Raw genomic sequence first — 72089 nt, forward strand, 5'->3', positions numbered from 1 at the left:
ATGATTTTCTTGCATCACTCTCATATCTTTTCCCAGTTTTTCCTCTCCTTCTCTTACTTGTTTTTCAAAATCCTTTTTGAGCTCTTCCATGACCTGGGACCAATTCATATTTTTCTTGGAGGCTTTGGATATAGGAGCTTTGACTTTGTTGTTTTCTTCAGGTTGTATGTTTTCATCTTCTGTGTACCAAAGATAGATTCTATGGTCTGACTTTTTTTTTCCAAGTAGTTTGCTGATGATCCCAGCCAATTACTTGAGTTTTAAACTCTTTATTAAGGTAGGGGTCTGTTTCCAGTGTGGAGAATGTGCTGTCCCAGCTTCAGGAGTTTTGTGTAGCTGTTTTCAGAGATATTTCTAGGGACCTATAAATTTTCAGTTCTTCCAAGGTGGTACGATCAAGGACGAGGTGTTTACTCCTTTCCTGTCATGGGCTCTGGTCTATGAATGACCACAAGCACTCTTTTCTGCCTTGGAACTGTGAGGAGAATTCCCTTTCCACCACCACTAAAAGTTCCACCACACCAATGCTCCTCTTCACCCAGGACCACCAGCCAGAACTATGACCGAGATCCAAGTACCGGCATGCCTCAGCACTAGCAAAGAGATCCCTGCAATTCCCCTCTGATCAGCCACTTGATTCCCCCTCAGTTTGTGGGCTGAGCTCAAGAAGCAGCTGCCACCCTGGAGCAGCACTAGGACTGAGCTTCTCTCTCACTGAGGTGAGAGAGAAAACTCTTGGTCACAGACTTTTCCTACTGACCTTCTAAATTTGAAAGTCTGGAAACCACCACAGCTGCCTGTGATTCAGTCCCCTGAGGCCTGCTCCAGGTTTGCTGAGGCCTGGTCTTTGCCTGTGGACCCACACTGAACTTTGTTACTCTCCTAGCCCAGTGCAATAGCACTAAATATCTTTTTGCACTATCTCTTGTACACTCAGCTGGCAAAGTATCCCCAAATAGATAAAGATCACATTATTTCTTTTAAATATGTTCACTAAGAAATTCACAATAAACTAGTTCACAAAAGGTTCAGAGTTTGGAGAAATTTCAGAGATCATATAGTTCAAATCATAATTGAAATGTAACCTCCTCTGTTATGTCCCTAACCTCCAACTGAAGATCTTCTATGATGGGGAATTCCCTGCCTCTGGAGAAAGCACTTAAATATTTGATGCAAACGGGAGTTATTTTCAATTAACATCTAAATAATTATGACCAGTACTTGGCCAATCAGAATGGTTGTTTAATACATTTAGAGTGTAATTACAGTAAATTTAAACACTTACTAAGAGTCTACTATGTATAAGCATTAGTGACTAGGGATTCAAAGCAAAAAAAAATGAAATGTTCCATGCTTTCAGGGTCATTTCATCCTATTGAAAATATCTGTGTAGCTTATTGCATTGTTAAGAGTTCAGTGTGCATACCTATATGGGAAAACTGTCATTTAGAGGTTTAGAGAGAAGAACCCTTGACTGTCTAGCTACTGAGAAACTCTAGACAATATAGGGAGAAAGAAGAGTAAACTGGCACTATATTATTTGAATTGGCAGTAGCATCTGTTAGCCCCCAATGTCAGTTAGGAAATCACTGACAATAGGAGCTGCTGAAAGTCCTTGGGAACTATTGTTGCTCCCTGAATGATCACCTGTTGAGTATTTTTTGAATGACAATAGAAAAAGCAATTTGAACCCTGACTTTCCACAGTCACCACTGGGCACAAGAGCTAAGAATTTCACACTAGGGAGATCACTTTGATTTGAGATATCTAATCTTTTTCATAATCCTAGTATGAGTCACTCTTGTAGATGAGAGAAGTTAGCTCCAGTGTCTTCTTACAAACCTGAGGTTTGAACTGAAGAAAAAAAGTAATCATTTCAATATAACCATTCACCAGAAAATATGAGACTAGAGGCCCAGACACTCTAGATGAGAGCTCAGTGGCAAAAATGCTTTTACCTTAAGGAACACAACAACCTGGGTATTCTGATAGCTTCAAAATTCACATTCCCTTTGGGATAGGTGGCATTTGCCACAAATTTAGTTTACTTCTTTCATTGCCTGTGTACCTTGGAATTCCTTAACTCCCTCCTCCAGTGACATTGAATTACTTAGTTACCCAAACAATGGAGAGACATTAGTTAGATGAGAAACATATAGATTGCCTTATCCTATATATCTTTCTAAATAGACTTTGAGTCATTAGTTGCACTGGGGGAAGTTAGACAGATGTACAAAATCCACCTATGTAGAAAGATACACACATATGAAGAGATAGAGAGAGAGAAAGAGAGAGAGAGAGTTAATTCTCAATGGGGATACAGGCAATCTATGAAATAGAATGGGGAAAAATGCATCTTTATTTTCACTAACCTCTAACTACAATTTAGCTATTCCTTCAATTTTGAGTGTAGGCAACCGTCCACAGTTATATTAGGCTTTACCAGACTGCCAAAGGGGCATATTACAAATACACAAAAAGGTTAAGAACCCTCGTCTGGAGATATATGGACCCTATATAACTGTATAGCTTTTGCCTGCTTCTCTCTGATAGATATCTATATCTATATCTATCTATATCTATATCTATATCTATATCTATATCTATATCTATATCTATATCCATATCTACATCTTTAACTGCCTCTAGGTATCTATCATCTTTATCTTTGTTTCTAGCTATAGAGACATAGAGATAAAGAGGTATAGTTTCTCACCATGGCCCACTATATCAGGCCAGCTTCCTTCCTACTGCACATATACTGCCTACATGCTGCCATAACTCAATTTGCAGCTCATGAACCACTATCAAATCAATATGGCTAATGTTACTAGTAAAGTGTGTCTAATTCCTTATGGCCCTACTAATCATCCCCGAAACTTTCCAAATGCAAACACCCCTCCCTGGCCTCCAGTCCCACATAAGTATTGTCTTCCCCATTAAAATGTAAGCTCCTTGAGGGCAGACAATCTTCAGTTTTGTTTTTAAATCACAGACTTTAACTAAGTGCTTGTCATACTGTAAACATGTAATAAAAGCTTTCACCTTCATTTACTTATAACACATATATGTATAAATTTAAAATTAATTTTAGTGATAATATTGACATGAAATATTTCATAACAGTTGGGATGTTATTCTGGCTACTATGAATTTTGTTTATGCTTCAACATGAATTTTTTCATTGTAAAATATCACCTTCTACATATCATGTGCCTTAAAGAGTATTTATACTAATTCTTTTAATTAGTAAAGCAAACAATTTAAAACCAGAAACAAAGTTAATCCTATTAGGTTCGTTAGCATAATTAATATTACAGTTATTGCATGAATCTATAAGCCTTGCTTAAAACTTAAGAAGTCTATTATTTTTCAAGGACATTTAGATATGTTTGCTTAGGAAAGAAATGCTGGATATTACTTGTCAACTCAATGGATAAAATGTGGTAGCAAAGCCATTCTGTTATTGTGTGAAAATCTTTTCTTTGACATATATTTATTCAAAAGGAAACAGGAAAAAACAAACAACCCCAGTAAACTTTTATTTAAACTTTCCCTCCCATCAGTCAGGATAATATATTATTTTGAGAGGAAATTCAGATCTCTAGGGGCTTTTTGATTGGCTGACCTATGAGGATTTCTCTTCTAAAAAGAATCCTGAATATGACAACTTGTCAGTCACTTAAAAAGTGGACAGAAAAAGTCTCATGACTCAGGCAGTCAGGGTCAGAATTTTTACAAGTCCTGCAATTTATTCCCTTAGAAGAACACAACTTTGGTCCAATATAACTTTCTATGGAGTATATAGCTATGCAACAAGGGGTTGGTTCTAACTAGCCCCACACTACCTAAGCATGTGGTTTATAGAGGAGGTTTTATGAAAAGTAGTAAATTACAAAAATCAAAATAAAGTCTTCCATATTCTCTGAAAATAGAGCAGATTTGGTTTAAATTTGAACCTTTGGGTAATCACAATGAAAAACCAAACTCAGTTCAAACTTCACAATACCAAGCAATCACTAGTATGTTGTTCATATAAGTATATCCATCATTCCATTTTTACAATGTCTCAGCTCCTATGTACAAATTACTGGCCATACAACATGATATAGTGAATAGCTTTAATGCATTTGGAGTCAGAAAGATCTGAATTTAAATCCTGTTTCTATCACTAAATAGATGTGTGAAACTGGACAAATCACTTACCCCCATGAACCTCAGTTTCTTCATCAGTAAAATGGGGATCATAACTGTTATACCTACCTACCTCATACGTGATCATGAGTCTCAACTGAGATCATGTTTTTAAAGACTTTGCTAACTTTAAAGCACTATTATTATTTCTGGCACTGTCTTCTACCTTTTCTTAGTATCCTCATTGCTTCATACAGTGATGCTATTGATAAGTTCACTTACCTTGGCAGTATACTTTTTTAAAACTGTTTTTTAAAAATCTATTTGAAACTTAAGTACAAAATAAGAAAAGAAAAAAAAACAAAACATTGCCATGTACATGGCAGAATATAAGAGAGGATTCAATATAAAGCAATAAATTTCCATTTCAAGAAAACCTATTTAATATATACTGCACATCGTTTTCAAAGCTGTCCAGCTTTCCTTTGCTTCCTTGTAGGTTTTCTTTTGTCCTCTGCTGTGCACTTTTTACTTTACCCCCCCCCAGTAGGCTACAGTTAAGCACAGATAGACACATATATACATGCATCTACATCTACATAGGTACACATATATACCATATATAAATATCTATAAACATACACATATATATGTATATGCAGGCATACACATATATGTAAAAACCATATTATGCTTATCTCCACTTGTCATCTATTTCTCTGAAGGTGGATAGCATCTTCTTTCATAAGTCCAAGTCTTTCCATGTTTTTCTAAATCAACCAGTTCATCATTTCCTACACCATGGCAATATTCTAACATAATCACATTCTATCTGAAAGATTGTCTGTGAAAGTTTCTCCCCAATTTTCTGCATTCCTTCTCTTCTTGCCTGCATAGGTTTTATTTATACAAGAAAATTTTAATTTAAAGTAATCAAAATTATCCATTTTACACTTCAACAATGCTCTCACCTTATAATATGGCTTAAGGTCTGATAACTACTGAATCTGCTTCCTTTACATCTTCTCCACCCTGGTTTCTTTGAAGTTCCTGCCCTTTTCTAATTCTAAATGAAGTTCTAAATGATTTTTATTATTTTTTCTAACTCAGTAAGATAGTATTTTTTTTTTTAGTAATTTAATCGGGATGGCATTACTTAAATAGATTTGTTATGTAAAAATTAACTTTTTTTTATTATATTGACTTTACATACCTATGAACAACAAACACTACTTCAATTACTTATATCTAACTTTATTTGCATAAAAAGTGTTTTATGTTTATATTCATATAGTTCCTATATCTGTTTTGGCAGGTATACCCTCAGACATTTTATACTGTCTAGTTATTTTAAATGGTCTAAAATAATATTGAATAATGTGACTGATATAGTGTAGTTTCCCTATTTTTCTCTTTTGACTAAATGTATTTTAGCTGTAACTTTTAAATCATGATGACTACCCCTGCTTTTTTCATGTAATAAATTCTATTCCTGACCTATTTTATGTTTGTGTGTATCTCTCAATAATATATTGTTGAATTAAAAGTTTTAATCTCCTATCAGTTTCCATTTTATGGATAAATTCGTCCCATTCACATTCTAACCAGGAGTGGGAAACCTGCAGCCCTGAGGCCACATGTACACCTCTAGATCCTTAGTCATGGCCCTTTGACTGAATCCAAACTTCAAAGAACAAATTCTTTTATTAAGGGGATTCATTCATGAAGTTTGGATTCATTCAAAGGGTCACACTTAAGGACCTAGAGGGCCACATGTGGCCTCAAGGCCACAGGATTCTTACCCTTGTAAGCTAAAGATTACTCACATATTTTCCTCCTTCCTATTTTTCCTCACTATCCTTCTCATCCTATTCCTATCTTTCTTCACTCCTCTGCTTTACTTCTACGTACTACCTTGCCCTCCTATTCCTTACTCTATCTATCCCACCAAGAATTCCTCCCTTATCCTCTCCCCCTAGCCTATTCCCTTGTCCTCTTATCTGCTACCTTACCCTCCTATTCCTTAACCTATCCCCCATCCAAGAATACCTTCCTTGTCTTCTCCCTCCACCTTATCTCCTTACATATGTAGTTCCCTCTTTATCCCATTCCTATTAATCTACACACCCTTATATACCCCCCTTTTCCTATTCTCTATCCCTCTCTTATTCTTTCCTTCTCCCTCTCTGTGTTCCTTTGCCCTCTTATTTCTTTCTGAATTTAGAACATTTTTATACTCACACACATACAAATGCATGAATGTATGTATTGTATTGTTCCCTCTTTAACCCATTCTTGATGACAGTAGGGTTCCAAAACTACCTGCCCTCCTCACCTATCTAATTCCTCTGAATCAGTTCTTCCTCTTGCACCTCATTTGTATGAGATAATTACTCTTTTTACCTTTTCCCACATCATTTTGCTTTTTAGAATCACATCATATTTAGCTCTACCCCACTAATTCTTTCAAACTACCCAATTTCTAATGCCAGTCTTAGATTTATGGTTTACATTTCCACATATAAAAAGTAAATGATTTGTCCTTATTTAGTTTCCTGTAATTAGTTTTTGATATTTACCTTATATTTCTCTTGGATCTTATATGTCAGATTTTCTATTTAGTTCTGGTCTTTTTGCAATAAAATCCTGAAAATCATTAAATTCATTAAATGCTTTGTTGTTGTTGTTGTTGTTGCTGTTGTTGTTGTTGTTCAGGATTATGCTTTTTTCTGGGTATGATATTTTCAACTGCAGCCCCAGTTCTTTTGCTCTTTGATATACAGTGTTCCAATACCTGTGGTCTTTTAGTGTAGCTGCTGCTAGGTCTTGTGTGATTGTAATTGTGGCTCCAGCATATTTGATTTTTTTTCCTTGTTGCTCATAGTTCCCCCTTAAGCTGGGGGTTTGGGAATTTGATTATGATATTTCTGTAGGTTTACCTTCAAGTATCTCTTTCAGGTGGTGATTGGTGGATTTTTTTTCTGTTTCTACTTTCCCTTCTTGTTCTAACACTTCAGGATAGTTTTCTTTAATTATTTCTTGAATTACTGCATCAATATTCTTTTCGTTTTTATCGTAGCTTTCAGTATCCAATTATTCTTGTTTTTCATTTCTGTTCTCCAGATCAGTTGTTTTTCTTATGAGATGTTTCTCTTTCTCTTTTATTTTTTTCATTCTTTTATTTTGTTTTATTATTTCTTGGTCTCTTATAACTTCGCTGGCTTCCCCTTGCCCAATTCTAATTTTCAAAGAGCCACTTTCTTCTTTAAGATTCTGTATCTCCTTTTCTAATTGGTTGATTTTCTTTTCATAATCTTCCTGTTTTTCTTGGATTGTTCTTTTAAAAAAATCCTCAATCTCCCTTATTTGATTTTTGAAGTAATTTTTGAGTTCTTCTATGAATTCTTTTTGGACAAGTGACCACTTCACATTATTCTTTGGGGTAGGAGAGACTTTTTTTTTGCTTCAGTATCCTCCTCTGAAGATGAACACCAGTCTCTCTATTCCCATAGTAACTGTCTATGATTGGGTTCTTTCTCCTTTGCCTGCTCATTTAAAAAAAATTAGCAGTTTATTATTATAATCACCTCTAATCCTGGGTTTTGGGGGGTGGTGCTTCTGGTTTCAGGTCCTTCTTACTGTTATTTTTTTGATATTTGTCCTGGGTCCAACCTCTTCTCTCCTTTCCCTCTCTACACCACAGCAACCCCCACCTCCACCCCAAGACACTATGTGGGAAATACTCTGGCTCCCTGAGAACTCTCCAGTAGCTATGACCTTCAGTTCTCCCTTTGGCCTAGAACTGAGACCAAGAACTCAACTCTCCTGTAAGTGCCCACAGCCAGCAGGGCCCCCACGCCAATGATTTTGCACTCACAGAGTGTATGCTGATTCCTTTTTGCCTAGAACCATGTCTCAGCAGCACAATTAGGCCTGGCATCCCTTGTCAGCAGAGGCTCCTCAATCTTCCCCTACTAAAAAACTTGACTCCCCACACTGTCCAGGAGGAGAAAATTACTGTGGTTGAGGACAAGGTTACCTCCCAACCCAGCTGACCCCAGGGCTCACTACTTGCTGCACTTCACTTGGGCCAAATGTCCATCTTGGGATATTTCTTTGGATCTTCTCTGGTTGTCCCAGGAGGACCACTGTTCTGCCCCAACTCTTATTTATTTTTGCCATTTTACATTGACTTTGAGGCACTGTTTTGTTTGTTTGTGGAGGAAATCTGGAGAGCTTGGAATTTTTTGACCTACTCCACCATCTTCCCAAAATCTTCTGGTAGTATACTTTCCAGGGATGTGTGCAGAGATGATTAGGTTGACTCAAACATTGCCAGAATTAGCTTAGCATTTGGGAGGCTCCAAGAGAATGTGTGAGAGAGAAGAGGTTAATTAGGCTGTCTACCAAACTGAAGATCTGCAGAGCTATTTTACTGACTTCATAGTTATATGCTTGTGAAACTTGGACAGTCTACCAGTACCATGTCAGAAAATTGAAACACTTTCATTCAAATTGTCTTTGGAAGGTTATGAAGATCACCTGGCAAGATAAGGTAATGGACACCGAAGTCCTTTCTGGAGCTTAACTACCAAGCATTCAAACTCTACTGCAGGGAGTGATACTCCATTGGGCTAGCCTCATTGTTTGAATGTCAACATACATTTGCTTAAATAACTATTTTATGAAGAACTCAAACAAGACAAACACATGGTGGTGAAAAGGAGCAATACAAGGACACTCTCAAAGTCTCTATGAAGAACTTTAGTATTGATTGGGACAGGATGCTCCAGCATGGTGTGCCCACAGTTATATGAGCACAAAGAAATGTGACATGTACAAATTTTGGGACATTTCCCTCCCAAATGGTCATGTATACTATTTGTGCCCAACCTGCAGTAGAGCCATCTGAGTTTATATTGGTATGATCAGTCACATTCAGACACATTGTACCATGACCCTGCAATAGTGATGTCATTTTGGTTCTCTTCAAGTACAAATGACACATAAACAACAACAGTGGCTGGCACATAATAGGTGCTTATTAAGTATTGACTGACACTGCTAGAAAGATTACGTAGTCCATCCCTTCAAGTATATTCAATCAGGCGTTTGAAAAATATGGTACTTTAAAAAAATAGAATAAAAATAATCCTGAAAATACTCTGCCTTTCTGAATGTTCCTATAAGGCTATTAGAGATTTATCATGGTGAAGTAGAAAGAGAGCTGGCCTCAGAGCCAGAAAAACCTGGGTTCAGTTCCTACTTCTGATGCATTCTAACTTTGTGACTCTGCATAAGTCACAACCATTCAGTGCTCTAGGCAGCTCACCAGGGATTTAAATTGCATTGCTATAGAGTTTTTTCATTTAGAAGTCCCTTATGTTAGTGAAATAATGGATCCAGACCATAATTCTTTAGATATACTTAATTTCTTTCTAGAACTGTAATAAAAATAATCTGCCTTCCTGTATAATATAAAAATTTACTTTACTTTTGATTATAGTTCTAAAAAGAAATCTCTCTCCATCTCTCTTTCTATACATATATGTGCATATATATTTATTTCTTCAGTCTGTAATAATAAATCTGATATACACACAAAAATTACTTTCTTAAGCTATATACATGCATATGTATATGTATATAAACATGTATATACATATATATGTATATAATTGAGATTGAAGTTTTATCTAATGGATACTTGAAACATTTCTGGAATAGTAAAAAGAAAATTTATATTTTAAAAACATATGTACAACATAGGAACTATCTTTGCTCTACTTTCAGGTATTGCTTGAGGAAGTTAGCAGTAAATGACAGAGGCATAAGCTTGGTGTTCTTACTTTTCTAGGTTTCTGATTATTATAATTAATTACATATAAAAATATTTGGAAGTAAGGGTGATTCTACTGCAGTGAAACCACCAACAGATTAACTTTTGGGATGCTAACTCACTTTTTTAATATTATAATCATATTTGTTTAAAGAATTCATTTTAGTTATTTTGCAGAATTTAATCCACAAGGAGACCAATAATGCTACTCTTCTTGTACCTTATGATATTCTATAGCTCATGGTGTTCCTTCAGTTTTGCCTTTTTTTTTTTTGACATGCAGGTCAAATGCATCTTATAAAATATCATTTTTTTAGATAATTTCAGAGATCAGGGGGAAAAGAGGTAGTTAGGATACCCAAAAGGAATATTTCTTACCTACCAGAAATTCACTAAGCAGTATTCCAAACATATTCTTAAATTATGCTTCTTGTACACTGTATACTTCATGTAATACCTCTCCTTGAAATAGATGAAATTTAATGGAGAAGTTCATGCTGCCATCTGTCTAGCTGTTACCAATGGCTTGAATGCCTTACATCTTTTGACATATATAAACCAAAATTGGAAGATATGTATTAGACTGGAAAGGAATTTGGCAGATATAAAGTTTAGAATTGATGAACAACTTAACACAACATGCTACAACAAACTCACAATGGACAAGTGGGCTGAAAAGTAAAGGAAATACCATAAATAAAGGGAGAGAACCAGATCAGGTACCCTTCATAGCTATGGTTAGGGAGTAAATTCTTAATAAAACAAGGGACAAAGTCAATTTTAAAAAGTGAACTAAGCAGAATGAAAAATATCAATATATACAATGATCAAAAAATTAAATGAAAAGAACAGCAGAACAATAGAAACTGAATGCTGTGGAATTATAATGAATAAGTTTGGCTTCAAAGAAGTGATATAAGAAAGCACTTTCCTGTACTTCTTTATAGATAAGAGGAACTATGAGTATGGAACACTACAAATATTAGACTTTTTCAATATGTTGGCTAGTTTTGTTGAACTTTCTTTTCTTTCTAACTTTTTTATTCTTTGTGTTAAGTCTTGGCTTTTTGGGAGACAGGGGAGGGTTACACTCATAAATATAGGTGATATAAAAAGATAAAAAAGATGAAATAGGCAAATATAAATAAGCTTATTGCTAATTTTTATATTGTCTTTGGTATGTCTTAGTCAACCTTTCTTCCACCCTAAATCTAATAGAAAAGAAAAGGAAGTTCTAAAGGAAAATAATGTTTTGAACACACAAGGTGTGGATAAAAGTTATTCTAACCACAAAGTTCTAGTCAGAAGGGACCTCATTTTCTAAGAAAGTCAAAACACAAAGAATCTCTTCAAAACAAACCCCACAAATATTCATCCAATCTTTGATTGTAGACTACTGAGTATGAGCCCACTGCCTCCTGAAGTAGTCCATTCCCCTTTTGTTTGGCTCTAATTATTCAGTAGTTTATCCTTCACTCAGAGCTATATTTCTCATTTTGTGACCTCTACCCACTGTTTTTAGTTCTACCTTTTGGGGCTAAGGAGAACAACAACTCTAAATTTCTTCTACATGACAATTCTTCAAATGGTTGAAGACAACTATCTTTTTGAGGATAAGTATCCCTGTTTCTTCACATGACATGCATTTTTATGCCCATTACTATCCTTATTTCCTCCTCTGGATGTTCTCTAGCTTATTAGTGACTTTCTTAAAATATGACGCACAAAATGAAAAGTAATCTTCTAGAAATGGTCTAATGCAGATTAACAACTCATTTATTTTGGAAAAAAACAAAAACATAAAACAACTATGTGTCCTGCAAGTACTATGATTGTTACTATTCAACATATATCAATCAGCCATGACCCAGAGATTATAGAATTTTCAGTAAACAAGTAGATTTGGGCAGCTAGGTGGTAGAGTGGATATAGTGATAGGCCTGAAGTCAATAAGACTCATCTTTCTGAGTTCAAATTTAGCCTCAGACACTAGCTACACGACCCTGGGCAAGTTACTTAACCTTCTTTACTTCAGTCTCCTTCTCTGTAAAATGGTCTGGAGAAGGAAATGGCAAACCACTCCAATATCTTTGCCAAGAAAACCCCAAATGGGACCATGAAGAGCTGGATATGACTGAAAAATGACTGAACAAAAACAAAAGCCTCATCTGGTACTGAATATGATTATATGACAATGAGATTTGTGCACTAAGATGTTCAGAATACTTGGATTTATTATTGCATTGCCTTTTAAAAATGTTGGTTTGATGCTGTTTAAGGTCTCGGTAATGCTTAAGCTTGAAGATATGCGAAGGAATTTTTAGCAAAGGTCTGACTGAACAAATGATACTGTGCTCAAGTGCCATAAGCCATATGTATTTATCCACCCAAAGAGATTCCATGAAACTATCATTTTTATTAACTACAAAGTAGTTGAATATGAAATATTTGAGCTTTTTTTCAGTTGTTCATATCAAGTTACACCACAAATGCAAATGTAAGTCTATAATAACATCACAAATGTTGTCAAAAATGATGACTAACATGAAAACCTCATCAGTTGAAAAACTTTCTTGATGTTTTTCATTTTTTATTTTCTGTAAGATGTATGAAAATATTTTGTTTTCAATTGGTTTTTGTTTTGGACCAGAGCTGCAATTTTATTGGTATAGGGAATTGCAGATGAAGAAAATCCCTCTACCAATAGAGGGCCTTACCATAATCTTATAATCTTAGAAAATTATTTGTGTCCCTTTCAGTTTAAAAATCTTGCCCATGTTCACATAAACTGGCATGAAATTTCTTGGATGAAGTAAAAAGTATTGAAATCACCTAGGGAAAAATATATTCTCATTCTCACTCATTAAAGGTGTGGATCTGATATTATTACTTTTAGAAGGGGGAGATAAAGAAAAAGATAGAGAAAAAAATCACATATTTTAGATAGTTTGCATACAAAATAATGTTGTCAAAACTAAGGGAAAGGATGGTCCAGTCTTTCATATATTTCATTCTTGTCATGTATGTTGGAAAGACGACTTCATTTTGGAGGAAAGACTCCTGAATTCCAATATGGGTTCTTCTACTAACTCATCAGGTGACCTTAGAACAAATTAATTCACCTCTTTGGATTTCAGTTTCCTCATTTATAAATGAGGAGAGTAGAGTCACATATTTCAAAAGCTCCTTCCAGTGCTAATACACTAGTATTCTATGGATCTAAATGATTTTGGGAATGGTAACATATTAAATAGTGAGGTAATCAAATACTTTCCTGAGAACAAAGTTTGGTAAGGAGAAGGGTCATTTGAAGATATTTGTTCTGAAAGCAGGGGATGTCATCCAAGTGGGGAAAGCACCTGAAAAATGAGGGTAGGCAGATGCCAAAGACAAATTTCACCCATTCCATTACATAAATTCGCGTAGAGCCAGCCCTGCCAAGTTGGTTGGTTGTCACATGCTATCTAGCAATTTCCTGCCTGAAGGGACAATGGGAACATCTGTGTTGAGGTTGTCATAGTCCCACAGGTGCAGGCAATCTAGTTTATTTGTAGTGGATATGTAAATACAGAGAAAGGCAATTGGCACATTAGGACTCTGGAGATTAGCTGCAATAATGGAACAGGCAAAGACTTGCCTAAATGTTACACTTTTATTTGTGACATAAAACATTCATTCAAAATAGAATTGTGTTAACAGCTTTAAAATGATGGCTACAAACATCTTCGACAAGACAGCTTACATTCTAAGATGATCTCCATCTGATCAAGCATAAAAACGGAGGAAGGAAAAAAAAATTTGTTGAGTGTTATTTCTGTAAAAAGTATGATGCCTTAGCCATGTAGTTCCTTCCCAAGTGGTAAATATAAAAGCAAATAATTTCAGGCAATGTAAATATTTGACTGACTGTGCCCCCCATGTTATGTAATTGATGTGTTCCTTGAATTTGTACGTAAACTGAATTCTATTTTAATAGCACCCAAGAAAGATGGCAGAGCAAAAAGGTAGACGCTCTCACCCTTGCCTACCAAACTCTGAAAGCCCAGAAAATATGTCCCCAGGAAAAACCCTGGAACAGCTGAATCAGAAGAAAGATGGGGAGCAGCTTGAGAAATTAACAGGAAAGGTCTCTCTTGCCTTGGGGAAGGGGAGCAGTACTGAACGGGAGGTGTCCCAGACAGCTAGTGGAAAGTCCCACTTTAGCACACCAGGAGGAGATCCTGAAACCCAGGTGGTGGAGCACACAAACACCAACACCTGGACCTCTGAGTGCCTCAGTGAGGGTGGGGGACCAGTGGAAACTAGCTCAGAAAACCACCAGGTGCCTCCGCATTCTACAGTAAATGGATCTCCCAGTGCCTCAACAAAAATAAAGGAAGCAGCACTACAAAGGGCCCCAAGTGGATGAACACCCTGCAACATCCATCTGAAAGGAGCTAAAGAAAGTGAAAGGAAAGGAAAACCAAGCGATCTAGAGTTGCCTGAAAGTTCCAGCTTTGCTAATTCCAGCCCAATACCAGGTAAGCTGCCAGAACCCTACAGCCTCCAACTGCCAACATCAGAGGCCCCAGCACACAAAGCCAGTGACCAAGACCTAGGATCCCAACACAAGAAGCTTGGGTCAGTGCCCTCTGCTCCCCAGCAAGAGAGCTCAATCTCTTTAAAGGCCAGGGAATAAAGAAATTCCATGAGTAAAAAGAAACATACCATAGATTCATATTATGAGAAGAGTGAAGATCAAGGCAGAAATTCTGAAGAGGACGACATTGTCAATGAACCCACATCTGCAACCTCAAAAGGGCATATGAACTGGTCTGAAGCCCAAAAAGCCTTCTTAGAGCCCAAGAAGGATTTTAAAAGTCAAAGGAGAGAAGTACAATTGGCCAACTGAAAAAAAAATACACTGAAGAAACCAAGTCCCTAAAAAATACAATTGGCCAATTGGAAAAAAAGTACGCTGAAGACAACAAATCCCTTAAAAATACAATTGGCCAATTGGGGAAGGAGGTACAAAATCTAATAAAAGAAAACAATTTGTTAAAAAATTAGAATCAGGCAAATGGAAGCTAATGACTCTATGAGAGAGCAAGAATCAGTCAAACAGAAACAAAAAATGAAAAAAATAGATGAAAATATAAAATACTTGATTGGTAAAACAACTGACCTGGAAAATAGATCTAGAAGAGACAATTTAAAAAAAATTATTGGTCTACCTGAAAATCATGATGAAAAAAAGAGCCTGGACAGTATCTTTCAGGAAATCATACAGGAAAATTGCCCTGAAGTCCCAGAACAGAGGGTAAAATAGCCATAGAAAAAATCCATCTATCACCTCCTAAAAGAGATCCCAAATTGAAAACACCAATGAATATAGTAGCCAAATTCCAAAATTACCAGGTCAAAGAAAAAATACTGCAAGCAGCCAGAAAAAAACAAAAACAAAAACAACAAAACAGAACAATTTAAACATCATGGAACCACGGTCAGGATTACATAGGACCTTGCAGCTTCTACATTAAAAGACTGTAAGGAGTGGAATATGATATTCCATAAGGCAAAGGAGCTTGGATTACAATCAAGGATCAACTACCCAGTGAAAATGAGCATGATCTTTCAGGGTAGGAGAGGGATATTCAATGAGATAGGGGACTTCCAAACCTTCCTGATAAAAAGACCAGAGCTCAACAGAAAATTTGATCTTCAAGTAGAAGATTCAAGAGAGACATAAAAAGGTTTACTGATATGAATTAGTCAATAAGCATTTATTAAGTCCTTACTATGTGATGGGCATTCTGCTGAAACTGGAGATACAAGAAAGATGACTTCAGAATCTTCCTAATATAATTCAGATGGAAGCAATTCAGTTTCTTGGCATGGCACTGGTATACTGTCCAGGTTTCACAGGCATACAACAATGAGGTCAGCACAACAGCTCTGTAGACTTTTGGTTTGGTAATCAGTCTTATACTTCTTTTCTCCTACACTTTCCTTTGGAGCCTCCCAAACACTGAGTTAGCTCTAGCAATATGTGTGTCAACCTCATTATCAATGTGTATATCCCTGGAAAGTAAAGTATATGGCCAATGTAAGTGAACTTATCCACAGTATTCAAAACTTCTATATTTGCTCTAGCTGATGGTTCCACATATGGATGGTGTGGTGCTGGCTTATGGAGCACCTGTGTTTTGTTGGTGCTCATTGTTAGGCCAAAATTAACAAAAGCACCAGAGAATCCATACTTTGTTGCATCTCAGCTTCAGAAGCTGCATTGAGTGCACAATCTTCTGCAAACAAAAAATCATGCACCAACACTGTCTCCATTTTAGTCTTGACAATCATTATTTTGTTTGGTGTTGATGTTTATTGTGATGTTGTATTGTATAATTTCAAATATCAACTGTACAAGAGCTGATGTTGCAAGGTTATAAACTCAGGGAGGAATGAAATAGTGCCTTTGCTCTAATCTTCTACTGGAAGAAAGGGAGATATCCAGAGGTTATCTGGGGATCCTAGTATTTACAGTTTTCCCCACCCTGGAAGACAGAAGGAATGCATCATGATCTCTAAGCCAGAGGATGAAGGTTTCCACTGCAATAGGAGAGTTTAAAATCACTCTCATGGAAATTTAAATACACTATCAAAAGTTTCAATATCAGAAACCAATATGGTTTTATTAATGGAAATAAATATTAAAGAAGATGCATTACCCTCTGCTTTGCCACTGACACCTAAAGATGACAGGGTCTTTCTATCTGACTTTCAACTGAAACCCCGCAATATATATTTTCTCTCCATATTAGACCATTACCTCCTTGAGAGTAGGAACTGTCTTGCTTTTCTATTTATATTCCCAGTGCTTAGCACAGTGTTGTACACATAGTAAGCACTTAATAAATGCTTTTTCATTCTTGCATGCAGAAGAAATACCAGAAGACATAAATATGCAAATAGGTAGGCAACAAAGGCAGAGAAGAATGGTCTTCACTATGCCTGAATTCACCAGGGTATCCAACAACTTCATCCAACTAAAGTAGACAAGATAATGATAATCATAGTATGCAAAATACCCCATCATTTCCCCTAGCCAAGAATCTACACAGCCAATGCAGTCACCTTCCTTCTTTCCTCTTCCTTTTCTATCCAAAAGAATAAATACTGACATCATAAATTTTCTGTTTATTCAAACTGTACATTGGCTGTTTTAATAATATTTTGAAGGTGGTGTTTTCATTAATAATTATTTTGGTTTTAATTGCTAAAAAATATGTAGCACCCAAGAACTTGAATTTTTATCTCCAATTTAAAAAATATATAAGGGGAATTATTTTTTTGTGAAGCAATAAAAAGAAAGACAAATTGCTATGTTTTGAGGAAGGGATTCTACTGAAGACTTGTGATGCTTTACTATGCTATGGAAATAACTTGGTATTCTTGGAGACTACAGCAGTAAAGTCTATGCTCTGCAGGGTCCTACCCAAATGAAAAGGCTTCAAGTAGAAGGACTTAGTCTGTCAGCTAAGGGGTAGTCTACCTAAATTTAAATAGCTTGGAGACCAGACAAGATGATTGAGTAGGAGGAAACAGTAGAGCCCAACCTCCTTCCAAAACAATAATGACAGTAACAACAACAATAACAACAACTACTATTACCACTACTGCTGCTGCTGCTGCTACCCCTACTCCTACTACTTCCTAACTAGAATGAGAGGAATGGGTAGTCTTCATCATATCTCTGTCCTTGGCTTGACTTCAGGGAGTTTCCCCTTGGGTGAGATTTATGACCCTCTCTTTTTATTGAGCTAAGCTGCCTCGCTCCCAGTGGGAGACCTCCTTTACTCTGTATTGTTTAGCATATATTCTCCTATGTATATCTTCTCTGATTTTTATTTTGCCGTGATTTTGACAAATGGGTTTCTTTTTCATTTGCTATGTGTATTAATTATGGAACTGGTACTAGGTGAGGAAGGGGTCAAGCCTTGGATATAAAGTTTGGGGTCTCCAAGTCCCCCAAATAACAAATGATCAAAAGTTAGCTGGAACTTAAAATATCCCCTAAACTAATAATATTTAAGGGAGCAGACAGATATACTATAGCCTGGTACTTCATATCAAATGAGAGTACACTGGTGACCTCTGACCCCAACCTCCTGCTTCCCCTCTCTGTAGGAATGAAAGCCTCCTTTGAAGAAAAGTGGAGGGAGAAGAAGCTAGAGATGTCTGTTCTTCTTCCCTTTGAACCTCACAAAAGGACAGTATCTTAGTCACATATGAAGCCTCACAACACATGTGTGGACCAGTCCCCTGTGGCCACCATTCTCACTCCTTATGTAAGCCAAAGAAACTAAACCTGAAGAGGAGATTGTGAAGAATAGTTTTAAAAGGAAAGAATGAAAGGGTCAAAAATTTTGATTAGTGTCTGGATAAGAAAAAGAGAAGAGGACCTAGAGAGAGGAAGATGAGTACATCCACCATAGTGCATAGTGCATAGTTCCAAGAACCTCCTCTTCTTTACAAAGAAAAGGCAGAAGATAAAGAGGAGGAAAATGTAAGAGAAAATGATAGTAGGAAATACATAATTAATGATCATAACTCTGATACAAATTGGATTAATTTACCCAAGAAATGGAAGAGGAAAGACAAATGAATTGGAAAGAAGAATACAATAATATGTTGTTTACAAGAAATACACTTGAAACAAAGATTCATAGAGAATTAAAATAGAATTAGAGCAAAATCTATTATGCTTTAACTGAACTAAAAACTCAGGGGTAGCAATCATGATCTCAAACAGGGTGGCAACAAAAATAGACTAGATTAAAAGAGATAATGAGGGAAACTGTATTTTGCTGAAAGGCACCATAAACAGTGACTTAATTTAAATACTTAAAATAATAGCTAATAATAATATAGATATCACTTACTATGTACCAGGCACTATGCTCAATACTTTATAATTATTCCCTTATTTGAACTTCACAACAATCCTGGAAGGTAGGTGCTATTATTACCCCCATTTTACAGATGAGGAAAATGAAGAAAATAGAGAGTTGTATAGGGTCACAGAACTAGTAAGGGTCTGAGGTCACCTTTGAACTCAGGTTTCCCTGATTAACTGAATAGAAAAACATTTAAATACTTAAGGTAAAGCTAAACAAGTTACCAGAAAAAATATTTTTAAATCTATTTTTGTTCTACATGTAACACAAAATAAAATAAAAAATTTCCATATATGTAATAGGAAAGAAAATTGCTCATGAAAATACAAATCTGTTACATACAAACTGCATTTTCTTTTAAGTATATAAAGACTTCAACATGTAAATTTCTAAGCTGTCCTGCTTCACAGTGTTTCCTTCTGGCAGTTTTTTCCTATTCTGTTCTCTGCACTTAAACATATATTAATCAAGCAAATTTAAAAGCAAACAAACAAATCCCCTAATACCTATATGTATGGTTTGGCAAAATAAATTGTCCCATGGTTTATGTCAAAAGATATACATCTCTTTCTATATTTTAAGTTAATCACCTCACCAACAGGAGGTGACTAATAATTTTTATCTTCTTTATTTTGTACTTTTGGTTTATCATTGCATTGATTAGGGTTCTAAAATCTTTTAAGTATATATTTTCTATAATGTCACCATTTTATCATTTCTTCTTCTAGTTCTGCTCACTTGGTTCTGTATCAGTTCAAGCATATCTTCCCACTTTCAGCTGAAACTATCATATACGCACAAATATATGTGTGTGTGTGTATCTATGTATGTATGAATATCCCTTTTTTCTTCTATTTCTTTGTGGTATAAGCCTAGTAATTGAAGAGCTTTCTCAAAGTCTGTACACATTAGATATTTTGTTTTGGACCCAGTTCCAATTTTGTTTTTCTAGGATGGCTGGAACAATTCCTAATTCCTTCAACAATTCTTTAATATATTTGTTCCTTAAAACATTCATCTTTTTACTCCTTTTACATCTTTGCCAGTCTAATGTTGGACCTTCAGAATTGCTTTAAGTTATATTTTTCTAGTTGTTAGTGATTTGGAATAACTTTATAAGACTACTGATAGCCTGGATTTCATCCTTTGAAAACTATCTGCTCATCTCATTTGGCCATTTAGCTATTCAAGAATAGATCTTAGTATTATAATTTTGAATCAGTTCCTTGAACATTACATATATGAAGCCTTTGTTAGAGAAAATTGAATAAAGATCTTCCAGTTCCCTGTTTCTCTTTTAACTTTAACTACAATAGATTATTTTGTTCAAAGATTTCTAAATTTCATATAATTAAAATTGTCCATGTTGTCTTGTATGATTCTGTCCCTTGTTTAATGGTGAAATCTTCCCCAGATCTGAAAGTAATTTCTTCTTTGCTCCTCCAATTTGTTCATAATGTCATCTTTTATAATAGGTTATCCATTTGGAGCATGTCTTGCCATATTATGTGTTTTATTGGTCTAAATCTAATGGCTGCCAAACTGCTGTTCAGTTTTTCTAGCAGTTTTGGTAAATAGTGAATTCTTACCACAATAACTGGTGGTTTTTAAGTTTATCAAACATTGTACTATTGTGTTTGTTTGAATCTGTATGTTGTATACCTAACCTCTCTGTTTCTCTGTCTCTGTCTCTCTACCTCTATTTCCTTCTCTGCCTCTGTTTGTCTCTGACATTGTCTCTGTATTTCTGTCACTGTCTCTGTCTCTCTTTCACTAGTACCAAATCATTTTTAATGATTACCAATCTGTAGTAAAGTGTGCAAAGTGGTCCTGATAGCTATCTGGAGAAATAGAAAGTAAAAACTATAATTGTGGCATGCTGTAGTGAACCACTTTTAGAGTTGGACAAAACTAACAAAAAAAAGTTAAGGGCCTGAATCAAATTTTAGAAAAGCAATGTGACAAACAATAGCTAATAACTGAATTGGCATAGAAAGAGTATATATTTTTCAGCTGTGCATAGCACCTTTATAAAATCCACCATCTTTTAGGATATTAAAAAAAAACCCACAATCATAAACAAAATCAGAAAAGTAGAAACTTTAGGTATATATTACAGTCCATAATATAAATACATATGAATGTATGTATGTATGTATGGATGGATGCACGTATTTTCAGCATGGGGCCACTGTGGAAATGATTAATAACTTAATTGAAGACTAAGTCACATAATACTAAAAAATTGGTGGGTCAAAGAAAAAAAATCATGGAAACAATAGAAAACTTCATAAGATAATTATAAGGAGGCAATAACCAAAATTTGTCAGATACAGAAAAAAAGTAGTGCTTGGGGAAAATTTATATCTCTAAGCACTTTTATTAACAAAAAAAAACCAGTTCATGCTATATTCCAATTTAACCTCCAGATGGATACATATCTTAGACATAAAAGGAAATATCTTAAACAAATCAGAGGAGCAAGAAAGAAATTGCCATTCAGAGCTATAGTTAGAAAAAGACTTCACAAACAAATAAAAGATATAGAGTATTACAGAAGATAAAATAGATAATTTTTATTACATAAAATTCTGAGTTTTTTCCCCGCATACAAAACTAATTCAACTAAAATTAAAAAGGAATAGATTTATTTGAATAAAAAATGTTTTTGCAGTGTTTTTCTGATATAGTCTCATATTCAAATGTATGAGGAACTGATCAAATTTACAAGAATTAGAGCCATTTCCAATTGATAAATAATTAAAGCATATGGATAGACATTCTTTTTATTTTTAAATTATTATTTTATTCAGAACTTAAGAAATAAAACACAGATTTCCACGACCTAATAGAATAGGAAAAATATGATAGTACATGAAACTGCAAACCTATTATGTACAACTTGCTATTTCTTTTAAATATATAATAAAGTTATGCAACTTTCTTTTTTTTTCCTTTCCCCCTCCCTCATCACAGATGGCTACCATTAGACACAAATATGTTAATTGGGGAATGGCTAAACAAATTGTAGTATATAATTGTGCTATAAGAAATGATAAAACTGATGACTTGCACAAAACAATGGTGAGCAAAATGAGTAGAACCAAGAGAATGTTGTATACAGTAATAGCAATATAGTTTTAAAAACAACTTTGAGTAACTAATTTTGAATATTATAAATACTCAAATTAACTACAGAAAACCTATGAAGGAAGATACTATCTGTATCTAGAGAAAGAACTGATAAATAGAAGTATGTACAGAATGATAGGAATTCTTCTAAGGAATAAATCCCAACTATTAATAGCCATGGGGAAAAATTCCAAATCACTAATAATTACAGACAATAAGATTAAAGCAACTCTGATGTTCCACTTCACATGCATAATATTGACAAAGTTGATTGAAAAAAAAAAGGGAAATAACAAATGTTAGAAGGACTGTGGGAAAGCAGGTATCTTAATGAACCATGGCTAGAGTTTATTGGTCCAGAGAATCTGGAAAGCAATTTGGACCTATGCAAAAAAAAATCACTTAACTGTTCATATGCATTATTACCAGCCCTAAACCAAATTTTTTTTAATATCAAAGGACTAGAAACTATGTAGGTACTCATTGGCTAGCCAATTGCTAAACAAATTATGCTTTATAAATCTAGTGAAATGCTAGGTCATGTCATAAGATAAAATGAAAAGGATGGTTTCAGGGTTACCTGGGAAGATTTATATAAATGCTGCTGAACAAAGCTGGAGGAAGCCATAACCATGCTGATTGAGTAGACTAAAAATTACTGTTATTTAACATCAGCTAGACTCTTAGTGATTAGAAAGAAATCCTTTTATTTCACCCTAATAGATTGCAAATCTCAGAAGTTATTTCAAACCTCTTCTTTCTTCAAGCTTCCCATACCTCCTCTTTACCCAACTCTCTCACCCCATGATTTCACCTCTGACTTTACTAAGAGAACTAAGTCTATTCATCATGAGGTCCTCTTTCTCCCCTTCTATTCATCTCAAAATCCCCTTGAATCATTCCTTATTCAATCTTCCTTTTCTACAATCTCTGAAAAAGATGTGGTTCTTCTTCTCATTATGGTCAAGCTCACTATAAGATTACTTGATCCTATTCCTGCCTTCTCCAGAAGATAGTTCCCACCTCTCTCTATCAGTTCTGCCCCTACTTCCTAAGCTTATTCCTTTCTCTTCCCCTCTGTACAGATGACTTCCATATCTATATATCCAGCCCAATTCTATTTCCTGAACTTCAGTTCAATATATCCAACTGACTATTGGACATTTCAAACTAGATGTCCTAGAGACATCATAAACTCAACATGTCCAAAACAGAAATCACTATCTTCCCTCCCCTTTTGCAAATTTCCCTACTTCTGTGAAAGACACTACCATTCTTTGTCTCCTAAGGTCATAAGTTCAGCATTATCATAGGCTCCTTACTCTCCCTGTTTTAAATCCTATATTTCTAATCACTTGCCAAATCTTGTCATTCTCCCTTCCCTCCAACAACATCATGGGTATGCCTTCTTTTCTGTACTCTCATGGCTGCCAACTTCTTTAGGCCCTCATCACCTCTCACCTGTATTGGTGCAGTAACTTTCTAGTTGGTGTCCCCAACTCAAATATTCCCTATTCCAATCCATTAATCACAAAGCTGTCAAAGTGATTTTCCTAATGCCAAGTCTGAATGCGTCATGTTTTTTCACTTTGCCCAATTCAGTAATCTCTGATGGTTCCTTGTTACTTCTAGGATCATTTATTGGCATTTAAAACCTTTATGATCTGACTTGAACATATTTTTCTAGTTCTATTGTTTGTTAATTCCTTTCCTTATCTCTATAGTCCAGCCTGACTGATATTCTCCCTATTCCAAAGACCAAAATTCCATCTCCCAATTCCACACCCTTGTACTGGCCATGCATATATTGATAGGCACTGAGGATTCAAATAAATACTAAAGTATCATGGAACAATTTTAAAACATGTGCCACTGTGTGAGATGTTGGAGTTAAAATACAAAATCAAGACACTCCCTGCCCTGTGGATTCAATGAAAGAGAAACAACATGTTCACATATATGTAAATATAGTTTCCATATAGAAGAAACATAATTATGTTGGATTGAGGGTAGGATAGGGTGCACTAGCAACTAGAGAAATTAGGAAAGGCCTCCTCAAGAAGGTGGGGGTGACCCTGAAAGGTGGTAGAAGCAAGGTTGGGAAGGCACAGTATTTCCAGAAGGGAGGACAGACCATTCAAAGGCATAGAGAGGGGAGACAAAAGGCTGTGGATGAAAAGCAGCAGGGAGGCTGATTTCATTGTAAGAGATGAAATGATTAGATTAAGGTCACATGACTCATAAGCGACAGATTTTGCTTCGATTGTAATTTTCAAATAATTTCCCTTCTTTATTATTATGAACTTGAAAAATATCAACCAAAATACACATCTCCCTATACAAAGAACAGAAAAAGATTGCATTTGAAATGAAGTCTTTATAATATACAAGCTTTTTAATTTGTCTTGTTTTTTGGTATATTTTAAAAATTATCATAGCTATAACATTTCCCTTCTTATATGTATCCCCTTAAGAACTTTGTTCTGTTCTCTATTTTTTATGATTTGATGATGCTATTTTTTTCATTGTTTTTGTTTTTTAGTATTATCATGACATCCTAATCTTCACCCCTCCCCCAATTTCTCTTTCCTCTCAAAAAAAAAGTTGTTCTTTGTCAGATTACTTCTAAATTTAAAATATGCTCATGCCCTTAAATTAATCAGACTAAGACTAAGGAAAATTATACAGCTCCCTCATCCCTGACTTTAATCTTCTCATACTGCTTGGTATTTGTGTCTGTGTGTGTGGCACAGTACATATACACACACATATATACACACAACACATGTATGTATGTATGCATGTATGTATGTATGTATGCATGTATTTTTTCCCCCAGAAGATTCTGCTCTCCCAATTGGTCCATTCTGAGACCACTTTTGAGGCATGGGAACTTTTTCAGATGAAATTGTTCTTGCTTGGGCATAGTCCAGAATGTAAGACATTAAATAAACAAAGAGTTCCTAAGGGGTGAGGCTAGAGTCATTGTTTAAGGTACAAATAACAGGTCAAATTCAAATAAATATGAAGTCATAGAAACTGGACTAGAGGCCTGGTCAGGAATTAAAAGAGCTGTTAGAAAAGTCAGGGATAGGGGGCAGCTAGGTGGCACACTGGATAGAGCACTGGCTCTGGAGTCAGAAGAACCTGAGTTCAAATCTGGCTTCAGACACTTGACACTTACTACCTGTGTGATCCTGGGCAAGTCACTTAACCTCATTGCCTAGCAAGAAACAAACAACAACAACAAACAAACAAAATAAACTAACGTCATGGAGACAAAGTAAAATAATAATAATAATAATGTTTTTTTTAATTTGTTGTATGAGTTCCATCATCTCCATAATTTCCTTCTCTTTTGCCCCCAGTCCCCAAGGATAACAGCAATCCTTTGTTTAACAAATTGAAGAGAAATGAATCTGACAAAACAAGTAGGTGTCCAAGGCAAATAGTATAAAGTAATGGGTAAGCAGTCTGTTTGGTTACACTGTTCTCGCCTCATCTTTATACTTGGTCCTCTTAAACTAAGCCCACTTTTCAACCTAGTGATCACATCATCCTTGAAGTTTTGGTTATTATCATCACCTGTCTACCTTCCTCCCTTCTCAGAACTGAAAAGACTCATCTACTCTGAGAATGTTGTTCTTGTTTGCCCTTCATTCAGAGTATGATGTGCTAATGGGAGAGCTCTGACAATCCACTTTACAGGGAATACCTCTTTGACCTATGGCACCCTGAAGGCTATGTTTCTACTCTTGTTATCAAACCTGTTAGTAATACTTGTGGTTAACATCAGAGTAGCAGGAGGGGAAACCCCTGCTGGTCTACTTTAGGCAGACATACCAGTTAATGCCCTCTTTAGGCACTTTGGTCACAGAAAAAGTAACAGAAGAGAAAGTCTGTAAAATAACTGGCTTGGGGCCTTTAGCCTAGATGGCCACACTATAATCTAAGTACAAAAGGGCAGAACAAACAAGTAATTCTGCTGCTTTGTTCAGTGCTTGGTTCAGCAGTTTCTGGCTTGAACCAAATAAGAAAGCAATATATCATTGGTCTAACAGAGACAAGACAGATTCAGATCCTAAGAGATACTTTTTGAAACTGATTACATTCTATAATTGAGAGGAAGTGTAATATAATGAATAAAAAGTTATCCTGGAAATGAGGAAGACACAAAGTCAATTCCTGTTTCAGATTCTTAGTGGCTATTTGGCCCTGGGCAGGTCATTAAACTTCACATTGCTCTACGCAATTCTCTGAGACTATAAATTGCCTAGAAGGTGACAGTTTGCTCATCTAGGATTTCCCTATGTCAACAAATTCAGAAGTTGAGTGCCTACTCTGTAGACCTGAACAGGGCATGATATAGGCAGGGAAGCAGTGAACCACATCTCCTCACCTTGTCTAACATTAGCTTCACTGACAATGGTGTGCTCTTTCATTCATTTCCTTGTAGGCATGGTTTTATTCCATGGAATTATTTAGGGGTGTGTGTGTGTGTGTGTGTGTGTGTGTGTGTGTGTGTGTGTGTGTGTGATGGTAGGGTGGAGTTGTTATGTGTGGACTCCAGTTTTTAGAATGATTGTGGTATTGTAGAGAGATAAAGTAATCATCTCATGAGGGTAAAATGTATATGCTTTGGAGGCAAAACATAATATTGTAGGACAGAGTGATTTTGAAGAGAAAATTGTTTCTATAGTGCTGGAAATCTGCTTTAGCCTAATCTGATTTTTCTGTCTTATTTTGCTGCTTCTTTTGCCTTCAGTAGAGTTCGGGTTGGGGGATGGGGAGGACATACTGCCAGAACAAACTTAATTCCACTGTAGTTCTTTATATTTTCAAATTTATGTCCTAGACATATGTGAGTAAGCTAAAAAAAAGTTCATATAAAATATTATTTTGAGCTTCATTCAACTTGAATTAGTCTATATATATTTCTCAAAGAAGAACTCAATTAGTATCAGATTTTAACTACTTAGAAATAGAATTTGTTAAACAATTTTGCCTGATTAATATTCAGGTAGTCTCATTTGGAAACTTGAATGCAAAATACAATTCTTCACAATTTGGATTCTCCAGCCCTTTCCACACACTCTAGGGTCAGCCATATAGATCTCTTTGCTGTTTCTCACACAGGATGCTTCTTTCTCCATACTTTTTCACTGACTTTCATGCCTGGATTAATTGGCATTTGATTGTTATGTGTCTTGTAAATGCCTATGTAATGGCATCAGGCACATGTTCAGAGTACTTCTGATTGCACCTACCTATATGGAGAGCCTGGAGAAACTTTCTGGGAGAGCTGTAATGATGTGTAATGGAAGTGTCTTGGAGAGATTTGAGCATGCTTAGACATTTAACTGATTATAATCTAACTATGAGATTAGCAGAAGCTTTTTTTATTAGCTGCATAGTTGGAAATTGAGGTGCCTTTGAAAACACTATCAGCTAGAGCCATAGCCACATTCTAAGCTGTTCTCTCACTTAGTTTGACTCCTCAATGACTATTTCATTTCTATCTTTGTATCTGGAAGACTTAGCACAGTATTTGACATATTCTACCCACCTAATAAAGGTTTGTTATTTTATTAATTGTTGATTGAACAAAGTTACATAAATGATATAAAGAAACAAAAAAAACATATAGGTCATTTGCTTACATGAATATAGCCAAGAATTTCGTTAGTAAAAATATTTTTTTCTCCAAGATCTATATATAATGAAGAAGGTCAACAGTTATCAGAAGTGGACTTTTTTTTTTCTGAGCTCATATGCTAAATGTCATTAGATAAGTTAATTAAGACATAATTGGTAGCTGTGAAGACAGCAATTTCAGTTTAGTGATGAAGTCAGAAGTCAGAATTCAGGGGAATAAGAAAAGAAATGAAAGCCCTGAGTCTAGATTTTCCCTCTCCTCCCCTCCTGCACCTTCCCAAGGAATTTGTCTAACAATGTGGAAAGCTATAGTACAATAACAGCTAGCAGAGATTGTATGATCAACTGAAGGTTTTTTGTTTGTTTGCTTTTAAACATAGAGAGGTGTGTATGTCACTTAGTCAATAAATACACACCTACTATGTACCAGGAAAAACTAGGGATACAAAAAGAGGCAAAAGACAGTCCCTGCCCTCAAGGAGCTCACAATCTGATGGGGGAGAGGACAAGCAAATACATACAAGCTATATACAGGATAAAGGGAAGGCAGTAAAATTAAAGCTTCCTGTAGAAGATGAGATTTTATTTCAGACTTGAAGGAAGCTAGCAAAGCCAGGAGATAGAGATAAGGAAGGAGAGGATTCTAAGCCTAGAGGACAGTGAGAGAAAAATGCCCAAAGCCAAGAATTGGAGTGTCTTGTTCATGGAACAGTGAGTAGGCCCATGTCAATGGACAAAGTGGGGAGTAAGGTGTAACCAGATTGGAAAAGTAGGAGGGAGCTGGGTTTTGAAGGATTTTGAAGGTCAAGAAGAGGATTTTTTATTTGATCCCGGAAGTACAAAGCCAGTAGAGTTTATTGAGTGTGTGTGTGTGGGGAGAGTAATATAGTTGGACCTGCACATTTTCGAAAGGACTTTGTTGGCCGATTGAAGGATAGAATGGGGTGGGGAGAGATTTGAAGCATGCAAACTATAGCATGGGAGCATGGGACTATAGCAATAGTCCAGCAATGGGGTAATGGGGGCCTGCACCAGAGTGATGGCAGTGTCTGAGAAAAGAGGGGGCATATTCAAGAGATGTTGCAAAGGTGAAATTGACAGACATTGGCAATAGATTATATATGGTGGAGGTGAAAGAAAGTGAGGAGTCAAGGGTGACACCTAGATTGGGAGCCTGAGGGCTAAGAGGATGGTGTTTCCATTTATAGTAATAAGGAAGGTAGAAGCAGCAGGCAGAGGGGCAAAATTTAGGGAGAAAAATAATGAATTCAGTTTTAGACATATTGAGTTCAAGATGTTTACTGTATACCCAGTTTGAGAAGTCTAAAAAGCAGTTGGACATACCACATCAGAGTTTAGGGCAGATTTGAGAATAGTCAAGATAAAGATGATTAAATCCATGGGAGCTGATAAGATCACCAAGTGAAATAACACAGAGTGGGGAGAGTGGAGGGCCCAGGATAGAACTGTGTTCCATGGCATGATCAGAATGAAGAACCAGTAAAGGAAAATGAGGAGTGATTATAAGGGAAGTAAGAGAACCAGGTTACAATGGTGTCCCAAAAAAGCTAGAGAAGGGAGTTTCAAGGAGAGAGTGATCAACACTGTAAAAGGCTTCAAAAAGGTTAAGTAGAATGAAGATAGAGAAAAGATCATTGGTCGTTGCAATTAAGAGAGCATTAGTTACTTTGGAGAGAGCAATTTCAGTGGAATGATAAGTGAGTATATAAGTAAGATGAGATATAGGATGATAGTAAGGATAGAAGGTTCAAATGAGGGTTTTTTGAGGATGGGGGAGACATAGGCATGCTTGTAGACAATAGGGAATGAGCCAGGCATCATGGAGATATTAATGTAACTTGGATTTTGTTTACAAGGGAGATTTATAAAATAGGAACCATATTCAAAGTAATTCTACCTTTAGAAAGGTAGTTATGAAATACCTCATGCTTATGCCCCTAGTTAGACAACAGTACTCATGGGCTAGGGTTTGAGCTCCCAGCCCCAAACTAGGAAAAGGTGTCTTTCTCCTTTTTGGCTCTCATTGCATCCATATGCAGCAAACAAATAATAGACATTTAGCAATAAAAAGACAGGATTGACCACAGGTATTTATAAGAAATTATATTAGACTCAACAAATACATTCTTTAAGACAATAAACTTAAGAAAATACAAACAGAAGTAAGGCAAACAGGGTAGGGCCTGCTCATTTTCTTTTCTAATAGCTTGTTTTTCTCCATATTCCTGATATTGGAGGCGAACAACAATGATAAAACATATACAATCACATGCATCTCCCAGTTTGTCCATTTTTAGATGGAGGCCATCTTAAAGAGGGAAAGTACAATTCTTGTGGGCCCCATCTGCTATTGGTCCAGATTGTTCTCCTCCTGTGCTACAAATGTCACTTCTCACTTTTCTCCTCAAACAACCCCTGTAATATGTTTGGAAAACAACAATAACTTTCTAGCCTCTCCTTTAGGATGGCTAATCTTTCCTCACTTTCTTCTGGCACATAGTAGGGGTTTAAAAATATTTATTGACATATTATTCCCCCAAATTGGGAAGAGCTACAAATTCTAGAGAGTTTGTGGCCAGCCAACTGAAGTCTCAGGAAAAGAAATGAGAGGTAAAGATATATTAGAGATTAGAGAGAGAGAGAGGAGAGAGAGAGAGAGAGAGAGAGAGAGACAGAGAGAGAGACAGAGAGAGAGAGAGAGAGAGAGAGAGAGAGAGAGAGAGAGAGAGAGAGGATAGATAAGAATGGAATTATTTTCTTGAAAAAGAGTGGATTAAATAAGGGTGCATGTAGAGGGATTGGCCTTCATGAAGAGAAAAGATACCTCTTCCTCAGAGGCTAAAATAAAGGAAGAAATGGTAGAGGATGATATAGAGTTGTAAGACGATGAGAGAAATTTCATGAGCAGTTAAACTTAAACTTTTGCCCATTGTCCTTAATCCTAAACTTAACAAAACATTATAAATTATGCAAATGCTCATTTTGAGGCAGAATAATGTTTTGACACCCTCTTATTCCTTGGAAAAAAGCAAGTTCATTCAAATACCAAATTCTTGTTTCCAGAGTGTTTCTTCATGGCTGTTAACAACCAGTTGGAGCTATATAAAAGGGTGCCTACCATTTCAGACAGAATGTCTTAACCACTGACCTGGATCCACCTAACATAACATTTTATTAAATTGTATTGGAAAAGCTATTCTATTCTATCACAAAATGGAGAGGTTTCAACCAATCTATTTGATTGAGGCTCATGAAAGTAACTAAAATGGTTTGTCTATCCAAGCTCTTGCCTCACCTTTGTGAAAGGCTTAAGTACTGACCAGAAGCGAGAAGGAATCTTGTCTAAGTGGTGAATGGTCAATTGTGAGTGATAATGAAACAACCCACACAGTTACAGAATAACAGAAGAAAAGCTTCCTCAAATTAAGTGTATCTCACAAGAAAAGGAGTTAAGCAGCAGCAAGTTAAACAAGCGATGTAGGATTAGAAACTCAGGCCAAAGGATCTTGGTAGCAAAAGGTCAGGAACTAGGCAGAGGGTCTTAGCAAATGATGTGAAATCCAATAGCCACAAAAATAAATTAATCAACAAATATTAAGCATCTTCAACTTGTTAGGCACTGGGAAAACAAATATAGAAACTCACAAGGCCTGGCTTTCAAGAAACTCACATTCTACCAGAGCATGTGGGGATGGCTCAACATACCTCCCCCCATTTCATATGTGTTTCAAATTATTCCAGTTTCATCTAAAATTTCCTCTGTAACATAAAGTTTATCTAGACAACATAATGAACTCTCTGAAGGCTTTCTTTCTTTTTAGTTTAAATAAAAAAAAAACAAAAACAAAAATAAAACTTTGAACAAATATTAACAACCAGAAGAAACTTGTATAAGAAGCTGTGAACTTTTAAATGTACAATTTGTTTTTTAACAAGAATATATATAATATAAATTCATTAAATTTAGCATGATAGTAACAAAATTCTCTTTGTCTATGCTTCAGTGTATTATAATAACATTTTACTGATGTTCTTTTCATCCTTTCACTTCTACCATTGCTCATTAATCTACCACTCCCATTCCATCACAAAATGTTCAGAGAAGTAAAGGGGACTCTTCTTATTAGGGGAGATTTATTATTTAATGTTTTAATCCTGTGAGAGGGGAGAGTTGGTGAAATTTGAGGGTTTTTTTAACTTTTGTTTTTAAAATTTTGGGTTCCAAATTTTCTCCCTTCTTTCCTCCCCATTCACCCTCATTAAGAAGGTAAGCAACTCATTATACATGTGTTATACAGGTTATACACATGTAGTCATGCAAAACACTTCCATAGTAGTCATGTTGTGGAAAAACTAAGTATATTTCCCTTTGTCCTATCCTGCCCCCCATTTATTCTATTCTCTCTTTTGACCCTGTTCCTCCTTAGAAGTGTTTGCTTCTGATAACTCCCTCCCCCAATCTACATTTCCCTCTATCATCCTCCTGCTCTCTTGTCTCCTTCCTCCACTATTTTCCTGTGGGGTAAGACAGGTTTCCATACCCAACTGAGTGTGTATGTTATTCTCTCCTTAAGCCAAATCCTATGAGAATAAGATTCACTCATTCCCTCTCACTTTCCGCCGTATCCCCTGCACTGTAAAAGCCTTTTCTTGTCTGTTTTATGTGAGATAATTTACCCCATTATACCTCTCCCTTTCTCTTTCTCTCTGTGTAATCCTCTCTCACTCCCTAATTTTATTCTCCAGATATGACCCCTTCATTTTCAACTCACTCAGTGCCCTCTATCTATCTATATCTATATATATGTACATATAATTTTTCCCCTCCAACTACCCTAATACTGACAAAGGTCTCATCGTTACAAATATCATCTTTCCATGCAGGAATGTAAACAGTTCAACCTTAAGAAGTCTCTTATGATTTTCTCTTTCCTGTTTACCTCTTCATGTTCCACTCAAGTCTTGTATTTGAAAATCAAATTTTCTATTCAACTGTGGTCTTTTCATCAAGAATGCTTGAAAGTCCTCTATTTCACTGAATGACCACTTTTTCCCCTGCAGGATTATACTCAGTTTTTCTGGGTAGGTGATTCTTGGTTTTAATCCTATCTCCTTTGCTCTCTGGAATATTAGATTCCATTCCCTGCAGTCCCTTAATGTAGAAGCAGCTAAATCTTGTGTTATCCTGATTGTGTTTCCTCAGTACTTGAATTGTTTCTTTCTGGCTGCTTGTAATATTTTGTCCTTGACATGGGAACTCTGGAATTGGCCTACAGTATTCCTAGGAGTTTTCCTTTGGGGATCTCTTTCAGGAGGTGATCAGTAGATTCTTTCCATTTCTATTTTGGCCTCTGCTTCTAAAATATCAGGACAGTTTTCCTTGATAATTTCTTGAAAGATTATGTCTAGGCTTTTTTTTTTTATCATGGCTTTCATGTAGTCCAATAATTTTTAAGTTCTCTCTCCTGGATCTATTTTCCAGGTCAGTTGTTTTTCCAATGAGATATTTCACATTGTTTTCTAATTTTTCATTCTTTTGGATTTGTTTCACAGTATCTTGATTTCTCATAAAGTCACTAGCTTCCAATTGCTCCATTCTAATTTTTAAGGAAGTATTTTCTTCAGTAATCTTTTGGACTTCCTTTTCCATTTGGCCAATTTTGCTTTTTAGGCATTCTTCTCCTCATTGGCTTTTTGGACTTCTTTTGCCATTTGGGTTAGGCTATTTTTTAAGGTGTTATTTTCTTCAGTATATTTTTGGGTCTCCTTTAGCAAGCTGTTGACTTGTTTTTCATGATTTTCTTGTATCACTCTCAGTTTTTCCTCTACTTCTCTTACTTGCTTCTCAAAATCCCTTTTGAGCTCTTCCAAGGCCTGGGACTGATTCGTATTTTTCTTGGACACTTTGGATGTAGGAGCTTTGGCTTTCTTGTTTTCTTCTGGTTGTATGTTTTGATCTTCTTTGTCACCAAAGTAAGATAATATAGTCTGACTCTTTTTGCGCTGCTTACTCATGATCCCAGCCAATTACTTGAGTTTTAAACTCTTTGTTAAGGTAAAAGTCTGCTTCCAATGTGAAGAGTGTACTGTCCCAAGCTTTGGGGGTTTGTCTAGCTGTTTTCAGAGGTACTTCTAGGGACCTGAAAAATGTCAGTTCTTCCAAGGTGCTATGATAAGGGGCAAGGTGTTTCCTCTCCACAGCCACAACAAGCTCCACCATGCCAGCACTCCTCCTCACCCCAGGACCTCCCCTTAGAACTGTGACCCAGATCCAAGCACTGGTAAAGCAAGAGATTCCTGCCTCAGCACTGGCAAAGAGATCCTTGTAATCCCCCTCTGATCAGCAACTCTATTCCCCCTCAGTCTGTGGGCCAGAAGCTCAGGAAATAGTTGCTGTCCTGAGGGCATGCTCAGGACTTGTGGCGAGGACCTAGCTCTTCTTTCACCACAGTCACAGACTTTTCCCACTGACCTTCCATGTTGTCTTTGATGTTCCTGGGTTGAGAAGTCTGGAAACTGCCACAGCTGCTGGCAATTCAGTCCTCTGAGGCCTGCTCCAGGGTCACTACCGCCTGCATGCCCATGCTGTACTGTGCTCCTCTCCCAGCCGGTGTGATATACCTTTCTGATCAACCATCCAGACTGTCTTTAGCTAAAAATTTGATTCACTCTGTCTTTTTGTGGGTTCTGCTGCTTTAGAATTTGTTTAGAGCCATTTTTTTTAGGTATTTGGAGGGCTTTGGGAGAGAGCTCAAGACAGTCACTGCTTTCCCTCTGCCATCTTGGCTCCACTCCCCACCATTTCTTAAAAGAGGAAAGTTTTACAGGGATTTAGTTTTTAATGTATATAAAATTCAGCACTCTTACTATATATGTTCCTGGGTGCAGAGCAAGTAAAAGTGAGAGGTTTAGTTTATCCAGTAATTACAACAAGGGTTTCAGTAATATTTTACCTAGAAAAGTTAAGAATTACTCAGAAAGTGAAAATCAATCTTAGAAAAAGACAAATAGGTTATGAATGTTCTTGGACAAAGTAATAAACTCATAAATTTACCCTAGATCTAAATAAGGCAGTACATCAGAAGCTGAAGCTAATGATAGACATCTTTAATTTTAAGAATAGACATTTTAAGGCAGAGCCAAGATGTCAGAGCACAGACCAAGACCCAGCTGAACTCTTTTATTATTCCCCTCTTAATGACTTTAAAATAATACCTCAAATCAAAGTTTGGAGTGTCAGAGTCAACACAAGTTTGGGAGGAGACATTTTTCCAGTCTGACAGCATAGGAGAGGTTTACAACACCAGGGTGGGCACAGGCTTAGAGTGATAGCAGCAGCAGCTTTAGAAGCTTTCAGTGCAGAGACAGTAAGGAGGTCAGACAACTGGTTAGAAAGAGATTACAGGGAACTTTTTGTTGGCACTGGGTATAGCTGAAACTATTGGCAACTCCATTGCCCTCACACAATTCTGGGTCACAATTACAGGTTAAGAAGTAATGCTGAGTTTTGTCACAAGGGAGAAGTGGTCCTAGTCACAGTTCCAAGACAAAGAGGAGTGCTAGCACTTGTGACTGCAGAAGATCAGGGACCCTTGCTGTGTAGACCAGAGTATGAACCAGGGGAGCAGTGACCACACCTCTTCCCATATCACCACTGCAGAAGCACCAAAAACTTGCAAAGTCTCAGAAATAGCTTTGAAAACAGTAGCACTAAAAAGCCTGAAGCTTGAGACAGTGCCTCCCCACCCCCTGGTGAGCAGAGTTCAACTTTATTATAAAGTTCAAAATGAAGAAATTGGCTGGGAAAATGAGCAAACAAGGGGAAAAGAAGAACTTGACCACAAAATAATCTGCTACCATGACAGGGAAAACCAAGATATAAACACAGAACCAATAATGTGAAACCAGCCACAAGCAAAGCCTCAAAGAAAAATGTTAATTGGGCCCAAGCCTAACAATTCCTGGAAGAGTTTAAAAAAAAAAGATAAGTATGGCAGAGGAAAACTTGGGGAAAAAATTAAAGTGAAGCAAGAAAATTATGAGAAGAGATTGAACAGCTTGGTAAAAGAGGCACAAAAAATACTGAAGGAAATAACACCTAATAAAACAGAATTGGCTTAATGGTAAAAAAAAAAAAGCACAAAAATTTACTAAAGAAAAGAAGTGTTTTTAAAAGCAGAATTGGCCAAATGGGGGAAAAAAGATCTATAAAATATCACTGAAGAAAATTTTTCCTTAAAAATTAGAATTGGGCAACTAGAAACTAATGAGTCCATAAGACACCAAGAAACAATAAAAGACAGTCAAAAGAATGAAAAAAAAATAGAAGTAAATGTGAAATATGTCATTGGAAAAACAACTGACTTTGAAAATAGATTTGGGAAAGACAATTTAAGAACTGTTGTACTAACTGAAAGCAATAATTGAAAAAAAGAGCTAAGATATCATGTTTTAAATAATTATAAAGGAAAACTACCCCCAATATCTTAGGTCCAGAAAGTAAAATAGAAATTGAAAGAATACATTTGTCATCACCTTAAAGAGGTCCCAAAATGAAAACTCCCAGGAATATTATAGCCAAATTCCAGAGCTCCCAGGTAAAGGAAACAAAAAAAAATCTGTAAGCAGCTGGAAAGAAACAATTCAAATACTGTGGAGCAATAGTTAGACTTACACAAGAATCAGCAGCTTTCACATTAAAGGAACAGAGTGCTTAGAATATGATATTTAAGAAGTCAAAGAAGCTAGGATTACAACCAAGAATAATCTACCTAGAAAAACTGAGTATAATCCTTCAAGGGAAAAATGATATTTAATGAAATAGAGGAGTTTCAAGCACTCTTGATGAAAAAAAAAATAAGAGCGGAATTGAACATTTGACATTCAAAGAAAAGACTTAAGAGAAGCTTAAAAGGGTAAAGAAGAAAGAGTAATCATAAAAGACTCAATAAAGTTAAATGGTTTACATTCCTATATAAGAAGATGATACACGTAACTACTAAGAACTTAATCATTATTAGGATGATTGAAGGCATCTACTTAGTTAGTGAGGGTAGTTTGGTGGCAAAATAGATTGAGTGCTGGGCCTGGAGTCAGGAAGACATCTTCCTGAGTTCAAATCTTGCCTCAGACTCTTATTACCTGTATGACCCTGGGCAAGTCATTTAACCCTATATGCCTCAGTGTCCTCATCTGTAAAATGAGCTAGAGAAGGAAATAGCAAACCATTCCAGTATCCTAGCCAAGAACACCCAAATGGGATCACAAAGAGTCAGACATGATTGAAAGAAATGAACAACAATAATAGATGTGAGTTGATTATGTGGTCATGATCTCAAGAAATGTAGGGGAGTGGAAAGAGGGATGTATTGGGAAAAGGGGGAAGAAAGAGGTAGATTGGGAAAAATTTTCTCACATAAAAGAGCCATGCAAGGAAGAGGTTTTACACTGGAGGGGAAAAGGGGGGGGGGTGGCAATGCTTGTACCTCACTCTCAACACAATTGGTTCAAAGAAAGAAGAATATGTGTGTATGTATGTATGTACGTATATGTGTGTATGTGTATTTCTACACCCAAAAGAGTATGTGTGTATGTGTGTATACACACATATACACACACATACACCTAGTTGGGTGTAGTAATCTACCTTACCTAATAGGGAAATAAGAGGGGAAGATGATAAGAGATGAATGTGTGTGTGGGGGGGGGAGGTTAATAAAAGGGAGGGCTGATTTAGGGAAGCAGTGGCCAGAAACAAAACAGACTTTTGAGTGGGGACAGGAAAAGAAGAATATACAGAAAAAAAAGATGGAGGGAAATATACAGTAATCATAGCTGTGAATGTTAATGGGTTGAGCTAGCCAATAAAATGAAAACAGAGAGCATATGGATTAGGAGCCAGAATCCAACAATATATTGTGTACAAGTCATACACTTGAAACAAACACACACACACACACACACACACACACACACACAAAGTTAAAATAAAGGGCTGTAGCAGAATCTACCATGCTGAAGTAAAAAGGGGCAGGGATAACAGCTGTGATCTTAGGCGAAGCAAGAGCAACATTAGATCTAATTAAAAGACATAATCAGGGAAATGACATTTTTCCAAAAGTATCATAGACAATGAAGTAAGATAAAAAAATTACTGCAACTTTCTCTGATAAGGGCCTCATTTCTCAAACATGTAGGAAACTGAGTCAATTAAAAAAGAAGCCATTCCCCAATTGATAAATGTCAATGGGTATGAACAGGCAATTTTTAGAAGAAATCAAAATTTCTACAGTTACATGAAAAAAAAACACTCTAAATAACTGTTGACTAGAGAAATTGCAAATTAAAGCAACTATGAAGTATCACCTCACACCTGTCATAAATGATAAATGCTGGAAGGGATGAGAGAAAAAAGACACATTAATGAACTGTTGGTGGAGTAGTGAACTGGTCCAACCATTCTGAAGAACAAATTGGAACTATGTCAAAGGGCTATAAAACTATGTGTATCCTTTGATCCAATAATATCACTATGATGTCTGTACTCCATAGAGGTCAAAGATAAGAGGAAAGGACCTATTTGTACAAAAATATTTATAGCAACTACTTTTTATGGTGGCAAAAAATTGGAAATTGAGGGGATGCTCATTAATTGGGAGATGTATTAATAACTTGTGACAAATGATTGTGATGGAGTACTATTATGCTACAAGAAATGATGATGGAGGTGATTTCAGAAAAACAAAACAAAACAAAACAAAATATGCCAAGACCTACATGAACTGATGCAAAGTGAAGAACTGAGAAATCATTGTGCACAGTAACAGCAATGTTGTAATTATGATCAACTGTGAAATACTTAGCTACTCTGATCAATATAATGATTCAAGACAATTCCAAAGGCTCATGATGGAAAAATATCCACCTCCAGAAAGAGAACTGATGAACTCTGAGTGCAAATTGAAGTAGAATTTTCTTGTTTTAGTTATTTATTTTTGATTCTTTTGGTGATATGGCTAATATAGAAATATATTTGCCTTCTTAGTGGCTGGTGAAAAGAGAGGGAATCTGGAACTCAAAATTTAAAAAGAAAATAATACTTCCTTCCATCCTTTCTTACTTCCATCTTTTCTTCCTTTCTTCCCTCCTTCTTTCCTTCCTTGTTTATTTCCTTCCTTCCTTTCTTCCTTCCTTCCTTCTTCCCTTTCTTCCTCTCTTCCTCCCCCTTTAAAAAAATCCTTTGATAAAAACAATAAAGACAGTACGGTGTAATGGATAGAGGGCTAATACTGGAATCAGGAAGAACTGAATTTCAGTCCTGCTTCTATCACTTTCTAGCTATGTGAGCCCAGTCAAATCACTTAACCTCTCAGTATCTAAGGAAATATCAAAGATTATAAGTAACAGACCAGTTCATTAAAGGAGAGAAATTATTCTTTCTTAGTATGGGTATACTTCGAGATCAGATAAAGAATAAGGCAACTCTCTAAGACTATATTATAGACCAGTTGCATCAGTGGAGTGAATTTCTATTGTGGTAGTTTCCTATGCCAATGAAATAATTGATCCATATTTAGAGGTGAAAGAATGGATAGAAAATAAACAAATTTCTTCAAAGTTTGTCTTACTTGAGGGAAAATTGAAAACAGAGGTACTACTTTGAGATTTCTTTTTTATTTCTTTTTTTTTTTTGCTTCCTCTCAGTTACTAAGGATCTTGAGGCATAATGAATCTAGTATAATAGCATTAATCATTGCTTTAGATTCCCAAGTTCCCTGCTCTGTAACCCTTTACCTTAACAATGCCAACTATTTTAAACATAATATAGAGCCATAAACAAAACACCATTCAGAGCTGTGCTGTGTTTTTATAACATCATTCAGAAAATTCTCCTTCAACAGCATCTTTGGCTTTTGCCCTACAAGGTCAGTTGGGTTTTTTATTCCCTGTTTGCAACTATATATTTGATCAATTTTTTTCAGGTTCATTTTCTATCCCCACTGCATGGGGTTGTTTGTACACTCAACTTAGTGTGAGGAGATTGTACCAACAACATGTAAGGGGCACTGGAGGGTATGTTTGTTTGAATTTGCTGCTGGTCTAAATCTCCCAGTAACATTATTTCCAAGTTTCACCTTCTACATCTTCTATTTCCAAACAGTATGTGTTAGCTAGGATTTGCAGCAGTTTAGATATATAAAATCCATTTTCATTACCCAGAGAGATTTGTGCTGAAGATCACTAAGTACCACATAAAGAGAAATGTGGCAAAAGAAGGGACACACAGAGAAGAGGTCCTGAGAAAATTCTTTGGTTATGCTAGTCATTCCAAAAGGAACTTTGAGTATATGCCACATGATAAGATGGGTAAATTCAAGGACAGAGGAAGAGGGGGAGGTCAAGATAATTTGATGTTAAATGTCTGACTGTGTTAGTTCAATGAGCAATGGCAAAATCTCTACCATTCTCAAGAGGATAAGCTAGGATTTTGTTGATATTGAAATAAGATGCACTTAAAGGTTATTCAGAAATTAAAAGTAAACTTTTAGTTCCTAGATCTAGGAAATGAATTAGATGTACTTGGTGATGTAAAGATAAAAGGGAGACTGTTAACATATTAAATGTTTAATTTTTCTCCTTGCCAACTTTTTATATCTATGGATATGTAGTCTGATATATAGAATCAGTATATAGAATCAGCCAGACCAGGGTTATTAGTGGAGTGAAAATTGTCTGGATTTATAATCAGACCACAAGGGTTAAAACTAATTTCTCTCTTCCCTCAGGGAACTCCTATTCTAATGGAGAAGGTAGTAGGAATAGGAGAGAAAAGAGACAAGAATAAGAAAAAGAAAAATGGAAGGAGAGGGAAGAGAACAACAGCCACACTTATCAGAAGTAGTGACAGAGCTTAAAAGTGGAGATGGTCAGTAAGGAGATTTGTAACAAGAGAGTCATAACTATAGAAACAGTGAAGGTTTAGAGATAGGAGAGAGAAGAAAAAAAGGACCATAACATATTAATCTGGGTTATTAAGTAGCATTCATATTAATAATTCTTCAAACACCCTAACCTCATAGCTCCTCAACTTACTTATTTTACATGACCTGCTACCTCACCTCAGCCACACACCAAGATAGCCACAGCTTTATTCTTGCCATTACAAACAAATAATAATGACAAAGACTCCCATGTTCAAGAACTCTGAAATTCCCTTATTTGATAAAAATCTATTGTCATTCAACCTCTCCCTCAGTCTTGAAATTCTTAACCCTATTCTCCCTCCTCACTATAACCTTCAGAGTTCTCAGTGTTCTTTTCCAGACCATTATCCCCTAGACTATCTATACTTACTTCCTTTCTACCTTATGACCCCTTGGTAAATCAGTTCAACTCCACATTATCCTCTTCTCTTGAGGCTCTTATTCCCTTTATGTTGGTGATCTTGTCCTGCCAAGTCTTAGTTTGGATCATTCCCACCATTTGCTGCTTTGGCTCCTACAGTCTTGCTGTTGAACAAAGCTGGAGAAAATCACAAAACCGTACACATTTGTATTACATAACCTCAACTGAACCTTTTCTGTGACAAAGCAGTGTTTTTACACCTTCCAAATTAATTTACTATGCCATTCACCTCAAACTGCCTATGGATCCCCCTCCTTCCATCCTTTCAGCTGACAACTTTACTTTATATTTTACTGGAGAAAAATGAAGTCATTGACCAAGAGTATTCCCCTCCTTCTCCTTATCTCACATCACTAAAATCATTTCTATCACTCTTTCCTCCTTCATCCTGGTCTCACATGAGGTGGCCTTTCTTATTAAGGCAAACCCTTCTACATACATAGAGCCATTCCTTCTCATCTTCTCCAAAAGATTGCTCCCCTCTATTTGTCATCTTATCACTCATCTTCAATCTCTCCTTGTCTACTGGCTGTTTTCCAACTGCCTACAAACATGCCCATGTCTCCCCCATCATCAAACAACCTTCACTTGATACATCCATCCCCACCAGCTATCATATCTCTTCTCCCTCTTTGGTTAACTTTTTTGAGACCATCTACAATAGCTGCTTCTGCTTCCTTTGCTCTCACTCTCTTTTTAATTCTCTAAAATCTAACTTCTGCCCTCATCATTCAACTAAAACTGTTCTCTCTGAAGTTACCAATAATCTCTTCATTGCTAAATCTAAATCTGAAGCCATTCTCTGTGAGCTCCTTTCCCCCTCTTCCTTATCTTATATCATTCATATGCCTTCTGACACCATTTATTCCACCCCTTTCTCACGTAATGAAATGGCCTTACTCCTTACCACCATTTTCCCTAGTCAAGCAATCTCACTTCTTCCTGTTTCCTATTTTCCCTTTTGTCATCTAAATTCTATCACTTACTTTCAACCTCCCTCCATGTACTGGTTCAGTCCCTACTGCCTATTAACATGCCTATGTCTCCCCTATCCTGAAAAAAAACACTCACTTAAACCTTCCATCCTTGCTATTATCCTATAGCTCTTCTCTTCCTTTTCTATACTTCTTCATTTGGAGATCCTATCAACTCTCATAGGTTAATTACCATATTTATGATGATGAATCTATACATCTACCTATCCTGCCCTAACCTTTCTGTTGATCTATAATCTTGTATCTCCAACTGCCTTTCAGACATCTTGGACTGGACATGCAGGAGACATCTTAAACTCAACGTGACCAAAACAGAACATCATCTTTTCCCCTAAATCATCTCCCCTTCCTAACTTCTCTAATATTGTAGAAGACATTATCGTCCTCCTACTTCCTTAGAATGTCAACCTGTAAGTCAACCTACACTCCTTTGTATCTCTCACCACCCCCCATATCCAATCTATTTCCAAGGTCTGTGGATCACACCTTTCCAACATTTTTAAATATGTCTCCTTCTCTCCTCTGACACAGCTACCACCTTGGTGCAGGCACTCATCATTTCATGCCTAGACTATTGGAATAGCTTGCTATTTTGTCTGCCTGTCTCAAGAGTATCCCTACCTATGCAATTGACCATGCAGCTGTCAAAATAATCTTCCTTAAGAAATGTGACCACATCACCCATTATTCAATAATCTCCAGTGGCTCCCTATTGTTTTTTGGAATAAATCCTTGATTTAGCTTTCAGAATCTTTCACAACCTGACCTACTCCTAACTTTGTAGTTATCTTATTCCCCATTCCCTATCATGTACTCTACCATCCAATGATACTGGCCTTCTTGCTGTTCCTCACATAAAATGCTTGTCTCTTAACTCTAGGCATTTTCACTGGCACTTCCCCATGCCTGGTGCTGCCTCTTTCATTTTATTGTGAATTCCTTAAGAACAGGGGCTGTCTTTTTGTCTTTCTTTGTATCTCCAGTACTGAGAAGTCCTTGGCTCATAGTAGGCATTTAATAAATAATTATTAACTGATTAGTAAGAGGCTAAATTGAGTTATCTTCATTTCAAAGATCACTGAGTCACTTCTATTTCTCACTGTATCTCCTATGACCTCTGCAAATCACTATGATACACAAATGGTTTGTGTGTTACCTAATATACTTAAATCTTTTTTGAAAATTGTTTTTGTTTCATTAAATATTTCCCAATTACATGTAAAAGAATTTTTGACAATCATCTTTTAAAATTTTGAGTTTCAAATTCTCTCCCTTCTTCCCCCTAATCCCCCTCCATAAGAAGATACACACTTTTATTTTGATTATAGATGTGAAGTCATGACAAACATTTCCATATTAGCCATGCTACAAAAGAAAACACAAAGAAAATAAAACAATAAAAATAAAGTTTTTTTTTAAAAAGTATGTTTCTATTTGCATTCAGTGATAATCAGTTCTATCTCTGGAGGTGGATAGTATTTTTCATTATGGGTCTTTTGCAATTGCCTTGGATCTTCACAGTTAATTATCTTTACAATACTAATTTTATGGGTACAAAGTATACAATATTTTCCTGGTTTTGTTCATTTCACTTTACATGAGTTCATATATGTCTTTCCAGGGTTTTCTGAAGCCATCTTGCTCATCATTTTTTATAGCACAGTTGTATTTTATCACAATCATATACTGCAACTTGTTCAGCATTTCCCAGTTGATGGACATCCTCTTGATTTAAAATGCTTTGACAACATAAAAAAAATGCCAGCTACAAACAGTTTTGTATACATAAGTCCTTTTCCCTTTTCTTCAATCTCTTTGGGATACAGACCTAGTAGAAGTGTTGCTGGATCAAAGAAAATGCAGTTTTATAGCCTTTTGGGCAAAGTTCCAAATTGTTTTTCAGAATGTTTGGACTACTTTACAGCTCCACCAACAGTCTGTTAGTGTCCCAATTTTTCCACATCCTCTTCAGCATTTGTCATTTTTCTTTTCTGTCATGTTAACCAGTCTGATGGGTTTCAGATAGTGCCTCAGATTTGCAAGAAAAGTGTTTTCTAATTGTGTTCCTATGTGGTTTTGTCTTGGCAGTGAGACTCTCAAATATTTTGTGTTGTTTGCAGTTATTTTAAATGGACTTTCTCTTTCTATCTTTTCCTGCTGAGCTTTGTTGGTAGGATATAGAAATGCTAATGATTTGTTAAATTAAATAAATTTGCATTTCTCTAATCAGTAGTCACATAAAACATTTTTATGTTATTGATAGCATTGATTTCTTCTGCAGAAAACTACTGGTTCATATTGTTTGATCATTTATCAACTGGGGAATGGCTCTCATTTTTATAAATTTGGCTCAGGTCCATATACATATATACATGTATATATGTATATGTATGTATGTATGTATATGTACATATTTTAAAAATTAAGCCTTTATCAGAGAAATTTGTAAAATTTTCTTCCAATTTCCTATTTTCCTTCTAATTTTAGCTGCATTCATTTCGCATATGAAAAACTTTTTAATTTTATGTAATCAAAATTATCTATTTTAATTCCTGTATCCTCTCTAGCTATTGTTTGGTCATGCACTCTTTGCTTATATATAGGTCTGACAGGTGTGTTTTGCCATCCTCTCCTACTTTATTCATGATATCACCCTTTATGTTTAAATCATTTATCCATTTTGGCCTTACCTTGGTATATGGTGTGAGATGTTGGTCTATGCCTAGTTTCTGCCAAACTCCTTTCCAGTTTTCCCAGCAATTTTTTTTCAAATGTTGAGTTCCTTCCCCGAAGGCTTGGATCTTTGGGTTTATCAAACACTAGATTACTGTTGATCATTTACTACTGTGTATTGTGTTCCCTACCTATCCCACTGATTCACTACTCTATTTCTTAGTCAGTACTAGATTGTTTTGATGACTACCTCTTTATGATATAGTTTGAAATCTGGAGTTATTAAATTGCTTTTCTTTGCATTTTTCCCATTATTTCTCTTGATATTCTTGACTTTTTATTCTTTCCCAAGAATTTTGTTGCTATTTTTTTCTAGCTCTATATTATGATTCTTTTTGGTAGCTTGATTAGTTGGCAGGCACAGAATAAGTAAATTAACTTATGTAGCGGTGCCATTTTTATTATATTATATAACTGTCTTTAATTGAGTGAAAAATGTTTTGTAATTATGTTCATATAATAGCTAGGTTTGTCTTGTCAGTTAGACTCCCAATATTTTATAGTGTTTACAATTATTTTAAATGAAATTTCTCTTTCTATACCTTCTTGGGTTTTGTTGATAGTATATAGAAATGGGGATGATTTATGTGGAATTATTTTAAATGCTACAAATTTACTGAAGCAATTTATTATTTCAAATATTTTTAGTTGATTTTCTAGGGTTCTCTAAGTATACTATCAAATCATTAGCAAAGAGTGATAGTTTTGTTTCCTCATTGTCTATTTTTATTCTTTCAATTTTTTTCCTTTGTCTTATTGCTATAGCTAGCATTTCTAGTATAATACTGAATAATAGTGGTGATAATGGACATCCTTGCTTCACTCATGATCTTACTGGGAAGGCTTCAGTTTGATTCCTGTTACACACAATACTTGTTCTTGGTTTTAGATAGATACAATTTATCATTTTAAGTAAAGTTACAATGATTCCTATGCTTCCTAGTATTTTAACAGGAATGAGTGTTGTGTTTTGTCAGAAGTTTTTTCTGTATCTGTTGATATAATCATGTTTGTTTGTTTTTTTAACTGATATTGTCAATTGTGCTAATATTTTTTCTAATATTGAACCAGCCCTGTGTTCCCAATACAAATCCAATCTAATCATAGTATATGCTTTTGTGACATATTATTGTAATCTCCTTGTTCTTATTTTATTAAATATCTTTGTATTGATATTCATTAAGGACATTGGCCTATAGTTTTCTTTGTCTATTTTTATTCTCCCTGGTTAGGTATATAAATATTTGTGTCATAAAAGGAAATTGACAGTACTCCTTTACCTATTTTTTCAAATGCTTTATTGTATTGGGATTAATTGTTCCTTAAATGTTTGGTAGAATTTACTTATAAATCCATCTGGTCCTGGGGATTTTTTCATAGGGAACACATTGATGGCTTGTTCAATTTCTTTTTCTAAGATATGTTTAAGTATTCTATTTCCTCCTCTGTTAATCTAGGTAGTTCATACTTTTTGTAAATATTCATCCATTTCCCTAAAATTGTCAGTTTTACTGGCATATAGTTACGCAAAATAATAATTGCTTTGATTTCATCTTCATTGATGGTGCATCCAAACTTTTCATTTTTGATACTAGTATTTTAGTTTTCTTCTTTCTTTTTTTAATTAAATTAACCAATAGTTTATCTATTTTATTTTTTTCATAAAACCAGCTCCTAATTTTATTTATTAGTTCAATGGTGAAATTATTTTTGATTTTATTATTTTTTCCTTTGATTTTCATGTTTTACAATTTGTTGCTTTTAATTTGTTCTTTTTCTAGTTTTTTTCCTTAAAGTTGCATGCCCAATTCATTGATCTCCTTTTTTTTTCTCTTTTGCTGATATAAATATTTAGGGATATAAATTTTTCTGTAAGTTCTGCTTTGGGCTGCATCCCTTAAATATTGGAATGTTGTCTTATTGTTGTCATTCTCTTTAATGAAATCATTGACTGTTTCTATGATTTGTTGTTTGACCCACTCATTCTTTAGGATTAGATTATTTAGTTTCTAAATAGCTTTTAATCTATGCTTCCATGGCCCTTTATTAAATGTAATTTTTATTGCTTTATGTTCTGAAAAGTCTTCATTTAATATTTCTGTTTTTCTTCTTTTGATTGTGAGGTTTTTATACACTGAAACTTAATTTTTTTGAATGTGTCATATATAATTGAGAAAAGGTATATTCTTTTTTATTCTGATTCAGCTTTCTCCAGAGATCTATCATATCCAACTTTTCTAAGATTTTATTCATCTCCTTGGCATCTTTCTCATTTTATGGTTATATTTACCCAGCTCAGAGAAGGGAATGTTGAGGTCTCCCACTGGTACGTTTTACTATATGTTTCCTCCTGTAATTTGTTTACCTTATTCTTTAAGAATTTGAATGGTATGCCATTTGGTTCATATATGTTTAGTATTAATATTCCTTCATTGCCTATGGTTCCTTTTAAGCAAGATGCAGTTACCCTGCTTTATTACCTTTAATTATATCTATTTTTGTTTTTGCTTTTGTCTGAGATCATGACTGCTACCCCTGCCTTTTCTATCTTAGCTAAAGAAGAATAAATTCTGCTCCAGTCTGTTATTTGTACTCTGTGTCTCTCTGTTTCAAGTGTGTTTCTTGTAAACAACATGCTTTTGGAATTCTGGTTATCAATCCATTCTACTATCTGCTTCTGTTTTATTGGTGAGCTCATCCCACTCACATTCACAGTTATGTTTACTATGTATTTCCCTCTATTCTATTTTCCTCTTTCCCTTTTTATACTGTCATTTTTCTAGTCTTTTTTCCTTGTGACCACTGCATTTTTTTTTAATCTGCCCTCTCTTTTATCACCTCCACCCTTTTTATTATACCATTTCCGTCCTACTTCCCTGCTGGGTAAGATAGATTTCTATTACTAATGGAGTGTGTGTGTGTGTGTGTGTGTGTGTGCATGTGTGTGTGTGTGTGTGTGTGTGTGTGCATTCCCTTTTGATTCAATTTAAATGTTAAATTCAAGCATTGCCCACCACTCACTATTTTATCCTTCAATGTAATAGTTTATCCTTGCACACCTCTTTTATGTGAGATAATTATCCCCATTCTTTCCTTCTTTCTCATTTATTCAATTTTTTTACATTCTTCCAACATATTCACCTTATATGTATGCTCTTTCTACATAGAATTCTTCTGACCTAATAATGAAAAAGCTCTTAGAAGATATAGGTATCATCTAATGTAGAAAGGTATACAGTTTAAATTCATTGAGCAACTTATGATTTCTCTTTCATGTTTACCTTTTAATAGTTCTCTTGACTCATTTGAAAGTCAAACTTTTTATTTGACTCATATCTTTTTATCAGGAATGCTTGGAAGTCCTCTGTTTCATTAAATATGCATTTTACTCCTTAAAGGATTATATTTAGTTTTGCTGGGTAGATTATTCTTAGTTGTATTCCCAGTTCATTTGCCCTCCAGAATATTATATTACAAGACCTCCTTGCCTTTAATGTGGGAGTGCTAAATCTTGAGTGATGCTGACTATGGTTCCATGGTATTTAAATGGCTTCTTTCCTGGTGCTTGAAGTGTTTTCTCTTTGATATGGAAGCTCCAGAATTTGGCTATAATATTCCTAGGATTTTCATTTTGGGTTTTCTTTTGGGTGCTTATCAGTGAATTCTCTTAATTTCTTTTATAGCCTCTGGTTCTGGGATACTGAAGCAGTTTTCCCTGATAATTTATTTTAATATGATGTCTATCATGGACTTAACAACATCTAATAATTCTTAAATTCTATCTCCTCAATCTATTTTCTAGTTCACTTGTTTTTCCATTGAGATATTTCACACATTTCATTCTTTTAACTTTGTTTTATTATTTCTTAGTATTTCATGAAGTCATTGGTTTCTATTTACCCAGTTCTAATTTTTAAGGAATTAGTTTTTTCAGCGAACTTTTGTATCTCTTTTTCAATTTGGTCAATTCTGTTTTTTAGGTGTTATTTTCTTCAGCATTTTTTGTGCCTCTTTTACCATCTGTTAATTGTCTTTTCATAACTATATTCCTTAGTTTTCTTTTTTTATCTAATTTTCCTTCTACTGCTCTTATTTGACTTTGAAAAAAAAATTTTGCTCTTCTAGAAATTTTACTTGGGTTTAGTCCAATTCATGCTTTTTTTTTTCTTTCAGACTTTGCTTATAGCTGTTTTGAATTCATTGTCTTCTTCTGATTTTGTGTCTTCATCTTCTCTGTCACCATAGTAGCTTTGTATAATTAGGTTCCTTTTTTTAAATTTTGGTTTGCTCATTTTTCCACCCTATTTCTTGATTTGGAATTTTATGTTGATGTTGGGCTCTGTTCCAGGAGTTGTGTGGGAGGGGCTCTGTCTCAAGTTTCTGGTTTTATAACACTACTATTTTCAGAGCTAGTTCTTGGCATTTGGAAGTTTGCAGTGTTTCCAAGGTGGAGTGAGTTGGGGAAAGGCATGATCACTGCTCTCTTGGTCTACACTCTGGTCCTACTTAGGAAGGGCCCATGATCCCTTGGGATTATAATCAGAACTGCTCCCCAGGGTCTCCCCTCCTTTGGGACCAGAAGTGATACTGCCCCTCAGGGTCCCTCTTCCCTTAGGAACAGAAGTTATATTATTTTTCAGTGTCCCTGATCCTTCAGGGCCAGAAATAATACTGCCCTTCAGAGACTCCATTCCCTCTTGACTGAAAGTGCTCCTCTCTGCCCTTGAGCTATGACTCAGAAGTGGATATAGGCAATGAAGTTGCAAAACAGGATAAGGTCCCAAGTCCAGTGCTAACACAGGGATACCCTGCAATCTGTTTCTGACAAGTTTCCAGGTCCCCTTACCATCTCTGGCTTGAAAACTTCTGAAGCTGATGTTGCTTCTGTCACCATTGGTCCTACCATTGGTATTTAATCCATGTGGGCTCTAGGCCAACCTCCTCCACTATGTCACATATCTTTCTTTCCCACTTTCTATGTCATCTTGGGATGGAAAAATGTCTCACTCTGACCTTTTGTTGTCTCTGCCACTCCAGAATACTATCATACACAAGCTGTCAGATAGGATGTGATTGTGGTGTTGTGGTATAGGAAATGATGAGTTGGTTGATTTTGAAAAAACATGGAAAGACTTGGATCTATAAAATAACATGCTATCCATCTTCAGAGAAAGAGATCACAAGTGGAAATATGCATAGTACAGTCTTTCATATATGTGTATGAGTGTATATGTGTATGTTTATATATTTATGTAAATGCATAAGTATGTGTGTGTATCTGTGCTTAATTATAGCCCTCTTTGGGGGTGGGGTTGGGGGAAGAGGAAAACAAAGTAAAAAGTATACAGCAGAGAACAAAAGAAAACCTACAAGAAAGCAAAGAAAAACTGTGTAGCTTAGAAAACAATGTGTAGTATTTATTATATAGGTTTTCTTGGAATGAAAATGTGCTGTTTTATATTCAATCCTCATTTTTGTTCTACTGTGTGTATGCCAATGCTCTTTTTAAAATTCTTTTATCATTTTGTATTTAAGTTTAAAATGAATAAAACACTTATAAAAAAAGAAAAATAACCCATGGCCTTCTAAAACAATTTAGTTTTTTAGGGTTGGTTTCCTTCCAAAAATTTAGTTAATTATCTTAGGTAATTAATCAAAACTAGGTTCTCAAATCTTATTAATATTTTCCTTAGTGATAATGACCAATTAGTGTCTCATTCCTAGCAAATTTCTACATCTCAAAGATAGATAATACCATGTAGGGTTCTCAAAAACTCCCATCCTTTTGGAACACATACACACAAACACACACACACACACAACACAACACAAGAACACAAGAACTGTGTAAATTAAAGCCTATAGAAAGATCCTATAGGAAGTCACTCAATGCATGCAAAACAAAGGTATATGACTGTATGCTATGGTTAAAATTCTTAGTCCTTGACCAAGTTCCAAGTAGCCATTCCTAAATAATGGATTGATTATCTTCTGTATTCTGTTTCAGCAGAACTATGTGGACATTCAAACCATTACCAGCATCATTATAGGTCTGATACTGTCTCAGATTTTTATCCACATTTCCCCGCCCCGATGCTTTTAATTGAAAATGACTGATCCTAGGCTGCTGGTCAAAAAGAGAGAGTGAGAATGAGAGAGAGAGAAAGAGACATAAGAAGAAAGAAACATACCAGAAAGACATCCTTTGTCCTAATGGAGTTTACATTATAATGGCAGAAGCCAAAACAAAATAATTCTGGAAGAGTGGTGCCTGAAACTTGGTAAGGAGACAGCCTAGAAGTGGCTGAGGTAGACATAATGCTCTCATATTGGTGAGGACTAGAGATTAGACGTGATGTTAAGGACACTGTGGATAGGAAGCCTGTATGCCTGGAGCCCCACAGCCAGGTAAAATAAGGCCAAAGCTCATGCATTAAGGTTAGGTGAATGGGGCTGAGGGTGGGGAAGAAGCATTTATTAAGTGCTTATTATGTGCAGGAACATTTTGCAAATATCTCACTTGGTCTTAACAACAATCTGGGAGGCTGACACTCTTGTTACTGTAGACGAGTGAAGGCAAACCATGGTTAAGTGACTTGTGCAGTGCTGTACAGCTAAGTGTCTGAGACTAGATTTGAACTCATATTTTCTTGACTCCAGGCCCAGCTCTCTATCTACTCTACTTTCTAATCCATATGAACCTTCCCAGAATCCTGTTTTATCTACATTATTGATATTCTGGATTTATCAGAGAACTCTTCACTGAACATAGTCTATTTTCTAAGTAATTTTTAATCCTCTATTTTTATGATGCTTGCCAAACTTTCTTTGCAAATTCCCTAAGATATTAGCAATCTGACTGTCATTCCCTGCATTAATGCCACAAACTACTATAAAAGGCTTTTTAAGGAATTGAATATTCATTTATTTTGTTTTTTAGTATTCATTTGTTAAAGGCCAATACGTATTTAGATAATTTGCATGTATTTTCAACAGAAATACTCTCATAAAAATAACAATGGTCTTGTAATGTATTCCCATATTCAGAAACTTGCTAAGGTTGTCCAAGACTTTTTTATTTGTGATTCAACCTAAAATCTGCTATGGATACATGAACTTTTCCACATTTATGCCAGGAATTTCAAATCTAGATTTTCCACTGGCCATTATAATTTCTGCTTGGCCAAAACTATCCAGTACTGAAAGTTTTCTGGATCAGTTTCATATAGTTTCAAAATATGGAGAACATAGCCCTTGCTGCACTCCTATATTAGAGAAAAGCCAAATTTTGATACTGGCTTCCCACCTGTAGAAATATAGCTGCAATCTGCTTGTGTGCTTGAGCAGGGGTTGCTGCTGCCACCTTAATACTTTGCCCCTCTCTGTGGCTATTGCTGCCCCATGCACAAGTTTAACTGAGCATCCTGGACTAGGTGAAGTTTGGTGGCGTGCAGAAGTTATTTAAAGAGCTGGAGGGCAAGAAAAGCAGGCAGTGGATATAGTCAGAGAGGATACTGACTGCTGTGGCAATGCTGACCCAGAAAGCCCATATGTACCTCATTTATAGTATTTGAATGAGTTTATAGAAAGACATGATATTTTCTCACTGATCTGTCCCATCACATTTTTTGTGCCTTCAATAAAAGAAACTTTCATAGTCATAGCCATAATTTTAAATAGCAAAGAGTGACAAAACCACATGGTACTTGGCTGCTTTATTTTTTTTTTAAATAATAAATTGTGCACAAAAGAAAGTATGATGGCATACCTTGGAGATCACACAGTTACATATCTCCCACTCTGTTTTGGGGGGAAAATGTAAACAAAGAGAATGAAAGATTATATCAGGGAATTTTGTTTTAAGAAAGCAAATTCAGGCTTGCTGCTGGAGGTAGTTTGACTGACACAATTGATTTTTTCATCTACATCTGCAAATAAGTTCATGAATGAAATTGGAGAGGAGAGGCAAGGAGATGAGTAGGCACTTAGGACAGAAGAGGGAACAATTTAGAGCTTCAAGAAATGGAAGAGAAATAATGGGAAATGTATAGTCTATTTTATTGAACTCAACTAAAACTAGTGAAAATTATTAAGTTTTTGTGCCTAAAGTTTTAACTATCAGTTACGTTGAAATCTCATTTTCCAAAAACAATTATCAGATAACTAAAGCACTTAGGGGAAGTCATTGTCTTTACTGATAAGGATACTGTTAATAATTGTATGTTATACATTTTGTCATTGACTTTGCAAAAATGTTTGTTGCTGTTTTCAGGCATTATATTATTACAATACTTTTTATTCAAAAGTCACTTATTTTCCCAATTCTCCTACTCCCTAAACCACTTCAAGTTACCATCATATTGTGGAGGAGCTTTATATGAGCTTTTCTGACTTTCACCTAAATTAATCTAAAGTCCTTAACTTTCTCCAGGAATGGCATATTCCAAATTAATAGCTCCAAAGCACTTAAGTCAAAAATTGATTTCATTCTACCACTGATGTGTGGATTCTGCTACAAAATTAAATGGGGTTTAAAATTATGAAGTTCCAGAATCCTCTAGCTAATATAAACTCAATTCCAACTTGCTTACATTTTACCCATTACCCCTTATCCACCTGTAGGGCAATGTTGAAACACTTTGATTTTCATGAACCCTCTTGACTTCTAATAAAGGTGATTATTATATGTTCATTTGTTATAGTCTCCCTGAGCATTTCAGAATATTATATGATAAAATTTATATTGAAGAATATGTTGTTTTTGAGTGGTTTCTTTTATTTTTCTTTAAAATGAAATTTTTCAAAGAAAGTTGCTCAGGTGTCAAAAGAAATGGACCTCTTAAGTGTTTTGGGGAATGTCAGATATTCCAAAGTAAGAATATCTCAACTTATTTTTCTGGAGTACAGTGTCAAAGCAAGAAGATTATGTCTGGGCTTCAGCATCTGGATGTCTCATCATGAAATCTCTGATTCCAGCTCCAACATCTGCTTCTACATGCATCCTTTCCTGATCTCCCAACTTCTAGTGACTCCCTGGAAATTGTCTTGCATTTTTTTTGCCTATGTTTTGCTCTAATTCCTAAGTGTACATGCTCTTTCCCCCTTCAAAAATAAATTAATACAATCACCATAGTATAATAAAATTTGAGAGCTGAAACTATTTCATGTTTGTATTTGGATCCCCTGATATCACTTAGCCCTATGCCTGGCACATAGTAGGTACTTACTAAATGCTTAATTATTTGACTATCCACAGGTTGAACACATCAGAGTTTTAGAAATAGAGACATTACAAGTCATAGTACCCTGATTCCTAAATGTATAGAAAACAGGCCAAAAGAGGAAAAGCAATTTGTCTAGCTTGTTATTTGAACTATAGAACTGAGGCCTTGATATACATATCATTGTCCCTAGGAAATGTATTTTAGGACTAGCAAAAATGATGTTATTTCTCATAGCCAAAGGGTCTCTCAACTTGTTACCTTTATGTTATAGTAGGTTGTAGAGAATATCTAATATATGCTAGACTATAAACTCCTTGAGGGTAGGGCAAAATCTTAAACAGCTTCATATCTATAACTTGACTTAAACAAAGCCATTGGCCAATAAACATTTATTCTTAATGAGTAAATGTCAGGTAACTAGACAAATGGGGGTAAAATCTGCATTAGGCCATTGCCTTTTTACTCATTCCTATTTTTTATTGTTGGGTCTAAGAGTATGCAAAATTTTATAGTCCTTTGGACGTAGTTCCAATTGTTCTCAAGAATGTGTATCTTCATGATATCTTTTGCCCCCAAAACCTTTAGAATCCAGAGAGACACAGATAAAGTGAGTCTTTTCCGGTTGCATTGAAAGTAAATATTGAAAAACAGTAAATAATTGTAGTACAATTTTTAAATAGGAGAAATTTAGTTGGAAAATAATTTTTTTTTTTATTTAGCCTATCCTTTTGATTCTTAGGAAAGGTCTAACAATAAAGCCATCCTGTGTTCTAGCCTCATTGACCTGATTGCTCTCTCCTATGGGGAAACTGAAACTGGGTTTCCTTCCTCTGTGCCTTTGCATGGGTCATCCTTCATGTCTGACTTGCTTTTTCTGACCTTCATCTTTTGGAATCCTTAGCTCAATTCAAGATTTAGCTGAAGTTTACCTCTGAGGGTAGGCCATTTTTGATCTCTTCAATTACCAGCCTCTCCCCCAATTACTTTGTAGTAATTCTGTGCTTTACTCTTTTTAAAAATCATTATTTATTTATTTTAAAAAAATCTGAGTTCCAAATTCTTTCCCTTCCTCCCACCCCTCCCTTCTCCTTGAGAAGGTAAGCAATTTGATGTAACTTATACATGTTAAGAAGTGAAAAATATATTAAAATATTAACCATTTTGCAAAAAAATAAGAAAAGAGTAAAAATATACTTCAATATGCAGTTAGAGTTCATCAGTTTTCTCTCTGGAGGTGGATATCATTTTACATCATGAATCTTTTGGAATTGTCTTGGATCATTTTATTGAGCACAGCAGCTGTCCTGCCACAGTTGGTTATTGTTACAATATTTCTGTTACTGTGTACAATGATATCCTGGTTCTGCTCACTTCACTTTGAATGAGTTCATGTAAATCTTCTGAGGTTTTTCTGAAACCACCCTGCTCACCATATCTTAAGGCACTCTGTCACAATTATATCCTACAACTTGTTCAGCCATTCCTTGATTGTCATTCCCTCAATTTCAAGTTCTTTGCCACTGCAAAATAAGCTGCTATAAATATTTTTGTACTCATAGGCCCATTCCCCTTTATTTTGATCTCCTTGGGATACAGACTTAATAGTGGTATTGTTGTGTCTAAGAGTATGCAAAATTTTATAGTCCTTTGGACATAGTTCCAAATTGTTCTCAAGAATGGTCGGACCAATTTGTAGATTCAATAATACATTAGTACATTTATTTTTCCACATTCCCTCCAACATTTGTCATTTTTCTTTTCTGTCATATTAGCCAATCTGATAGGTATGAAGTGACATCACAGAGTTGTTTTAATTTGCATTTCTCTAATCAATAGTGATTTAGATAATTTTTCATGTGACTATTAATTGCTTAAATTTCATCAGAAAACTGCCTGTTCATATCCTTTGACCATTTAAAAATTGGAGAACAACTCTTATTACTATAAATTTGGCTTAGTTCCCTATATATTTGAGAAATGAGGCCTTAATCAGAGAAAGTTGCTATAATTGTCCTCCCTCCCCACCAGTTTCTTGCTTTCCTTCTAATTTTGACTGCAAAACCTTTTAAATTTCTTGTAATCAAAATTATGCCTTTTCCTATGATTATTCCTATATCTTGTTTGGTCATTAAATCTTTGCTTATCCAAAGATTGGACAGGTAAAATTTTCCACACTCTCCTAATTTACTAATGATAGGGCCTTTTATGTCCAAATCATGTACCAGAGGGTACATGTTTAATCTTATCTTGTTATATGGTATACATGCTGATATATATCTAGTTTCTGGCAAATTGTTTTCCAGTTTTCCTAGCAAATTCTGTCAAATAGTGAATTCTTGTTGTAAAAGCTAGGATCATTCGGTTAATCAAACAGTAGATTAATCTGGTCATTTACTATTGTGTATTTTGTGCTTAATATATTACTCTGATCTCCCATTCTAATTTTTATCTAGATCATGTTGATAATTGCCATTTTGTAATATAGTTTGAAATCCAATATTGCTAGGCCATTTACTTTCACTTTTCATTGATTCCCTTAATATTCTTGAACATTTATTCTTCCAGATGAATTCTGTTGTTATTTATTCTAGCTCTACAAAATAATTCTTTGATAGTTTGATTGGTGGGGGCAGCTAGTTGATGCAGTGGATAGAGTGCCAGGCCTGGAGTCAGAAAGACTCCTTTTCATAAGTTCAAATCTAGCCTCAGATACTGACTAGCCATGTGACCTTGGGCAAACCATTTAACCACTATTTGTCTCAGTTCCTTGTCTGTAAAATGAGTTAGAGAAGGAAATAACAAACCACTTCAGTGTTTTTCCCAAGGAAACCCCAAATGGAATCAGGAAGAGTCAAACACAACTGAAATAACTATAATTTTGCTAAAATTTTAAATTGTTTCAACTAGATTTTTAGTTGATTCTATAGGGTTTTCAAAGTATACCATGATATCATCTGCAATGGGTGATAGTTTCATTCCTTTGTTGCTTATTTTTCTCCTTTGATTTCTTTTTCTTGTCTTATTACTAGAGTTAGCATTTTAAATATAATATCTAATAATAATGGCAATAATGGACATTATTGCTTCACCTCAGATCTTATTAAAAAGGCTTCTAGTTTACCCTCATTACAGATAATGCTTGTTCTTGGGTTTAGAAAGATACTACTTAACATTTTAATAAAGGATCAATTTATTCCTGTTTTCTAGTGTTTTTAATAAAAATAAGTCAGAGGACCTAAATTCAAATCTGGCCTCAGACACTTGATACTTACTAGCTATGTGACCCTAAGCAAGTCACTTAACCCCAATTGCCTCACAATTAAAAAAAAATACTAATGGCAATAAATGGTGTGTCTTTTGCAGGAAACAAATATTTGCTGCATCTATTGAATCTTATGATTTTTGGTATTTTTGTCATTTGCTTGATCAATTATGCTTACAGTTCTCCTGATATTGAACTAGCCCTGCATTCCTGATCTTTGTGGTATATTGCTGTAATCTCCTTGCTGGTGTTTTATTTAAAAAAAAATCTATCAAAATTCATTAGAGAGATTGACCTATGGTTTTATTTCTCTTATTTCACTCTCCCTGGCCTAGGTAACAAAACCATATTTGTGTCACTAGAAGAATTTAATAGAATTCCTTCTTTATCTAATTTTTCAAAAAGTTTATGTGTTTTGGGATTAATTGTTCTTTAAATATTTGGTAGAATTCGCTTGTAAATCCATCTGGTCCTGGGAATTTTTTTTTCCCTTAGGGATCTTATTTGAGGCTTATTTGACTTCTTTTTCTAAAATAGGGTTATTTAAGTATTCTCTTTCTTCATCTGTTAATTTGGACAATTCACTTAAATATTCTTGCATTTCACTTAGATTATTAATTTAACTGGCACATAACTAGGTAAAATAAATCCGAATAGCTTTAATTTCATCTTCATTGGTGGTGCATTCATGCTTTTCATTTTTAATAGTAGTAATTTGGTTTTCATTTTCTTTTTAAAAAATCAAATTAACAAATGGTTTATTTGAGGTTTTTTTCTCATAAAATTGCTTCCTAATTTTATATTCATTCAGTTTTTACTTTGAATTTTGTTAATCTCTCCTTTGATTTTCAAGGTTTTTATTTCAGTGTTTATTGGATATTTATATTTTGGTCTTTTACTGTTTTTTTTTTAGTTATATGCTCAATTCATTGATCTGCTTATTCTCACCTTTATTGTTGCATTCATTTAGAGCTGTGAATTTATCCCCTAAATACTGCCTTGGCTGCATCTCCCAAATTCTGGAATGTTTTCTCAATGTTGTAATTCTCTTTAAAGAAATTATTGATTGTTTCTATGATTTGTTCTTTGACCCACTCATTCTTTAAGATTAGATTATTTAGTTTACTATTAATTATTAATCTATTCTTCCATGGCCTTTTATTGAATGTAATTTTCATTGCATTATGGTCTGAAAAGGCTGCATTTAACATCGCTTCTGCATTTGTTTGTAAGGTCTTTATGCACTAATAAAATTTGGTTAATTTTGGTGATGATACCATGAACAACTGAAAAAACTGTATACTCTTTTATAATAATTTGCATTTAGTTATTTCTGAACATGTTATTTCTCTCTCATAGGAGGTAAACCCCTCAACACAAGTGAATTTTCTTTTGTCTTTTTATACCCAGCACCTAGCACAATCCCAAATATAGTAATTGATTAAAGCATGAATTTTGAATTGAACTGAATTTAAAGTCTTCCTACTACAGGCTGGATACCAGCAACTGTCCAGAACACAGGAAAAAAGCCAAACATTTAATAAGATGCATCCCTAATGAATAACAATGCATTGCACAAGAAGTATATGGACCCGTGGCAACTTTAACCAACTGGTGTCTCTGTGTTTGTAAATTTTTGCCTTGTGAAAAATTAAAATTTTATTTTTTTCATATTCAAAATGTTTGTTTTTGTGGTGACTTGTTTCATTCATTATTTTTTCCATTAGAAAACATTTATTTCAATTATCCACTACTTTTCATTATCAATTGACAACACCCAATGCAATACTGTGAATTTTTGAAAATCTTTATAAATCTGCTTAGGATAATCTTATTATGTATAAGAACCCAACTTTGGATTAGGAAAATACATGAAGAAGTAATTAAATAAAATATGATTAAATCAAGGGCAAATGGTGAAATAATAATTGATGCTAGTTTAAATAGATTATCTGGGGAGTTAAAAGACCTAGAAAAAAGAGTCTCATTCATTGATAGATCCTCCATGTTGGGATTTTGGGAGCATAGGGATAAAAATAAGATAAAGCAGGATGAGTTGTGATTTATTCTCATGGAAGAAGTACTCACATCAATGAAATTGTAGATCCACTGAATCATGGGCATATTCACTAAATAAAAACTGATTACAATTACAATAAAAACCCCAACTTCTTGTTTGGCAATGCTAAAGTACACCCCTAAAAGGATAAAGAGTGACCTTAAATACATAAGGATTAGGTTTATAAAACAATAGTTTTTTGAAATTCTTTGTAATATCCCTACCTCCAAAAAAGTAAATTAAAATTTATAAATGTCTTGTTATTTTTTTAATTTTAATTTTGGATTTATCTAGTTGATATATTTCAAAGCCAAATAGATGTAGAAAGTGGCCAAAATAAATCTATATGCTGAAGAGGCACTTGAAATAAGGTAGTTGGCATTTTTGATGTTGTAGTAATATTAACCAGAAACATACATTAAAATAATAAACAGAATAACCCTAAAAGAACACTAAAAACTATCAGTTGTTGTTGTGATGGTGTAATGATCTCCTTATATGTCCCTTCCAGTGTATCCATTGCATATTTTCATTAGAATAATTTAGATGGGAAAAAAACCACAATGGAAATAAAGTTAACATGCAAGTCATTACCTTAAGATACATTTGAATGTTCTTTAGCCAAGGAATTCAATTATCTTACCCATTTATAGGAGAAGGCCCTGGAGTAAACCTATAAATCCCTAGGGAGAAAAATTCCTCTCAACTGAATAGACACATTTGCAAATAAACCAAAATCTAGCCTGGTAGTATTTATGCCTGTCTTGCCTTGATTATAGGTATCTTTGCAGTGGACAGAGATATGAACCCAAAAAATTCATATATGACTTCAGACAGTAGCAGTGTTACCCTGGGTAACTCACTTAACCTCTCCATTTGCTTCATTTTCCCTATCTGTAAAATGGGGGTAGCCCCTACTTCCCAGGATTGTTGTGAGGATAAAAAGAGATTGTATTTATAAAGCATTTTGCAAACCTTATAGTGCACTAAAAATACTGGCTATTATTATGGAAAGAAAGTCAGTTTAAAGGCTCAATGCCAACCATGAGAGTCACAGAAACTCTATTCAAATTCAATATCCATGAGATGTCAAGCAAATATATTAAGACAGTCAATTTTTTGAAAAGACACAGTTCAAGTGCATCTTTAGCATCACAGACAAAATAACCACTTTGCTGATTTTTCATTAATCTTTTGGGAGATGGTGTAGGGACAACCATAATGACCAAGGGTAACTGGCAGATCCAACTTCCTTTTTTCCCTCCCCCTAAAAGGTAAGGCAATTTTTCTAACTATTAAATAAAACAACCAAACAAATCAATACCTGATTCTTGCCAAAATGAAATGGAAAGCCTCCAAGAAACACAATGCTGGTTTCAGTCAAGGATTTCTTTGACAAGAGTTTACTGGGTTTGCTTGCTGTCATGGATCTCTCAAAAAAAGTCATTTCAGCTTCACAAGGCTCCATTGCTTGCCTGCATTCATTAAGAAAAGAAATATTTATGGCTTTTGGATATGTTGCATTAATATTTGTCTGAAGAATTAATTAAGCTATTACTGAAACAAGAAAGAAAGTAAATAGCTTATTTTCCAATAAAACCAATAAACACAACTGTTGATTAATATGTTCTAAGTTAGCATATCTTTAGACACTTAGTCCATGAAATTGAAGCCACATTCTAAGCCAGAGCATTATAAATTGTGACAGTCACCTAATGAGATTAATAAGTAAACATATACAAAGGCATTTTTTAACAATAGAGAGGGGAAATAAAAGTAAGTGTAGTGTGCAAAATAATGTTATCTCCACAAGACGATGATTTAAAGCACTGACTTTTCTCTGCAGGTGAAAAACTTCTGAATGCATCCATCTTTTTAAAAATGTTTCACTTTTCCATCAATTTAAATATAGATATTAAACATTAATACATGAGGTCAAGGTAGAGGGAAAAAGGAAATGGATAATATTAAGATTCTAAAATGTAATGGACATTAATGTTTTAATAAGAATCTATGTTAATGATTCAAAAACACTACAGTTGGAGTTCCCAGAGTAAACTATATACATATGCTTTACTGATAAGAAACTCAGGTAAACCACGAATGAAAAGATCTAGATTTTCCTTTTCTAGCATTTCTATTCTATAACACTCTAATGTTTTTATTTCCTATCTAGACAAATGGCTAGTACATATCCTTTATGATGGCCTGTAAGATCCCTTTAAGTGCTAAATCTGGATTATGGGTTGATAATTGCATTGTACAACAATTAAAATAGCTTTTTAATATTTGGTTGTCTAGAGTTTCAGCCCCACCTCCCCCCCACACACACACATGCACACACACAAACACACACACAGACACACAATGTATGCTCTGTGTATGTGTGTGATGAAATTATTTTTCTATTTTATTAATAACTAATTATTTAATTAAAATTAAGGTTTTTCTTGCTATTTCCTCATTCAAGACTAGTTCTTATAGGGCAATCAGTCAGTCTCTGAAAGACATTGTTGATAGATGAGATTACCCCAATCCTCTTGGAACTTGCTCCTTAATCTTAGGCAGGACCTCACCCAACTAGGACAGTTTACTTCTGTTTAAAGTGCAAACAGAATCCAATCTAGGTGAATTCTTGCCCTTAGGAAGTAAGTCTATGCCCTTGAAGCCCCTCCATTTGGGTAAACCAACTCATGAAGGAGAAAACCAAACATAGTGGTCTGAGTAGAGATGGATTCCTTCATCCAGATTGCTGGAGGTGGTTGTCTCATGATCAAGCCACATTCTCAGCAGGAGCAGCTAAAGGCTTTTAGCCTGCTCCTCATTTGAAAGTCTACCCCCTTATTAATTGTTCACCAATCAGAGTTGATTTCCATCTGTCAGGGCCCCTGCATTTCCAAAGGTATTCAGCCATTTGGTGATCTCCATGGTTTTGTGTGGTTACTGAGAGAAACCATTGACCATCAATTTATTGATTATCAGCTAGCCTAATTAATAAATTGGCAATTAATTACCCAGGAACTGTTTCTTCAGCTTTTAATTTGTCTCAGTGAGTATGTACATATACATATTCACATATACATATATATATGTATGTGTATATATAGACTAAGGTTAAGTGACTTTGCCAGGGTAATACAGATATTAAGTATCAGTGGAGTGATTTGAATATGGATCTCTCTGACTCCATATCCAACACTCTATCCACTTCACCATGTTAGATTTTTTTTTAAATCTTCATTCTCATTTCTTCTTATTTGATATTAGAACTGAGATCCTGACAATGGAATTTGGGAATGTTTATAGTTCCAACTACTATTTAGTAGTTACATATCAGAGAGTAAACAAAATAAGTGTTCCCTCTTTTTTTTTGTTATCATTTAATGAATTGCTTCCTGAAAGCTGTATCCTATTTAAGATATTTTTAAATGTATAATTGTAAGAAGTAATTAAACTTCTAAGTTAGTTCTAAATGGGGAGCTTTAGCATTTCACATGGTTTCCAAAGATAGCAAAACACATCATTCCACCTTTGTAAAATAAGTCTTTCACAAATGCACACAGAATATATATGCATATATAAATATATAATATACACATGCATATCAATATGCACATGTACATATTTATATATATGGATAGAGAAACTGCTGAAAATTATCTAGCGGGGGTGATTACATATATGATGTAAACACTATATGTTACATAACATATGACATAAAATTATTCCCATGAGATGGTCATCTTTGGTTTCCCTTGTACATATGTGTGTATATAAATTTATATGTTGTGAATATATATATATATATATATACACACACATATACATATATGCATACATATATAGTATCTGTGTGACTCTTCATTGTTATAGCCATCTTATGGGCATGCCTATTTTACATATACACACAAATATGTGATTGGTTGGTTGTTGTCCTTTGCTCTCAAAGAACACCAAAATGACACCATTATATTGGGGTCAAGGTACAGTACGTCTGACTGTGGTTGATCAGACCAACATGAGCTTGGAAGGCTCTACCACAGGTTGGGCACAAATTGTCCATATGAATATTTGGAGTGGAGATATCTCTAAATGTGCTCATCTCATGTTTCTGTAGAGCTACTGCAATTCTGCTGAGCTTATACAGCACAGCACCTTCTTTGATGAGGGCATGCCATGAGAGGTAGTCCTTTGCCAGAGTCTCCTATGTCTCACAATCAATTTCAAAGTTATGATTATATATTTAAACAATGTATATCTTATGTATATATATTTATATAATTATTTCATAAAATGTCTGTTATATATACACATATACACATGCCCACAATATATACACACATATACATACATTCACATACACATACATACATATATATATATATACACACATATATGACTGTGAGTTTATGCATATGTGATAGTATTCTGGTAAATTTTTAATAACCAATTCTCTGGAAAAAAAGTACCTGAAATACACTTTTAAATTTTATCTGTATTGTTAAAATTTTCTATGTAATATTTTTAATTCTGTACAATCAGCATTTGTAATGTCATAATTTATAATGTTTATTAATTTCTGAGGTATAAATGCTCACAGCAAAAATCAGCAATCAGTTCTGTAGAGGGTGTGTAAGACTATTTGTTACTAACATTGGAATGATATGTTTTGCCATTTTTAGAACTTAGAAGAGTCTAAGGCTGATTCACATTTAGGACAAACCTAGAATTTTAATTACTTCTTACAGTTACAGATTTAAAAATACCTCAAATGACATATACCTTTCAGCCAGCAAATCTATTAAATTATAAAAATGGAAGAATGGTGGAACACTTGTGTTTTGCTTAATATTTAAGCATTGAAGAGTAGTTTGAACTATAAACTTTCCCTAATAGTTTATACTTAACTCAGTTCTTATATCATATAAAAAGAAATGAGAGTAAGCACTTTATTTTATCTAACATGGTACAGTGGATAGAACTGTAAATGAGTAGAAAAAGAAAGAATCATCAGCAGGTGAGTCCATCATCCCAAAGCACTGCACTTTTTAAATGCTTCAATGATTTAACCATCTATGCATTGAATTTAAATAACAGACTATTGAAATGAAAGATGAAACAGTTTGATACTATTTCACAATAATTATAAGTACTATTAATAACTCTTTCTGAGGAAAGACTCCAAGACTTTCAATCCTTCTTAGAATCTTGTGTACATTGAAATATAGAAGATGCAAAAATTCCACCAGGTGTAGCCCAATGACAGACAACATTATGTTTGTAGAGAAGACTGAAACTTCTATGAAAATATTCATTGGAGCTCTTTGTATTAGTTTCAAAGGAGGATATGTTTAGCCATTTTTAGAACCCATGTAAAATTCTAAAGCTCTACAATTAGAACCAGCCTAGAAGTTAAATTAGTTCCTATAATTACATGTTTAAAAATATCTTGAATTGGGGTATAGCTTTCAGGAAGCAATCCATTCAGTGATTAAAAACCAAAGGGGAAGGGAGGTGTTTTGTTTTGCTTAGTCCCTAATAGTTAACCATTGAACAATAGTTTGAACTGTAATAATTTGTAAAGATCTCAGTTCTACTATCATAATAATGGGAGTAAGTACTTTATTTTGTCTAACCTGTTACAGTGGATAGAGTGCTAGAATTGGAGTCAGTAAGAACCATGTTCAACTTTCTCCTCTCATGCTTATTAGCTCTGTTACCTTGGCGAATTCACCTAATTTCTCTCAGCCTCAGTTTCCTTAAAAGATAATATCTATCTCACAGATAATAGATAATATCTATCTTCACATTGTTGTGAAGCTCAAATAAGGTAAGTTTTACAAGGCACTTTGTGAACTCCAAAGTGCTAACACTTTTAGCTACTGTTACTATTACTGTTATTATCGCTGGCATTTCATATTTGGTCATTAAGAATTATATGGGTTGCCTTAAAATGCAAAATAATGTAGTGACCCTAAAGGGCATATTCTGTAGCACTGAAAAATTTACTGTTCACACACTGCATGATCTTGGGCAAAACCTTCCTTGGTCCCAGGCTCCTCATCTGTAAAAAGAAGAGACTAGGCTTATAAGGTCCCTTCCAGTTCTAAATCTATGATACCCAAATAGTTTACAGGAAGAGTGCTTTCATATCCATCAATCAATTATTTGTCAAGCACCTATCAAATGGTTGACATTGTAGTCAGGCACTAGGGAAATATAGAAGCAGTGTACAGTACAGATAGTTCTTTCTCTAGATAAATTATAATTTGATTGTGGAAGCAAGAATAACTCCTGGGTATAGAAAATAGTATAGATAGAAGTGCAGGTATTTTATGATGCAAACTACAGTGGAGAAGGAAATTTTTGAAGTGTTCAGGGGAAATTTGAAAGGTGAGATGAGAATTAAGCTTACATTAATATGTTGGGTAGGAAACAGATAGGCTAAAGGGAATAAAATCATCATTCCAGGGCAAAGGTAAAAAAAAAACAAACAACATAAATGCAGGCAAAAAGGAAGGAATGAAGATGTTGCTTTTTATTGGACACTGGGGACAGATTATTTAGTATCAATAGCTTAACTCCCCAGTATTAATAGCATCAGTAATGGAGGTATTAATAACTTATATTTTAATAGCTCTTTAAGATTTAAAAAGTAACATGTATACATTATCTCATTTGATCTTTGTATAACCCAATGAAGCAGGTACAACAATTATATTCATTTTTACCGATGAGGAAATTGAGACTAAAAAAATTAAGTAGTCCACCCAATGTCACAAAACAGGCTGGTGTTATAGATAGGATTTTAAGTCAGATATTCCTGATTCATAATGCAGCACAATATCATAATATCCACTCTGGCATATTGTCACTCAATGCTTATTAATTGAGTAATTGAACATTGAATAACAATGGTAACTGATATTTAACTAATGCTGTAAAGTTTGCAAAGTATTTTACATATTATCTTGTTTGAATATCACAACAACCCTATGAGGTAGATGCTGCTATTATCTCCATTTTACAAATGATGAAACTAAAACCGAGAGAGGATAAGTGACTAACCCAGGGTAATATAGATGATAAGTGTTTGAAGCAGGATTCAAACTCATATCATCCTGATTCCAAGTTTAACACTTCACCGAGTACATCACCTAGTTGTCTTGTTACTACTTCCTTCTAACCCAAGACAGTAGAAGTCTGTCTATATATCACCTATCATCTATCTATTTATCTATCTATCTATCTATCTATCTATCTATCTATCTATCTATCTATCTACCTATCTATCTATCTAATTATCTATCATCTAATTCTAGGTGAATTCTACTATATTGGGTTAAAAGGAAAACAGAATATATACATATACACACATATGTATGTATATATATTTTAAAATCATAACTTATCAGAGTCCCAAAATTCCTGAATATAAACAAGGTATCTCCAGATTCCTAGAACTCTAAACTGTTGATAGCTACTACTGAGGATGACATTCTTCCATCAAAAGATTTGGCCAATCCAGGCTGCCCAGAGTTAAGACAAGCAGAATCTGGTGAAAAAAGATTCATTGGTAGACCTTAACGACCAGCTCACATTGGCCTAAGAATGAAAATGTCTAATCTTCATACCTTTGAAATATGAGAAGGAAAAAATGAAAAGCTCTGTCATCCATAATATTTCTGGAGCTAGAATTACTGGTGGTGGTGTCTTCATGACTTGTATGGGGGTACTACCATTACTCTTCAAATCAATGAACTATCATAGCTCATAGATAACAGAACTGTTCACCTAGGCAATGTATTATCACCACAGATCTTTGAGAATTATAGGATGAGCAGTATCCTCAATGGCATGTCCTGCAACAGTCATTGAGGATTGCAATCATTGTAGAGATGGGGCACACCTTCTTGTCACCACCAACACCATCTGTGGATTAGCTACCACTGATGGGCAGGTAAGCCTAAGAGCCCTGGGAGTGGTAGCAACCATTTCCCAATCTTGGTTCTATCAAATGGTTCAATATCAGAAAGTGAAGTGATTTGATCCATGGAAATGACATTAAAACAGAGGCATTAACATCTGTTTTGCTGCAGCACTCTAAGGACCTCTGGACCTTTCCATCTGCCTTATAGCTGAAACCTTTTATATTTTTGCTCACTGAATTAAAATGTGAGCTCCTTGAGAGCAGGGACTGAATCACTTTTCAGTTTTTGTCTCCAACACTAAACACAGTGTTCTACACACAAAAAGTGCTTAATAATTTTTAAAAATTTATTCATTCTCTAATAGCCAACCAGAATCCTATGATCTCTGAAACAGGCTTGTCTAATACCATGAATAAGTGTTCATAAAATGTAGTTAGTTTGTTACCCTTCCCAGTGCACAAAGACTTCCCTGAAGAAACACACAGCCCAGAGAAGCACAGAAACTGGCACACAGAGAAATCTATCCAGAAACATAAGATCCCTGGAGCTGAACTGGATTATCAATATAGGGAACTGTGCAAATTAAACATTGTCATATAATTTAACCACTGTGCTAAAGCTTCAGATTTTCCCTATTGTAATACAATCTTCAGGTAGTCTTAGAGTGGGAGAAAGTTTGTATACTCATTAGGGCTCTTATTAAAAAATTCTTCCTTCCTGCCCTATAGATCAAACACTTTTCCTCCTTGATTGCAATAATTGGCAGACAGATAGAATGAAATGTTCCACAAATTAGAAACATTCTTTTAAAAGTCAAATTTTGATTCAAACATTTATCATTATGTAAGTTTTAAAATGTAGATATTATACATGCATTTAAGTATGAAATGAAAATTTGATTGAATAGATTGACTGCTAAATGGATTGAAAATTAATAGGAAGTCATTTGTGAACACATCTGCTACATGGTGAAAAACACTTTATTGTACCCTCATCAATGAAGTATTATTCACATGGGTTAGCAGCTGGAACATAGTTCTGTTATACTGAACTGGCTGTTATAAGGGAATTTGTTAAAAAAAGGATCCTACCTCATATCCCCAAAATTGTTCTACCATGCACCAAGAACCCACTGGCTTCTCCCCATGCATAACAAAAATTCCAATGATTCCCAACTCTAATCTTGAGATAGATCACAACTACTGACTTCCCTATTAGGAAAACAAATGTTCTGGACAAATGAAGGCTCATTACAATATTATGGTTAAAAATTATATTTAGTTAAAGTTTTCTTGAAATTTCAGATTTTCCTTGAACTTTACAGTGCTTATTCAACATTGTTTTACTGTAACTCTTCTCATTAACAGAGAATAGAGACCTCATTGACTTCAAGAATATCATTATCCTTGGATTCACTCTAAGTGAAATTACATTGGCTGGCTACAGTCTTCATTGTTCTCATTTATTGCTGTTTTGAAATCAAACATTTGTTATAAATTCTCTACTAAAGTCCTGTTTTAATGACTCAAAGTATTCTATGAAGAGCTGGAATAGACCTCAGAGGTTACCCACTCAACGCTCTCATTTCATAGATGAGGAAATTGATATAGTGAGGTTATGGGACTTGCCTAGAGTCATAAAGGCAGTAAATATTAGAGGAGATTTCAAACCCAAATCCTCTGTCTCCAGACCTTATTCACCACCTCCTACTATTTGAAGGTAATTATTAACTGCAAAGATAGCATGGCACAGGTTCTAGAAGCATTGGGGCAAAAGTTAGGAAGACTTTAGTTTAAGCCTTAATTCAGCACTTACTGGCTGTCTAAGCCTGGGCAAGTCATTTAATTCAGTGCCAAGTCTGGCCTGAATATGTATGTATACGTGTATGTATGTGTGCATATGTTTATGTGTGTATATGTTTATGTATGTATGTGTGTGTGTGTGCGTGTGTGTGTGTGTGTGTATATATATATAATCTATCTATATGATGTGGAGGATAGAGAATCATTTTTGAGGCAAAGAAGACCTATATTCAAGCCTCAACACTGACATTCTGGCTACTTGGCCCTTATAAAGAACTCTTTAAGTTTATAAATTGCAAAGAAGTTGAAAATCAGTATTGCTTGAGGGTGTTTGTTCACCTGGGAGTTCCCTATGCTAATAGATAGATTAGGGACTGTGTTTTCATTAGAACACAGGCAACTTCCAGGTATTAGAAAACAATACAGATGCTCACCTTCTCTGCATCTTGTTGTAAATTATATACATAGAGATAGATTTCATCACAATGAAATATAAACATGTAAAATATACATGTATTTAGAAATCCATATGGAAGTACGTATGACCATTTCTGAAAAGTAGGACTCAGAATACCTGTCTTCTCAAGGCTATGTCAGTGAGATGAAAACTCTGGGTGCCCCTACCAAGCTAATAAAAATTTCATCAATGTCCTAATGACTTTCTGAGAGTTTGTTTACCAAATTAGTAAAGTTCATTGAGGCTGATAGCTTGAGCATTGGCTATAGGATGATGAATATTTTGGTCAGATTTACTTGCCAGTATAGTAGAAGGAATTTGCTCTGTCTCCATCAGAGAAGAGAGTGCTTATGTTAATGGACTTACAGATCCTGAAAGATTGAAGTGTCTATTAAAAATAAACATAAGGACAGCTTTTCTTTCATTTTAATTCACTATGAAAATGCTTTCAAAGTCACAGCTGGCAACCCATGTGACAAAATGGGAAAAGAAAGATAACTTTGCCTTCATTATTTTGATCAGGTTACCTAGACACAAAGAATATACCACACTATTTTACCCATAGGGACTATTATTTGAGTTGAAAAATAAACTTGCTAACAACAGTCCTCTTTCACCTTAAGCTCACAAGAGTCCTAGAAACCATACCCTTATTATGCTTGATTGAATCTAATAGAGACTGACTAAAACAGGGAACAGGGTTACAATATTTTTTCATATTTGCTGATGATTCAATTAGCCTGAAAGTCCTTGTAGTTTATAAATTTTCCATCAATTTTTTAAAATACTTTCCTTACAATTGGCATATATATTGCTTTAAAGGTCAAGGGAGAAGACAAGGCTTTGTTTTTTCTCCCTTCTTTTTCATAATTATAAATGTGGACGTGCACACAGAAATCATTAAAAGTCTTGTGGTGCCTAAATTCCTCATAATTGTTCCTAAGCCCAAGTCAATGGTAAAAATTCAGATTTGTAATTTACACATACATACATAGTAGTCAGACTAATAAGAACATTTAGGATTTATTATTCTGTCTGGATATGAACACTCTTACTCTGAAAGAAAGAGTCCCCATTTCCTTTTATAGGACCAAAAGTGTTGTTCCATATTCACAATAGCTTAAGAAAATCAATTGATACCCAAATGTGTAGTCTTATTTATCTTTAAGGAGGAATGAATGACTTAACAAATACACAGGCCACAAAGATGTAAAATTAAGGATCAGAGGTCATGAACATGATATTCTGGAGAGCAAAGGAGATAGGACTACAACCAAGAATCACTTAACTGGCAAAATTAAGCGTAATACATCAAGGGGAAAAAAATAGTCATTCAATGAAATAGAAAGACTTCAAGACTTCATAAGGAGAAGACCTCACTAAACCAAAAATTTGACCTCCACTATCAAGACATAAGAGAAGCATAAACAGGTAAAAAAGGAAAAGAAAATGTAAGGAATTCAATAGAGATAAACTGTTTATATCCCTACACAGGAGGATGATGCTTGTAACTCTTAAAAATTGTATCACTAACAATATGTATGGAAGGAATATACATAGATAGAGGATATGGGTATAAAGTGAATTTGAGGGAATGACAAAAAAAATAAGGGGTGAGAAAGGGGAGCACAATGGGGCAGAAGGAGGGACAGGTAGAATGCAGTAAATTATCTTGGGGGAGAAAGAATTATTACAGTGGAGGGGAGGAGGGGAGAGGGGGTGATGGCATTGCTTGAATCTTACTCTCATCAGTATTGGCTCAAAGAGGGCATAATATACATAATCAATTGAATATAGAAATCTATTTTACCTGACAGGGAAGTAGAAGAGGAGGAGATCAAGCAAAGGGGGTGAAGTAGGGATTGGTAGAAGGGGAGCATGTGGGGGGGCCTTATTTCTCAAATATATAGAGAACTGAGTTAAATTTATGAGAATACAAACCATTCCCCAATTGATAAGTGGTATAAAGGATATAAACAGCCAGATTTCAGATGAAGAAAGAAAAACTATCCATAGGCATATTTTAAGAAGTTCTCTAAATCACTTTTGATTAGAGAAATGCAAATAAAAGCCACTCTGAAATACCACTTTACACCAATCAGATTGGCTAATATGACAAAAAAAGAAAATGATAAATGCTAGAGAGAATGTGGCAAAATTGGGATGCTAATGTATTGTTGGTGGTGGTGAGAACTGATCCAACCATTCTGGAGAGCAATTTGGAACTATGCCCAAAGGGCAACTAAACTGTGCATACCTTTTAATCCACCAATATCAATACAAGATCTGTATCTCAAAGAGATCATAAAAAAGGTAAAAGTGATGAGTTCTAGAGGTTATGAGTGCTGGAACCCCAAGATCACGACGTGTGGGTCCTGCCCAAAAGAATTCAACCCAAGACTTCTTTCAGCCAAAGACAAGGTTTATTATAGATCCACCATCTTAGCTAGACTCTTCAGGAATCTGGGCATCTGTGAGCTATTGGTTAGATTATAAGAATCAGAG

Source organism: Vombatus ursinus, unplaced genomic scaffold (genome assembly GCF_900497805.2).
Source record: "Vombatus ursinus unplaced genomic scaffold, bare-nosed wombat genome assembly UNPS02009835.1, whole genome shotgun sequence".
In the NCBI taxonomy this organism is placed as follows: Eukaryota; Metazoa; Chordata; class Mammalia; order Diprotodontia; family Vombatidae; genus Vombatus; species Vombatus ursinus.